Below are 69,979 nucleotides of genomic sequence, written 5' to 3' on the forward strand. Positions count from 1 at the left end.
TCATTAACATCACAATATACAAATGAGATACACAGGAGATTTAAAAAAAAAAAAAAAAAAGAACGCCAGTAAGAGAGACTGGACACACATCTGAGCAGGGTCCCCAAATCGGGGGCGGGGGGAGAGAGGGGAGGAGGTAAGCAAATTTGGACTGAGAAAGAAGAGAAAAGAAAAGCATTTCTTCCCTCTTTGAGGCTGAGTTCTTTTTTCCCCAATTCGAGAGAGCGCCGCTGGGCGCCACCAGCCAACCACCACCTTCTCAGAGGCGCGGACACCGCGCCTTGTCGCTGGATCCAGAGCTGGCCCCTTCAGGCTGTAGCCGCTGCGCGGAAGGTGCGCGCCCTGAACATCTCCCAGTCCTCGGGGGAGCCCCCGCCTCAAAGGTCCCCAGGCCCCATCTCGGCTCTGGCCCTGCCACCCCCGCAGCGCACCCCGCCGCCCCCCAACTCCGCACCAACACACTCTGGTTGTCTGTCTTCCCTCCCACCCCCGGGAGATATCGCAGAGGAGGCCGTAGGGGTCCCCACGTGCCTGGCCAGAGATGGAAGGGGCTTTGCCCCGCTCTCCAAAAGGTCTCGACCTCGATCCCTTCCAAGTACAGGATGAGGGAAGGGAGGGGGTGTCCTCCTCTCCGGTCATTCAAGAGGCCTGAAGGTGACAGGGACGTGGGGCCGGGCTGGCGGGCTCCAGGGGGTGGGGGTTGGGGGGTGGGGAAGGAGGCAGCCGCCAGGCAGGCTCCAGCTGGGTCTTCACGTCATGGCCCCCAGGGCAAGAAAAGGGCTATGGACTAACCCTCGAACCTTCCAGTGCCGCCCCCGCCCCTCAACAGACACACACCTCGGAGGCGAGGCTGGGGGTCGGGAGACCAAAAGACTGACAGTGCCTCATCATTTTTTATTGAATGTTTCAAAGATAAATTGAACTTCAAAAGGCAACTCCCCGAACAGCCTGGAGACTGGTTTGAAGGGGAGACTAGGGGAGGATGTCAGCCTCCTGGGTGACTTTTGCCTTGGAGGGGGTGAAATGTGCACCCTGGAATTACCTTTCCCCTTTCAGGAATAATTTCCCTCCTCCCTCGCGTGACACAGCTAAGTTTTCGCGGAGCTGGCCGCGCTTCGCACGCACAACTCGGGATGGATGGGGCCTCGTAGGGGCGCCTTGGGCCAGCCGGGTTCAATTTGAGGCACCAGGGACTGCAGGGCGTGTGGGGGGTTGCGGAGTGGAAAGGCGTTGCGTCTTGTCCACTTCTACAACCTGGAGGGTTGCTGCCTAGCCAAGCCCGCTCGGACTGCTGGGGGATTCTGCTGGCCTTTTCCCCGAGCCAAACACACTGGTGCAAGAAGATATTTTTGACTTGGATTCGCCAGATTGATGTCAAAAGGGAGGGCGAGCTTAAAACGAAAAACATTCGTACTGCCGAGCTTATTTCTGGTCGGATTTGGGTGGGAAAACCTAACTTAGGGAGCACGTCAGTCTTTTTCCATTAAAATTTGAAAGTATCTGAAATCACTCTTCTTTCTGTATTCTCATCAGGCCCCTTTCCGTCTCCCCGCTTTGCTCCCTAATTTAAAGGAAAAGTAATTTCAGATTGAAGTGGCTCCCTTCGCTCAAGTAAGGGACTTTTGTTTTTAGCTTTGTAACTTGAGTGACATCTCATTTTGGTTCGCTGGGGGCGGTCTTAATTATTTAAAGGCGAAGGGAAGGGGGTAAACTCAGAACAAGAAGAGAGTAAAGTCTCCCCTGACTGTCCACCTTCAGGAAAGGTTCCCAAAGAAAAGCATTTAACACAAGGCCTAAAGACATTTCAATAAAAATTTATTGAAATTTCAGTGACGTTTTAAAGAGAGGGGGAAAAAAAATACAGAAAACCAAAGAACTCATCAACAACTATAACACAAAATATACCTTCATGAATTTGTCTTTAAACCATCTCTCAGCACCTGACTTTTGAACTGTGAATATATCTCTATAGGCACCATTCAAAACACCATCGATATTGACAACAGTAGTAAATTCCACTTCGTTGTGAGGAAATCAGAGACTAGCACATACAAATAACAAAAGAAAAATTAGCAAGTCAAACCACAGCCTCTGCCCTCCTCCCTCCCCACAGCAATCTCAGTTATATTTTAAGGAATTTGAAGTGGAGCTGGAAAGTAGCACTCCTTCCCCAATTTTGGCTAAAATAGGAAATAGCACTTTCCCCCACTTTCGGACATTAAAAAAGAAAACAAAAATGTTGCAGACAACTCTTTTGAAAGGGTATTGGTGTTGGTGCAGGAAGTGTGTTTTCTAGTGTTAACAGCAATTCTGTGACCTGGAAATAAACCTAACTAAAGAAAAACAAGAACACAAAACCTGACAGTTGCAATTCTATTTACACAGAGCTATGTACAATGTCAATAAATTAAAGTTTAATTTTCCAAGCATTCATATTCCACCTATTTACAAGAGTTATCAAATAATTACATAAATACTTTGTCTAATAGTCTCACTTCTTCTTTATTTTTTTAAAACCTTGTTATTGCATATACAGGAAAGAGAAAGAACTGTCAAAGAACATGAATCCTGCTACAGAGCTTAGATAAAATAAATTCATTTTATGTGTTTTGCCCACTCCTTCCCTTTAAATCCCCCCCTCCCCTGGGTCACTGATCTGAGGGCAAAGGATTGGGAAAAGGGTAGGGGGCTATATTGTTTTCTCTCTAAAAGCAAGCGTTCAAAATAAAAACCACAAATACATTACTGTGGACATGCAAGAAGAGACCTATAGCGGCTCTGAAAACATCACAAGAATATTAAAAAGACACAGATTTTCTTAATATAGACTAAACAAGGATGGTAGGGACTTCCCTCCCCAAACAAAGCTGCTCAGTAATTTATTGAGAACCGATAATGCAAGTCCCTATAAAGTTTTTAATCTGCACAAACAGAATCATGTTAATGTATTCACTTGTCCCGATTTTTTTTTTTTGAAATATTTTATTTTTGTTTCCACTTGACACAGTGAAGGGAAAAATATATAAATCCGCACTGAGGAGATGTCTTTGAACACCTCCCCGCCGGGTGGGCAGAGATCCAGACCAGCCTTGCTGGAAGTTGCTCTGGACATAAATGTTGGAACTCCCACCCTCAACAGCTCAATGCAACGGACGCTTCTGAGCCCCCAGAATCTGATCCAGATCCCGGATATATAAACCATGCCAAGAAGACAGGGGCTGTCTCTAGCACATTCTCTCGAGGGAGTCCGGGGCCCCTTCCCAGACGCAACTGCAAAAGGAAGGGCTAACGCCATGGCGGGCCCGTGGTATATTTTACATCCGACAAAGTGCACGGCAGCCTGGACTGGACTGGAATGAAGAGACGTGTCTGGGAGGGGTCTACGGGGACGCGCTGCGGGACCTGTCTGGCTTGGCTTCCAAGCCGCTGACCAACCGCTGGATGCTCTGCAGTTCGCTGGTGGCCGCCTCTTTCTCCGCGCAGAGTTTGGGCGACAAGGACACGGAGCTGGAGGAGAGCGTGGAGGAGCGGCTGTTGAGTTCAGAGCCCGAGTCCACCGCCACCGAGGCCGGGCTGGCGGCCAGGGCAGCGACTTTGCCGTCCAGGGGCCCCGCAGCCGCCGCCATGGAGGGCAGGGCGGTGGTGAGCAGGCTGCTGCCGTCCGGGACCGGCACCGGGATGGAGTAGGGGCTGTAGCGCAGCCGTGGGCGCATGGTGTTCAGATTGAGGAAGGGGTGGCGGTGCACCGAGCTGGAGGCTGCCGCAGAGGAGGCGGCCGCCGCTGCGGCCATGTACGTGTAGGGGTAAGGGAACAGGCTTCCGAAAGGGGACATGGCCAGGCCCTGGGGTGAGAAAAGAGACACACAGCGAGTCAGCCAGGTGGGAGGAGCCTACCTCATCCATCTCCTCTCTTCTGCCCCTCCAACATTGGGCAAGCCATGAATCCCTGATATGTTTTGTTGTGGTGGTGGTGGTGTTTTTTGGGGGGAAGAGATGGGTGGGGGCAGGAGATAAGTCAGCACTCAGAAATCTCTAGGTACAAATCTTAGCTGTGTCACCCTAGGCCAAGAGACTTTGATTCACTTCTTGTGCCTCAGCTTCCTTATAGGAAGAAAAAACAGGGAAATCATAAGTAATTCATATGCTTATTGAGGACTTTGTAGATAGTAAATGAGTGAAAGCCTGCAATATGCTGCACACAGTGTGTGCGGCCCCCAGGAAATCTCCCCTTAAGGGTTATTCCTTGCACCTGTTAAATGGGGATACAGATTCAGTTTACCCCACAAAGGTAAGCAAGGGGAAGCCAGAGGACATAAATTATTAAGAATAATTTTTAAAATCTTTCTTCTTCCCCAACCCCCATCCTCCTACCCCAATCCTAGAAGTTTCTCCAAAAAAAAAAAAAAGTGAAGATCTTAAGCAAAAGGAAAATGGGGGAGGGAAATAAAAGGGCATTTGCTATAAACAGAGACAAAGAAATTGTCCAGCATGATTTACTGGTGTTCCAGGTGAGAAGCCGAGGTAGGCCCCAGGAGTTCAGTAGTGCACTAAGCTGGGAATTGGCAGAAGCAGCATCTAAGATGCAGGGACCCTGGCCTGGGCCAGTTCTCTGCACCATGCCTTGAGGTGCCCTTAAGGTTTTGTCTGTCCAGGCAGCCCCTGATCTACCAACCACCTGCCCACCTAGGACAGGGTCTCCAGGAGAAGCCAGCAGAGGAAATGGGAGGAACTGAGAAACGCCAGAAGCCAAGCCTTTTCTCAGCTCCCTCCTCCCTGGAGGGGAGGCCAATCTGGCTTCTTGGCTCAGGGAAGGGAGACGAATGTGCTCAGACAAAACAAAAGGCAACAGCATGCAAAACCTCATAGAACCTTTTCATCGAGTTCAGGGTGTTTCCAGCCGCCTGAGACTTCCCCCTAGCACAGCTGTCTGAGCCACACACAGGCCTCTAGGCCTGCCCCAGTCCCTGCTTATCCCTGTCCTCTGACATTTCCCACGTGTGCACAACCATTAACCCTTTGAGGAATAGGCTGGCCTGCTTGGGTTTGGGGGTGGGGAGAAGAGCTTGGAATGGGAGGAAAGGCTGGAGGAATCGAGACTGAACTCCTACTCAGGAAGTACTCACTTCTCCTCCCCAGGCCTAGAGTCCCATTCCGGGGGGAGGGTTGACTATGAGACACTTAAGAGACGTGTCAGCTCTGAAGCTAAAATCAGAAACCCTCAAAGAGGCCCTGGAGTCAGACAGCCTGGGGTTGAGTCTCAGCTCCACCATGTACTGGCTGTGTGACCTTGGACAAGTGACTCAGCATCTCTGGGCGTCTTCCCCTTCATCTGTAAAATGGAGGTGATAATAGTACCCCTGAAGGGTTAGGTCAAATGAGTCAATACAGTGCAAGCACTTAGAAGAATGCCTGAAAGTAAGTGCTGTGTCTAGCTGTTATCTTTATTACTACCTATCTACTCTGCTGGAAACGGCCTTTAACGTAGGAAAAATTTTAAAGTTTTTCTGGGGTGAATGGGGAGAATGAAGTCATGATAACTCAGTGAGCTAAGCCTTGAACCTGGTAATGGCTCAGTAAAAATTATTACAGCTACTAGGCCAAAGGGGTCGGTGCAGGTCTGCTGGCAAAGGACAGGGAAAGTGGAGGAAAGGTGGAAAGACTGGAGGAGGCAGGAAGAAGGATCCATACCTGAGAGGCCAGGACGTGCTGCTGGAGGTGGAAGGGCAGGGTGGCCGCGGACGCCCCGGACAGTCCCTGCGCCGCGGCGGCAGAGGCCATGGCCGTGGAATCCAGGCCCGAGACGCCAGTGGAGGCCCCAGACACGGTGGCCAGGAGGGGCCCCATGCCGGCGGCTGCCATGCTGGAGAAGGCGCCCCCCATGGCAAACTGGCTGGGGTGCAGGAAGAGCGGGTGCCCGTTGAAGAACTGTTGGCCCGCCAGGCCCGGAGCGAAGCCGAGGCCGGGCAGGGGACCCTGGGCCAGGTGCGCGGCGGCCGCGTCGGACTGCACTGTGAGCGGCGCGAAGGCCTCTTTGCCCGGGAGCGCGCGCGCCTCCTCCACCTTGGCCGGTGCTGCGCCCTCGCGACCCGGACTCCTGCGCTCCTCCGCGCCCAGGCCGCGAGTGCTGGACGAGATGGTGGCGGGGCTATGGCGCGAGTCGGGCGACGCTTTGTCCAGCCGCCCACTGTCCCGGGGCCGCTCGGCGGCGAAAAGGTGCGCCTTGACAGCGGGGCTGCCCTTGTCACGGCAGGGTTCCTCCGACGTGGTGGTGGAAATCTTGGCCGCGTCGCAGGCCTCGGGGCCGTGCTCCTCTTTGCTCTCGGCCTCGGCGTCGCTCTCACCCTCGCTGGGACATAAATCTACCATAGGAGAAGAAAAAAACAAGGCAGAAGGGCGTTAGCTCCAATCTGAGCCAATAGAACTCCAGTTCCCAAGTTGGAATCCCAGCTCGTGGCTTAGCGGCTGTGTAATCCCGGGGAAAGCCCCCTAGCCTGTCTGCACCTCAGTGTTCTCATCTGCAAAATGGGGATAATCGTGCCCAACAACATTGCTGGAAAATTCAATAAGCGATTAATGAATTTAAAGTATTTACCCAGAGTTTAAACTTTCCCTTAGATGGACAAACCCCCAAATCAGTAGCCCTTCTTATTATAATGAATTTTACTTCTTTTGTTGAGTTCCTGCGGTGCAAGATTTCATATACATTTCCCCATTCAATTGCAAATTAACTTTTTAAAAGTAAAAACTAACATTAAAACTCATAGCTGGAACATATTCTAATTACTATAAGAGTTTTTGGTCAGTGAATGACAGAGAGCAGCACCTTCCACAGATTTGTGAATTACTCTGGAAGGATTTGTTCGGCAGCAACCCTGACATCTGAATTGATAATGGCAGAAGGGACACCTGTCCCTCAACACCAGCACTCGGTTGAACCTTCTGTATTTGCCCCAGTCCCTGCAGACAGAGATGAGTGTCGGGCAGCCGGCTCACGGCCCGGAGACAATCATAGATTCTTTTGTGCTTTCACCACACCCTCTGTGGGTGTTCCACCAGAAGAAAAGAAAAAGGGATCCTATTTTATGTTTACAGCTTAAATGGATTGAAGACATAAAGGACTTGCATTTTATTTCACTAAAAAACAGGTTTCTTCCCGTCGAGAGAGAGAGAGAGAGAGAGAGAGAGTGTGTGTGTGTGTGTGTCTTTCCAAATAAATAGTGCTTGCTCTTTAAACACAGGAAACTGAGGGGGGATTTGAGCCATCACGTCCACTCCTCACCCCCTCCCCTAGCTCTACCTCCACCGCAGATCCCCAGGGCTCCACCTCCTCTCCCAGGTCAATTGTTGCTCTCTAGCTGGATGTTTTCTAGGCCACCTTCCCGGTTCCAGGTAGCAGGGAATCCCTTGCTTCCCCCCTACCCAGTCCAACACATGGTAACCTTGAGTTCAAAGACAGTGAAAAGTCAGCAGTTGGAGCCTCTCTTGGTTAGAGAGAATGGGAGGAGAAAGAAACAGACAGAGAGAAAAGAGAGAAGCGCTTCAAGCAGGTTTTCAAAGCTGCTTGCCAAGAGGTAGTATGCAAACAGACACCCACCTCCTCTCCCGACCAGCCAAATAAGGATCTAGGGGAAAGGCCTCGGTGCTCTCCTTCTACTGCCTTAGGGGGGAAGGGGAGACACACCTGATAGCTCTTTTTGAACTCTGGCTTCTGTTTAAGGATGTTTAGAAGGGTTCTAGCTTTTAAAAGGCAAGTGCCCGGTTGGTGCCCCATCCCCCTTCAACTCTTCCAGGTCCCGAGGAACTGGAGTCCAGTGATCACAAAGGTGGCATGGCTTACCTTTGAGGTTCGATGTCCCTACAGTGGAGACGGCTGGAGAAGAAGCCTGGGCGAAGCAGTTGAAAGCTGCTTGTTCGCTGGAGGACTCGTCAGAGGTCCCGTTCTCCTTTTTGTGTCTTTCATCAAACACCCTCATGGACTGCAGGGTGAGCTGTTTTCTGTGGCAGAAGCCCACACCCACGTTACAGAATGTAACATACATTTCCCCTCTTTGTTTCCCTTACCCTTTCCAAAGCGGCACACACATGCCTCACACCCTGCTTGCAGCCCAGGGACAACACAATTCGCTGAAACGTGCTTGCCCCAGGGCAGCAACATAGACCCAAGCATTGTTCTTGACCCTGTGACTGGGCTGAAGAGTGTGGCACAGGGTTAGGGAGAAAGCAAGGAGGCTTCAGTTGCATTTATTCAAGATGGGGGTTTCATTAGGAAAAAGCATTTGCTTGGGCTGTGAAATTTTATTTAAAAGCAAGAGGAGAGGCTGGATCTAGTCGGAGACAGCTGGAATGCTGGTCTTATATAGGGAGAACTGGGTGTCCAATCCTGCAAACACAATGCTGTCTGTCCCCAGCATACCCAAATTTTGGATGGTTGCTAAGATTTGGGAGGCAGTGGTTATTTTATGCTGCACTTTACTGTAATCGTTTTACTAATAAATTAATTGGAATAAAAATATATTTAGCTGTTACCAATTATTTTTTAATGCCCATCCCAAGGGCATTTAATAATTCCATGAATTATTAAAAATGTGGGGGTGATTTTCTGGATTTTAGAAATTCTTTGAAAGGGGGTGGGGGAGGGGAGACCCTCTTTCATATACTCTCCAGCTGTCTACTTAATGCAAAATGATACATTGTCCCCACGAAGGAGGGAGGGAGCCATACATCTTTCCAAAGGCCCCCGCTCTGTCTGATGGTATTTGGAAGACAGGATTGCAAAAATTCCCAAGCATGTTGTCAATGGCATGGTTCTTTCTGGGACCTGCCTAGGATGAACTTAAATTAATTAGGAATTAATAGGCGTCCCTGTATAATCTATTATCCCTGATGCTTCTCTTCCAGAGATAAGTATGTAAGGTGTAGCCTAGTTAATTTCCTTAAAGGTAAGGAGGCAGGAAAAGTACTTGTCCTGGGTATACTGACAGCAGCAAGCATGTAGCAGTGGGGAAAGTGAATGATTTCCACCCGCTTTTCTCAGGACAAGTGCCTGCATCTCACTTCTAATACTTCAGAGTGGGATCCTAAAAAAAAGTGATTTTTCTAAACTATCTAATAAATGATTGTTTCAACTCACCTTTTTTCTCTTCGGCCATTTCCAGTGTCCCGGAAACCTTTTGCAAAAGGGTTGTTGTCTATTTTTAACTGAGTTATCTATTGGAAGAGACACAAGCAAGACAGAGACATTGGCCTCATTTTCTAGAATGTTTTGAGGGTGTTTTTCCCAACTCAACAAGTCTAGAGATGTGATTGCCAACAGAAGTCATATAGATATGCCAGGAAAAGGAGATAATGGCAGAAGTTTGGAGAGAACTAAGAGAAAAATCAAAGGAAACTGTAGCAGGGCTTGTATCTCCTATATGAGGCCAAACCAGGGATTTGGGGATGAAATTATTCAAAGAAATTCTTTTCTTTGGGCAGCCAACAGTTTGAGTTTAGACATGGAAGTGTTGTCAAAGTCATCAAAAGGGAAAACCTGTAGATCTTAAAATTATGCTTTCATTTTGATTTTTATACAGTGCAATCAATCATAAATTATAGCATACTCCCTTGACACACACACAAACACACACACACACACACACACCCCTTTCCCATGAATCCAATAAATGATTTATGGGGTTTCACTACCCTTGTGCGGGAGTGAGTGCAGCAGTGAGTTTGATTTTTTTTTTTTTGCTTGGGGGGTGGTTTGAGGAAATTACAATATTGACAATTATAGTACTGAATGCCCACTGGAAACATTTGTTTTCATTTATATTCTCTGCCATGGCCATTAGGTGGAGAAGGCCCATGGCCTTTTTGTCTGATCAAAAATGCTACATTTTATTATTACATTAACAACTTCATTTCACAGGATTCTGGGTCTAGAGGGTACATGCATTTTGCACTCTGAGAAAAATGCCATAGTGTGTAATCTTTCAAATCCCTTCCCCTTGGTGGGGAGAAGTTATATACACAGAGTTACTCAGAGGTGGAAACGGGGACCCTTGGTTGGATTCATGTTCTTGGAATAAATTGCTCTATCCAAGACTTCAGGTTTCACAGGGAGAGATGATCATGATGTTCTGGTATTCAGACTAAAGAAATTTAGCTGGAACATCCCCACCATGAAGTCCACAGAGGACCCAAGGACAGTGACAATGACAGTGAGTTCAAAATGAAGTGTGTTGTCAGGTAAAATGGACTCTCTCTGAAGTCCAGGATTGCAGAGTGGGGGTCTTCAGTCCCTCCTCCCACCCCTATAACTGCTAACAGTCAATCTGGGAACTGATGAATCGGCACTAAGGGTCACTTTTTCTGTGCCCATGACCTTCAGGCCACCATAGCTCTAGATATCAGGTGCTTTCCCTTTTGGGGATCCTTCTAATCTCCAGATTCAGGGCCGGGGGGGACAAATTCAAATGAAATGGTGACTTTGGCCACCTCAACTCAAAAGCCTCAGACAACTCCATTGGTATGACCCTGTGATCAGGGTAGGTTTTTCCAACCACACGCATGCATGCACACACATGCATGCACACACATGGGCGCACGCACACACACACACACACACACACATCATAAAAAACACAGCAGCATAAAAGGTAATAAAAACCAGACCAGCTACTCAGGATTTCTGGCTAGGGCAGAAAAGCTGGTCTCTACCAGGATTCCCCTCCCAGGATCCCAAATGCTTTTGCCTTAATTTTTTAGCTGGTTCCTTTTGAATATGACTTCTTGATCCTTCTTCCTCAAGGGGAAGATGAACCTTAAAATAAACAGGACAAAGCCCAAGGAATGGAGGAGTGGGTAGCATCAATGACAGCAGTTACAGGAGCTTCTCTGTGGCAAAATTAGTATGTCATTTTTTTTGCTCAGCATTGTTCCTACCTAGTCAAGGTGTTTTTCTGTCTCCTTGAGGTGTCATTGTCCTTTCCACCCAAATGCTTCACAAAAGAAAACTCAAGACTCTCATCTCCACTCTCTTGTAACTTTCTCATCCTGACTTAAAGCAGCTTTTAAGGGGAAGGCAAAATATCACCATTAAAAAGGAAAGTCCCTTGGGTTTACCTTATCATTCTGGTATGCAGTCACAGCGATGAATTCAGTTTCGGGGAATAAGTATGTCCGAAATGTACTATAAGGCAGTTTCAAGATGTCATTGGCTCTTACAATGTGGAACCGGGGCTGGTATTTGTGCATGGAGTTCAATATAGTCTGCAGGGGCAGGGAAGAGGAGACATACATAAAACAAGGATTTAGCAGAACAAATGGGATCTTAGAACCCCTGCCAGGCTGAAATCTTCCCCACCGCAGGGTACCACGCTTGTACCGAGCCCACCTCCTTGGAGTACCCCCTGGGTACATTTTGCTCCACAGATGTTATCTTCTGGAGAATCCAAATTGCTCCTCAGTTGCCAAAGGGTCCCCCCCACCCTCACCATCTAAGGATCATTCGTACCTTGAACCCTAGCCTACCTGAGTACCAAAACTATAATTCCCCTGCCACGTAGCGTGATCACTTGGGAAGGCCAAAGTCTTAAAAGATAGAGAAAAACATGCATTTTAATTTACAAAATGATTCAGTACTTTAAGCGCCCACTAATTGACGAGCCCAATCCACTTAAAGCCCTGAAAGGCTGAACTCTAGAGAGGAATATTTATGCCTTAATCAAATCAAGGGCTTCAAATGCAATTCCTGCCCGCTGAAGATATTTCCGCGCCATTCGCGTCTTCCTGGGCCTAATCTTTCTGCTTACTCCTTGCTTATCACTCTGTTTATTTTATTGAAATGTTGGGGAGGGGTAGGAAAAGGCGCAAAAGGTCCTTTGCCTGATTTCTACAAGCAATCCAAGTTTTCTAAGTTTCTAAGCACTCTCACTGAATCCATATATACACTCCCAACACACAAACCATTTTTTTCTGAAGATCTAAGCCTCGTTTCGCGTAAGCCTGACTCTCACCTAAGCCCACTTCTTTTTTTAGTAAAAGAACGAGTTTTTAAAAATGTATTCACACCATTTAACCAACAGAGTCAAGTCTCCAAAACGTAAACTTTCCCAAGAAAATAATATGGCTGGTTTCAAAACAGAAGAATGATATTTTAAAACAAAACAAATCCTTTATGAATACATAGCCTTGAAATTGATTTTAGCTCTTAAAAAATGGTTTTTAACTTCACTCTCAGGTCAGGCATCTACCAAAGAGCTGGAATTGCTATAGAACACAAGCCAGTAAGTTTTCTTGCCCCATTTCTTTTAGAACGCCAGGTCTTCCATTATCCGGAGAGAAACACCCCGAATCCTTTTTCCGGACAAGGACAAGTTTGCTATGCTCAGGGAGAAGCAAAGGAGAAGTCTGGGCTGAAACTCATGAAATGGGGAAGCACTGCCTTTGACTGAGTGAAGAAGGAGAAAATTTTACTGAAGAGAGCAATGAAACTTACAAATCCATGTTTGTCTGAAATGTTGTTGGTGAGTTTCAGTTTGTGGAAAGTGACGACTTTGGACATCCACTGTTCCCCAGTAGCGGGGCTGTCCGGGTGAATGTACATCCTCTTTGGCATTTCAGGGTCAGCCTTACCAGCCACCATCCACCGAGAATTGTGAAATTTATAACGACAGTCATCAGCAGCTATAATGTCCATCAATAAAATATATTTAGCTTTTTTATCCAGCCCAGAACATCTCACTTTAAATGGAGGAAACATTCGCCTATAAAAGGAAAGATTAGAAAAGAAAAAAGAAAGATAAACCACCCATAATCTTGGGTTTGATTTCCTATGTATCATATAATATTGAAACCAAGTTTAAGACTTTCTATTGTGACTGATAAGCTTATATGTTTCAGAGTGAGGCAACTGGCTGCAAAATTGTTTTCTTCCACAATTAATATATTAAATATTCTCAGTTTCTCCATATTTAGATGTCCCAAGGTTCAAAACAAATGCATTGTGGCACTGCATTTCTCTACATTGTCTAACAATTTCTTCAATATTTTTTTTTCCTTGTATGACTTTACAGATTGCCCTCCTGATAGCAAATTCTTGCCCATGTCTTTTTCTGTGGGTATCTAGTTCTAAACAGGTTGGGGTAAGATTTTAGTAAAGCGCGGTCAGTTAAGACTAGAATTTTCCACTACCCATTGATGAGAAAATGTTAAACTTATCAAGGAAATGAACGTCAAGTTGCACCCCTCCCTGCTGTAGAATAGCAATCCCGCTGTGGGCGAAGTGAAACTGGTCATCAGTGAGTTCGCAGAACGAATTTTGCAGATTTCCGTGCACTCCCTGGCCTGATAACCTATCTGCCCATGGAGCTGCTAACACATTCCCCCACTCCTTAGGCCAGTCCAAAAGTGCAAGATTGTGCCACCACATTGCTGTTAATTTCACAGAAATGTTGGCATTCTGTAGTCTTGACTTAAAAGGAAGCAAGGAAGCACTTCGCTGGAAAACTGACTAAATGTCTTGTGGGTTTGAGGATTTTATGCCAAACTTTGGCCTCATTTAGCTTGGAAGGAGACAGAATGCTTAAGATATCATGAAGGGGATTTTATTTTTATCTTTTTAACTTTATGCCTTTACAGGCTTCAATGCTATTTTAAAAAATCAGTGTTTTTAAATGACTGTTACAGGATCTTCTCTTCCAGGCAGGTTTTGGTCAGGCAAGGACCTTTAAATATTACGTAAAATATGGTTGATAATATTCACACATTAAAAAAGCAGTGTGTGTCTCCTCACTGGCTCCTTCAGTCTGCAAACACAATCTTAAATTATGCAAAATTGCCTGCTGAACTCGCCCTTGGGTTACAGACACGTGAAGTGGTGTGGGCAAACAAACCAAAATGCCCTTCGATTTCTCTCTGACCAGGGCAGCAGCAGGCCCCTTTAGACCCAGAGGCTAGACTGGAGGGCAGAAAGGGCCGGGGACTGGTGTCAGGCCTCCCGCTACCCACACAAAAGGAGAGGGCTTTAAGTTTTTCTTTCTGGAGAACAAAATAAAACAGACAACACAACATCAACAAAGAAATAAGGATGTTCCAGGAGGGTTTGCAGAGTGCATTTCTTGCAGTAGAGTGCCTTTTTTTTTTTTTTTTCCTGCTCCCTGCAGGGATATCTACGCTCCATTGAAAAATTGTCTGTTGGGGAGGGAACCCACGATGCAGACCAAATATAAGACCCGTGCAGATGCCCAGGTAAGCTGAAATTTCCTGCCACTGGGGCAGGGCCTGGAAGTCTGTGCACATATTTCTATGGGAACTAACTTTTCGTCCAAGCCGTAATAACCGACCAACCGACTGTTCTGGGAGCAGAGAGATAAAGGGAGGATAAAACTATCCAGCAGCTTAGGGGAGGAGGCCCCCACTGCTTACCTTCCCGACTTGGTAATGACCATCTCGGTGCCCCGCTTGTGAAACTGATCCCAAAGTTCTTTAGCCTCCAGGTGCACCTTGGGGTCGTCCTCCACCTCTTCTTCGGGCTCCATGGTCTTCAAAGGCCTCAGATGCGCCTGGGGCCCCAGGGAGGAGAACGGGATGCCGGTCTCAGCCGCCCCCACCAATTGATCCATGATCGGCTTGGCCAGGGCGCCCGGCAGCGAGAGCGCCGCCGCGCCGTTGGGAGGCAGCGTCAGCGCGGGGAAGAACGGCGGCTGGTGACCCAGCACCGCGCTCATGGCGAAGTCCGGCGCCCGGTGAGGTAGGAACGGATGGTAGGCCATGCTTGTCCCAGGAATGACCGGATCTCTCATGGAGAGGCTCATCCACTCCAGGCGGGGCGCTGGGCTCCAGCCGGGGACAAGTCTGCAGCTGCTGTGTTTTGTTGTTTTTGTTGTTGTTGTTGTTAACAGCAGCACATAGTTCAAAAGGGGGGGAAAACAAAACAAAAAAGAAAAAAAGAAAGAAAAAATAAAAGGAGGCAGAAATCACAACTAATGCACTTCAAAGGGAGGAAGGAAAGTTGTCTTTTGGAGAAGGGGAGGCCGCTTTTAAAGAGGGCAAGGCGAAAAATCAGCAAACATAGTCGCGCGGGTGACCGTCCTTGTGCCTTGCGTTTTTAAAAAGCCGCTCCTGAAAGTCAGTTTCAGAAGCGAGAGAAGCGAGCAGGGTCTCGACTCGCGCCCGAGCCCTGCCGCTGAGCTCGAAATAGACACTCCAGCCCTGCGTCCCAGGAATCTCTCTCCAGCCCCTAGGTCCTTTGTTGCAAATGTGAAAGGTTCTCCTAGAAGACTTTTTACCTTTCTTTTCTTCTTCCCCCGCCCCCTATCTCTCTTCCTCTCCCTCTTTCTCGCTGGTGGCGTCTGCAGCTGTGCTAGACCCGGCTTTAACAGGGAGCGAGAGAGCGGAAAAAGTCTCTCTCCTTTAAAAAAAAAAAAAAAATCTGATTTAAACCCCCTTCTACCAGCGCTATCAAAACTTGAACTGCAAACTGGCTTCCGTTCGCCCTCCTCCTCCTTCCTCTGCTCCGAGCCTCCGGAGGGTGTCTCAGTTTCAATCCAAATCTTGCTGGGCTCTTCTCCCGTGCCTCTCTCTCTTCCTTGTCCTAAAACGTGAGCGAATTCGCTTCCTAAATCTGTGTCCAGGCGCGCAGGGCAGGGAGGATTTAGAGGGGGAAAAAATGGAACGGAGGGAAAGAGAGAGGGGGAGGGAGAGAGAGAGAGTGAGAGACGGAGTCGGAGAGGGAGGGAGCGAGGGAGGGAGCGAGAGAAAGCGAGAGCTCCTCGCCACCCTCCGCCGCCTCTAGAATTCACCGGGCGTCTGCTCGGCGGCTCTAGAAGGTCGGGCTGCGCTGTGGGCTGCGGGGAGCCGGAGGCCTCTTGATTGGCTCTTTGACGCTTTCGGACCAATTGTGTTGCTGCATAGGCGTGGTTTTCACAGGTCGAGTGCTGGGGGATAGAGCTGAGTTATAAAAAGAAGGTGTCGGAAACTGTAACGTCGCAGCGCCGCATCGGTACTACTGCCTGTCCTGTGAATATGTCAACATGATCAGAGGGAGGGCGGGAGCCACTGGGGAGCGCGCGCACAGAGTCGCCTCTAGGTGGCTTATCGAGAGATCGCTGCAGCCCCTGAGCTCGCTCGCTCTGGTTCAGCCCACGTCTGAAATGCCTCAGTCATCCAGCCGGGGATCGAGGGAGGAGGCAGGGCCAAGGAGGAAGAGGGAGGGAGAGAGGGAGGGAATCAGCGAGCAGGCGAGCCGGGAGGGGAAGGCGGAGAGCGCGCCCGGGCGCCGGGCAGGGGCGCTCGCCTCTCTTGCACTCCGCTCGCCTCTCCGACCGCCGCAGCCGGTACTCTCTCCAGCTCTCCTTCTCCCGGCCCCAGGCGAGCCGGGCGGGTGGCCGAGCCTCCCCGCGAGCTGCTATCCGGCTGCTCGGTTCTACAAAAGCCGGCGGCTGCGGAGAGGCGAGCGCCGAGACTACAGGCTTGAGTGCTCTCCAGCCCCACGTGGAGCCAAGCTCCGCCTGGCCGCCGCTAAAGGGCTCCCGGGCTCGGGTGTCTCGGTGCTGGTCTCCCCTGCATCTGGGCTAGGGGAGCACACGGATGTGTGGGCTTCCTCTCCACTGTGCCCCACCTGCAGCCATGTGCGGAGACCCAAACACCCCCAGTGCATCTGTACTCGAACACGCACCAACACAGTGGGACTGAACCACACACCGAAAAACACGTACACACAAACACGTACACAGCCTGCGCGGCTGACCCTGTCTGAGCTCCTGGGGAAGATGGACTTAGGATTTTTACGAAATGCATTTACCCGGCCCTTTTGGATCTCGTCTTTCATTTGCATGCGGGCCCCCATATTCCACCTGGATGTGGGTGTGGGTGTAGAGAAGAGAATGGAGGATCTGGACAAAGCGAGCACAGCGAGGGACTGGGTTCTGAGCCTGTCCCTTCCAAGCCGCTGCCCTCACCTCGAGGCCCGGCTGGGAGCACAGCAGAGGGTAAGGGGTGGGCGAGTGGGTTGGGGGAGGCGCGCCAGCCTGGTATCTTCTCTAGGCATCGCACTTATCTCTCGGTGCCTCAGTTCTTTCTCCACCCCGGAGACTTATCTCGCCAGAAGTCGGGGAGGGAGGCTGAGTTTGTAAAACAAACCGTGAAACGCCCCCACCTCAGAGGCGAGATGACTGTTTTCAGTACGGGTAGGGTGGGGGCCTCCTCTTGGGCGGACAAGAGGGAAACGACCGGATCTTACCAATCGCCGAATTACTAACTCTGTTACCGCAGCGCCCGGTCGGGGTCAGAGGATTCGCCTAAGCCCACAGTTCTTGATTCTGGGGGCCAATGACTTGGACCATCCTTGCTTAGATGGAGGGAAATCTTGAAAACAATGTTCTTTTATCTTTCCTGAGATGAAAGCTTCTTCGATGGAAAGGGAACGGAGAAAGGGCTGATCTGGGGGCTTAGGGGTTTCAGAGACCCCTGGCTTTGGATGTGTGAGTCTCTGCAGGCCAGCGCAGGCCTCTCTCGCATTTTGCCTTGTGCACCCCCGCAACTCCCAGCAACTCCGAAACCCCAACGTGGCAGCAAGAGACGAGTGAAAATGAAGTGCTCTTGTGGGCCAACCACGCTGAGATAGGGGTGGACCTTTTGAGGCGGCAAGCTTCTCCAGCCTCGCATTTTTGACGCACATGGTTAAGAGAGTTTGGCGCCAGCGTTGAGAATTCCCTGAAGTCACCAGAGAGAACAGAGTGGTTCTGCGAACTCCGTCTGGCTCGCCATCTCGCCCCTTTCTTTCCCTTTCAGTGTGTCTTTCTCTGGCGTCCTCTCTGTCTGTCTCTGCCAGTGGTTAAAATACAGAAAGGAGAGACAGGGGAAAAAAATGAGGTGGTGGACCCTAGAGTGTTGGCTCATAACACCCCCTCCCGCATCCCCTCCGCCCCGCCCTGAAGGGTGCGAAAGGCCAGGCCATTCCCCGCCTTATACAGAACACGGAGGTCACTGCAGGGTTTCATGAATCTCTGGGGATCCCCCAAAAAAAGATAGAAAAAAAAGTGCATCCCTCTCCCCCACACTGCTCGCCTCCGGGGCCTGGGGCCGCTTCGCTGCACTTTCAAGAGCGGCCCCAAATCCCAGCGATCTGGTTTTGCCTGCCTGCCCTCGCAGGCCAGTCTCTGCCCCAACACTTGGAGTGGAAGCAAAGTAGTTCTACAACCACACTGTGACCGACCCCCTCCTCACCCACTCGGTGCCCCCAAGCGTCCCACGCACAGCAGGGAGACATTCCTCCGCATTGGCCAGCTGTCTGCTTTGGAAATGGGAGGGGAGCTTGCGGATTTTACTAAAAAATGTCTCGACTTGTTTTTGGCTCCGCGGGTGGACTGAGAGGGAGTTCTGCCCCTCACACTGTCCTCCTCCCTCAATTGCCTATTTTTTGCCCATAGCTCTAACTTAACCCTGGGATCACCCCAGATCACTACTTCTGACCCTCATGTCCTCCCCCACCCCCACCTCCAGCGCGCGAAGCAGAGAACGAGAGGAAAGTTTGCGGGGTTCGAATCGAAAATGTCGACATCTTGCTAATGGTCTGCAAACTTCCGCCAATTATGACTGACCTCCCAGACTCGGCCCCAGGAGGCTCGTATTAGGCAGGGAGGCCGCCGTAATTCTGGGATCAAAAGCGGGAAGGTGCGAACTCCTCTTTGTCTCTGCGTGCCCGGCGCGCCCCCCTCCCGGTGGGTGATAAACCCACTCTGGCGCCGGCCATGCGCTGGGTGATTAATTTGCGAACAAACAAAAGCGGCCTGGTGGCCACTGCATTCGGGTTAAACATTGGCCAGCGTGTTCAGAAGGCTTGTGCTGGGCCTGGCCTCCGGGAGAACCCACGAGGCCAGCGCGCCCCGGACCCCGGCATTAGGCGCCAGCTGCCGGCTCTCCGCGGTCTTTTTCTCCCTGCAGACCCCTCGATCCTCTTTCCTTCGGTCTTAACACTCAACAAAAGACAGACTAGAGACGTTGAAAGAGCCTGCCCTTTAACAGAGTCCAAGAAGAGGGTGACTTAAGGGCAGGAGAAGGGAGAAAGAGGGCAGATTTCGGGTCAGAAAAGACCCAGATAATTTCTGGTGTCTCTGAAATATTCCTCCACCTTTTCGCAAAAAGAGTTTTCATTTAATTGTAGGTCTGGAATTAAAAAAGTAAATTAACTGAAAAACCTCTCTATCTGCAATGCCTGCAGCATTTAAAGTAGTGTGAGTGCATGTAGGCGAGTGTTAAAGGTGGGTGGGGGGAGGACCCCGAAAATAATGTTCGTTTGTGGGGGTGGGGTCGGGTGGGGGTGAGGGGAACAAAACCAAATCAACTGTCCTTAGCCCAGGCCACGGTGCCAGCAAAGAAGCTGGCCTTGCCCGAGACGGAAGCTTAGCCCGCACCACTTTTCCCTGCCGCACTGCCTGCCTCAAACTATAAAGGGGACAAACCGACCCTTTTGTGATCAAATGGTGTTTATCTGAAGTTTACAAAAAAGGCGGGGAGGAGGGAAAAAGGATGGTGGGTAGGCGGGGTCGTTTACTTTGGCCAGTTTGCTGTAAATATTCCCTTCAGCATGTGTGAGGTCTGGCAAGAGACTATTACATGCTTATTCCCTCTTAAACTTTCACCCCCGTTTGCCGCAGAGCTCTTTTCAGTCCGAGGTGTCACTAAATTGGGAATTCTGTTGACAGAAGGGCATCCAAGATTCTCCGGGGGTAGGAGACCTAATTAAGAAGTTTCGTACAGGGGTGGGTTCATGTATGAACTTTTCCTGGGGGAGGGGCTTTCTGGTCATCCTGGCAGTTTGGCAATGGCTTCTCGTTTCTGCCCAGTGCCCCAGTTCATTTGATCTCAGGATCCCAGCCTCTTTTGATATTGACAAGCTTTGAAACTGACCAGGTGCCTGCCCCCCTAGGGCTCTCATTCTCTTTCGGGCTCAGTTCTCCCACCTGAGGAAGTGATTTTCTTATCACGGATCCCAAGGAAGTAGCTCTCTGGGGAGTATCTAGTTTACTGTTTGTGGTTCCTCCTGCAAATTGCCCTAGCACCCCCTACCCCTCTGGGGTACATACATTAGCACTGCTGTGCTACCCGGAACCCTGACTCTCCCCCTGGCAGTGCTGAACCCAGTGGAGGCTTGCTCTTCCTCCACGAGTCTCCACTCACCATGAACCCCCACCCCCTCCTCCTCCCCAAAGCTTGCTTTGACAGCGTAGTTCCTCTCTGGTCCAGAGGCTGCCTGTCAGTCGCTTGGAGACAGGCTGGGCTCCACCACCTTTCCTCCCTCCAGAGCAGACACTAGCTTCTTGGTTGGACCAGACAGACAGTGCAGGACATTCACCTTTTGTTTCTTTTTCCCTTCCTTTCTTTCTCTTCCCCACCCCGCCCCCGCACCCTTTTCTTTTGGTCTCCCTGTCTTTCTGCTCATCCCCATTTAGGATCATTTGAATGTGGGTCTGGAATCTTTCTTACTCTTTTTCCTTCTACTTTTTGTTCTCTTCCTTGCATCAATCTTGTTCTTGGTTTCTATTTCTCTTTCTTGTCTTGTATCTATTTCCCAGGCTTTCACTTCTCATGTTTTGTTTTGTTTCTGTCTTCTTTATCCTTTCTTTCTATTTTCTCTGGCTGTCTTGGTCCTGTCTGAATTCTCTCCTGTTTTTCTGACCTGGTGCCTCCGTACACTGCCACCTTTCTCTCCCTCATCTTTCCCAGCAACCATGACAGCATGGAGATCCCTCTTCCTGTGGCTGAAGCAAACACCTTCCCCTCACTTCCTTGACTAGAAAGATAAAGTGTCTTGAGAGATGGAAAAACGTTGTGTGCATTTGCCTAGGGTGGCAGTTTCACCTTCTCCTCTTGGCATTTCCAAAGCCACCCCTTTCTCCAGAGTTGAACCCCATCCTTGCTCCCTAAGCTCTAAAGCCACCTCCCCATCTTTTCCAGGGCAGGCATCTAGGGTGAGGAGCTGCACGTGGAGCTCTATAGCCCCAGCTCCCAGCTTCCTACTTGCCCCAGCAGCACGGAGCTTTCCTGTAACGCACATTTCTCCTATCCTCTGACATTCCTCTAAATTATTGATCTGGGCAATTTGGTGCGAGCATCTGTAGCATGTTTCAGAGAGAGAAGATTGTGAAAGTTGTCTAGCTTGGAGAAGTAATATTTTCAGTACAGAGGCTCAGTTTGGCGCCAGTTGGTTTATGCCGTTTCTAAAGCATCATTCGCTATGCACTTAATCCATGCTCATCATACTTCCTTAATGTAAATATGTTTTTGGCAGAGGCGAAATGAATACATTTTGCCCTCCATATTATTCTTATTAGCACCTACCTTTCCTTAAAGCTGATCACCCTGCAAAATGGCAAATTTGTACACAGCCAGCGATTTAGATAAGTTAGAAGGGAAATGAGAGAGGTAAGATTGAAGGATGTGTTTGTGTCTGGGGAGAGTGCTTTTTCTACATCTGTGAAGGTTTTTTCCTCTCTCAGGAAAGGGAACTAATTGTGGTTTCCTAATTTCAAGTCAATCTATATCTTCAACCCTCTGTGTGTGTGTGTGTGTGTGTTGCCCAATTACTTAAAAAAAAAAAAAAAGATAATGCAATGGGCATTACTTAGGCCGGCAGAAATGAACTCACAAGGAAGGGGCCAGGAATTTTTTCTCTCATTTTATCTGACCCAGAACCACCAAGACACAGGCCAGAGCTGACTTTTGCCCCAGGCACTTTTGACCACCCAGCACCTTTCTTTCTTCAACATCCTCTTTCCAGATTTTCAGTCGAGACAGGTAAGGGTGTAAGTGGCCTCTCAGAGGTCTCTATCAAAATTTTACTTGTGGGGTAGAGGGACTAAGTGACAGAATACTTTAAGAGGGTGGAGGAGAGATTTAACAGTCCTCCCGAGCAGACGGAGGGTGACATTCAAATGGGAGAACTTACTTCTGCGGTTTGCTGCTGTTTCGTTCTTTCCATTATCATTGGTAGTGTTGTTAGGTGGCAGGGTTGTGAGGCTGAGTGGGGTTTTGCCCTCGGGGGAGCATATGTGACAGAGGGCGCAGGAAGATCTGTAAGTGAGAGGGCATAGCAAATTAAATGACCGCTACTGTCAGGAAGGTTGACAGGCCAAAGAAAGATCGGCTCCTCCAAATCTGCTGAACTAACTCTCCCCTCATAGTCCCAGACACGTTTTCTCAATTTGAGCACAATATCCATTACTATTTCCCGTACTGGGTTTCAATTAAAGAGGGTGAGAGTAGAAAGCTCACTGGTGTTTGGGGGTTCATTTATTTCCAAGCACGATGCAAATGAAAGGGGGCCGTGGGCGCAGAGTCGTCGTGTGTGTTTTTCCTCCTTCTTCTTTCCATTTCCTTCTTGCAAACTTCCCTCCAGGCCTTGCCAGCCACCCAGCACACCTGTGTTCCCAAAGCAAATGTTTTCATGTCTTGAAAATCCAGTTAGGGTAAGGAGAGAAGGAAGGTGATAACATCATACCTACTGATGCCCCATAGAGATGAAGCTGTCCTGGGGGCACTTCAGGCTTTAGGGAAGGTTTTAGCTTCTCGAGGTGGGCACAGGAATTGGGGTAGTGTGAGCACTTGAAGGGTTCTAGGTTTTACTGTTGCACTGAAAACAGATGCAATCCCTCCTGCTGTAACATACTCCTATGGAAAAAAATCTAATCTTCTGTGTGGTTATCCTATTTTGGTCTTAGAACATTGGGTCGTGATCTTGCTTCTCTGGGGGGTGCCAGGCAGATAGAACACGTGAAAATCTGCTGCCAAGGTCGGGATGTAGGTCCCGGATTCAGGATCTTGACCCCAGGCCTGCCCTGCCCGCTAAGCAGTGGTCTTGCAACCAGGCAAACTCTCTGGCCGAACTCACTTCACACAAACTTGGAACTGAGCGCCAGCCTCCCCACCCCCTCCATCTTCTATGATCACTGACTCTGTACCATGGCCACCCAGACCACTGGGCAGAAGAGTAGCTGCAGGGTGTCCATCTTAATTTCAGGACACTCTGCTTAGCTTCCTCCTCCTTCCACGTCAGCAAGAGAAACTATAGGCCTCAACAATGTGACTGTAGTTTGAGTTGGGATGTGTCCCTCCCAAACCAATCATCCCTGACGCCAAATAATACAAACAAATCCTGCGTATTTTAAAATGTCCCAAGTCTTGTAGGATATCCAGGGACCGATCAGTGCCGACTGGAGAGACTATTCTCTCTCCCAATCCTTATAAAGGGATAGGTGAAGGTTGTGGCCCTAGAGATCCCAGAAGCCCTTAAAAGTCTTTAAATTGGGGTCTGAATAATGAGGGCTAGATACCTTTTTTTTCCCTTCCTTTCAAAAAAATTTTTATTTATTTTTAGAGGAAGGGGAATGAGGAAGGCGCACGCGCACGCACGCACACACACACATAAAGGGAGAGAATGTTTGGAATTGTGAAAGTGCCTTTCCTAATAGTTGCTTTTACTGGCGCCCAGGCCTCAATTCATTTCATCTCCGAGCCAGTTACTAAAAATCCTCCCGGCGAGTGGAGAGGACCGGCCTTCCCGGGTCGGGAACCCGCCCTCTGTCTTCCCTCGCAGCGCCCTTTCCTCCTTTGGCTTGGGAAAGGACGACTTCGAGCCCCAGGAAGGAGTTGGGAGTGAGCGACACCCCAGAGCGTCCCCTAAGGTCCTTTTGGCCATGTTTCCGCCCCGGGGGGCTTCACCTAGATCCCCCACCCCACCCCTTACCCCTGTTGCAAATACGTAAGCTGGACGCGCCTCGGTGCGGATCCAGGCCTCGCTGAGCACGGAACCGGAGAAGCAGCTCACGGTCTCGGATTGCACTCTCACGCAAGGGTGGAAGGGGGTGACAGGGCTCGGATCTTGCCCCAAACGCTGCACAGGCCTGCAGGAGAGCAAAGAGGTTTCGGACAGGCTGTCCTTCCCCAGCTCTCGGTCGCGACAAGGTCCCGACAGGTCCGGGAACCTGCGAACCGCCTGCAGGTAACCCTGCGCTGGGTACCTGCCTTCCCTCTCAAGCTACCGGGGCGGGGCGGGGCGCGGCGCGGCGGGCTCCCAGGGTGGGGAGTGAAGAAAGCGCGGCGGACCCAGGGCAGCGAAGCGCAGGTCTTTTTCCTTTCGAGAACCAATATCAAGATTGCAGGAATTCAGTTAGAAGCCGCTCACCTACCTCCACCTCCCGCCCCACTCCGTCCGATGTGTCTTTTTCTGCCGCATTGATTGTTACCTTCCCCCCTCCCTCCGCTTGCAAAGGACAAATCGGGAGTGGACGGTAAAGATCTTGCCGGGGGCCGTGGGGGGCGGGGCGGGGTAACCAAAAATAAAAGAGAAATGTAAGACACTCTGTCTCCCAAAGTGGTGGAAAAGCGATTGCAAGGAGATAACTCTCGGGAGAATAACAGGCTTAGAGAGAACGAAGCCGAGCTGGGGAATCTTCATGTTGGGAGCCGGGAGGGTTGAGGGGAGGGCGAGTTCTCGTCTCCCACCGCTGGGGTGTGTTTTTACATGTTTTCTCAGCAGCGAGTTTTATAAACAGGTCATCCCTACGCTGCCAGCCCAGGGAGTTGGAGCCTGTCTTTGGCTTCTGGTGCAGACACCCTTCTTTCCCATTCGCCCCTTGCAAGCCAAACGCGCAGAGTTGGGAGGGAGGGGAAGCTTCCTTCCACTTCTGATTTGGGGGTACATTTGCTTTTGAAAGGCTCTTCTTGTCTTCAGACGGTGAAATACGAGTTCTCCACATGTCTGAGTCTGGTACCTCAAGCATGGATGCATGGGGAAGTGGGGAGCGCTGCTCTAATTACCTCTGCGCTGGATGGGGGTGGAGTGGGGGATTCTGTCTTTCAACCTGGCCCTGCTGGGGTGCCGAGGCGCATTATTAAACCCAGACGCTCGGGCCAGGAGTTGGGGCCATGCGGAAAAGATTTACAATTAAGCCAATTGGGGCCGAATACAGCCATCCAAAGTTTGCAGGTGTAGTGTCTCGAATTTTTTTTTCTTCCCTTCCAAGCAACTTCATTGCCCGACACCTCCCCCCCCACCGCCTCCCGCCAACCCCTTCCCCACTTCCTGGGACTCTAATTCTTTTGAGAACAGGGAGAGGAGGAAGGACGGTATGGTAGAGTTGGGATTTTTCTATTAGACAAGTTAAAATATGATGTTGCATTCACTTTTATGTGCGCGTATTAATGCAGCGAATATAACCAGGACAGGCTCCTCCATTGCATGTCTCCATCTAGAATTTGAGAATTGTTGGAGTCAGTGAGACCTTTTGACTTCGACATATGATTTTTTTTAAGGGAGTGGAACAGACTTCTGTAAAACAGGGATATTGCAGTTGAATTATGAAGTTTTTGAGTTGGGGAGATTGGGTGAGGCAGGAGTCAAACGCAAAAGAAATTCCCTCTGGTAGGGGTATAAGAAGATTGCTGCAGATGGAATCTGAAGGGGAGGTGAGGCTGGCTTGCTAGGAAGAACAGAGTCACGGACCTTTCTAGCGCTTCAGTTTAGATCTTCCTAATGTTTAGAGTGCTTACTGAGTCGTGTATAGGTCCAACCTTAAGCCCATCTCTCATTGCATTATTTAAATGTCAAATAATATGCATGTGTGTTTCTAAACTGTTTTTTTTTTTGTGGTTATCAGTGTGTATATGGACATTCCAAGTAGCCCAGAATATAACATTAAATCTCAGACTTTAAAAATGCATCGCAATCACACCCCATGGGCAGACTCCTATTTGATCAATATAGACGGAACTAAATTTGTTTTGCAGCTACGCAGTTACTCTTTTTCTCTTGGAGCAATAAAGTCTGTCTGTTACAAATTACCAGGGAATTGGAGAATATACCCCCCCATACACACACACACCACAACTGTTGTTCGGTGTTTTTAGTCTCCCACTAACCCACTCAATAATAGGTATAATATGTGTGTACACAGGCACTTTTCCAAAAAATTAGCGATAACATTCTGGGTGCATGAAGAGGGCATTTTTCTCTCTTTGCATTTAGGATTGGTTGCACACTAAGTTGCTACTCAGGAGACCCATTACCAGGGGGATCGACACCCATGGGGCCTCAGGGAAGAAGTTTAACAGCCTGCATTGCATGCAAAGACAGGGAGTCAAGGCGCCTGATTCCAGTCTGAATAAGGGCTTAGGTGTAGAATTAGTAAGACAGGACTTAACATGTCCACGGAGCTGCAAGCGTCACCCAGCCCAGGATGAACCCCTCAGCTGCCACAGGAAAGTTTCCAGGCAGTGGTAGTGAAAACACTTTTTCTCTCTCTCTTTTAAAAACTTCCCAGTCCAGTGCACAAGTTCCGCATAAATAAAAGGGGCTACTTGAACACTAGGTGAACCTGAATCAGTCTGAAGCAGAGAAGGAAGTACAGGACCCAGGCTGGAGATGGAGTGCCCCAATTTGCAGAGGTAGAGAAGGAGTGGATTGCTTCCCACTTGGAAACCTCTGCTCTTCCCTTCTGGAGAGGCTCATCGGGAACCCCTGCGGAAGGTGCCCTTGCAGTCTCCGCTGGATGGCGCTTGGGGGAGACGTGGCTGGTGGACAGTGTCCTCTGTGTGCCCCAGAGGGCCTTGTCAACTGGTTGGGTTGGGTTGAGGCCTCAGTTTGGAGCCTCTGCGGTGGCAGTTCCAGATATGCCAGGAGGCTGAAGCTGCTCCTGGAGTCTGGGGCAGGAGAGGGCCACCTGGAATCTGCCAAATGTGGGAGCTGGGGCAAGAGAAGTTAGGTGCAAGCCAGGAAGTGGGGGAAGAGGGTTCTCAGCGCAAACTAGCATCTCATTTCTAAAGCTCTGCTTGCACTGTATTAACTCCTGTTTACCGGGAAAGGTGTTGAGTGAGTGCGTATGTGTGTGTGTGTGTGTGCTGCGGGAGAGTGGTCTGGAAAGGACCACAGCCAGACAAGTGTGGAGATCTGCAAAGGGTACATGGTTTTAGGAACCTCAGGGTCCCACATCCCTTTTTGCAAAGGCCAATCTGGTGCCTGCCCAGCCCCGGTCCACTCGTTAGAAATTGGAGTGGCTGACATTACCTGGGAACCAATCTGAATTGTATCTGGAAATTGGGAACACAGGAGTGGGTTCTAATCTAATCTCATGGGCACAGGACCCCCTTGGAGGACTGCTCAGTCCATTGTATGACTGGCTTCAGTAGTCATTTGGAAGGGTCTCTGTCAAGGTGATTAAGACCTCAGCTGAGAGTGGAGCTGTGGGCTACAATATTAGGAAGAATAAATTCATCCAACACTTATTGAGTTCCTATTGTGTACCAAGCAATGCCCTCACCTTTATGATCTTGTCAAAAGTTAAAGAGCTAGGCGGCAAAGAAAAAAGACTACCAACTATAGCCAAATAAAGTTAATAGGCTACACAGTCTGTGTAGAAGTGTCTAAAATTAGGTTTTCTATTTTGTAAGAGATGGGGTTCCTCATCTCTCCAGCTCTGATCACAGTGCTCACAGCTAATGGGTGCTCAATAAATAATCGTTCAATACAGGAATGAAAGCCAAGAAAGAAAGGGAGAGAAAGAGACTAAGGGGGCATTTTCTCTGCCTTTGTAAAACAAATAACCACTTCCAAAGTGCATTTGTAAAGAACCAGTATTCAATTTATTAGCTACTCCCCCAAACGGATTCTGATATATAACATAAGACAGTGAAAAGCCGACTTACTCTAAGATGGTAGTGGGAAGAGAGGTTTGGTATAATGGATAGAAAATTCCACTCCATCATTGAACAGATATTGATTGAGCTGGTACCTATCTAGGTACCAGATAGTCTTCGCAGTGCTGGAGACAAGGGGGTGAATACAAGATGGGTCCCTTCCAGCTTAATGCTTATGGTCCTGAGTTTTGTTCACTCCGGTAAAAGTATGTTATTAATCCCATTTTGAAGATGAGGAAAATCGAGGCCCACGAAGAGTGGGACAGGAGAGGGCTTAATTTCAAGATCTCTGGGCAAGAAAGGCCAAACTCAATCAGCCTTAGCTCTTCTACGCGCTGTGGAGAGGTAGGGCTGGGTGATTTTTTGCTCTTGGGAGCCTTGGAAACCCAGACAGCCTTACTGACCTGACTGGCGGAGGTCACCGCGGGCGCCAGGCGTGCGCGGGAGCCGGAGCTTAACACCCAGCCGTTGTCCCGCAAAAGACTTTCTCGGATCTGCTCACCCCAGCTCCCAGCTCAAAGGCCCTCACTTCTAAACTCTCCGGTCCGTTTCTTGCACTCTGAGCACACGCCTAGCCTACAAGTGGGTAATACTGCCGCTCTGCACAAACAGAAAACTTTGGGATAGACAACTAGGGAGGCTTGCGCCTTCACATTGTTAAAAATTGACAGTAAAAAGGTTTCCATAACCCCTCCCCCGCCGCCAGGGTTTTATGCTTCTGTACAGACCTCTCCCCACCGTTAGTATCCCAATGCTCAGCGCTGTCTCTGGCACATGCAGTGTGTTCATCAAATGTTTGTTGATTGACCAAATAAACTATTTTTCTTTAATTTTTGTTTTAAAAACATAACCAAAGTAAAAAATGAATTAGTGATCGAATAAGAGGCAGTGGGGTGAGAAGCTCGTTTTGCCGGCGCCCTGGGAGGGGGTGGAACCGGCTTAGGACACCAGTTCGTTTTCCAGCAGCCGCTGGGTGCTTCCCACCAGCTTTGCAAAGACGCCTGCGATTTCCTTTGGTCTACATTTCTGTCCCAGACTTCGTTCAGATGATCGATGGAGAAGACACGCTGGCCCACAGGGAGGTCAATACAATCGACGCGGACCTCGACGAAACGGAAAAATCTCACCGGTTCCTGCGTACTGGGTTCCACTAAAAATGTTTCAGGATTTAGGGTTTCTGCCTCCTCGCTGTCATTACTGAACTGGACGGAGGATGGCAGTGGGTGGGCAGGAAGAAGCCTCAAGTCGCACTCAGGTGAGCCTAGGGGTACACCGGGCCTGGAGAGCGCCCCCCCCCTTCCACTCAGCTGGTGTAACCCATACCACCGAGTGGTGAAATCATCAGAGCTCCCTAGTAGATTTCGTTCTTGAACTTCTCGGCCTTGGAATCAGACGCCCGGGTCATTGCGCAGCGGGGCCACTCTTAGCTCCGGGTTCCTCACCTGAGAAATGGGTTTCTTATAAAATACAATTTATTGGCGAGAACATTTGTGAAATACTCAGGAAGATGATAATGTTCTAAGAGTTCTCCCACACATCAGCTTATCAACCACAATAATCTAATGAGGCGGGAGTCTTCTCAGTGACCTCCACTTTCCAGACAAGGAAACAGAGACACGCAGAGAAAGACAGAGGCTTGCCCGAAGTCGCACAGCCAGTGTTTTGGGGAGCTGGAATTTACCCTGGGGTTTGTCTAATTCGAGTCCGACTTTTAACAGCAAAACAGTAGGAGTCCGACACACGCACACAGTAGGTACACAGTAGCGATCTGTTTTCTTTGATCTTTGCCCTTTAGGAAGAGAAATTCCATCTAACCCTTTCCCGCGCAGATTTGAAAACTGCCTGTATTCTTTGGTCCCTTCCTTCTGGAAGCAAATGCAATTGGTGAGTGGGGAGTGCGAGTCTGACAAAAACCTTCTTAAACTCTGGAAATTCAGATCTTTACCGCCCCCTCTTTTTTCAGTACGAAGGAACCAGGGGAAAGTGCGCGCGCGCGTGTGTGTGTGTGCGTGCGCGCGCGCATTTGTGTCTAGAATCAATATGGCCCAGACAGCCCTTCACAAAGGGGCTCCAGGCGGGCGCCTCCGCGGCACAGCCCCCGCCCCACCGCCCGCGGCGAATTAATTGGGCCCTGAAAGAAGGGGCGACGTAGCTTCCAGTTAATTAGTCAAGAAATGAATCAAGTTCCAGCGGCCTGGCAAAGGCTCTTGGGGCGCGGGTTTTGTGCAAGCCACAATGGTCCGTGGGGCTCTCCCCTTGGGCGGGGTGGGGCGCAGTGGGGAACACAGCTTGGACGCCTAGGCGTCCTGAGCCCGGCGCCCTGCGCGCAGAGCAGACCCAGGCGCTCTCGCGGGCTCTAGCGTCCGTCATGTTTCCTCTCTTTTTTTCTTTCTTTTTTATTTTCTTCTTTTTTCTCTCTCCTCTCCTCTCTCCTTTCCCCCTTCCTTTTCCTCCTCTCTCTCCCTCTAGCTCTCCCTTTGTCTCTCTTCCCCTTTCCCCTTCTCCCTCCCTATCTCCCGCTTCCTTTCTCCCTATCTCCCTCTCTCCCTCCCTTTCTTTTTCTCTCCTTTTCTCTCTCTCCCTCTCCCCCTTCCCCTATCCATCTCTCCCTCTCCTGACTTCTCTCCCTCTCCCTCTCTCTCTCCTCACTTCTCTCTTTGTTTTCCTCTGTCCTCACCATCCCTGTCCTCTTTCCCCTTCCCTGGTTCTCTCCTGAACTTAGTCCAAGTTTCCCACCTGCAGGCGCTCCTCCCCTCACCCCAGCAGCGGCCCTCTCCAAACTCTCCTCCCTGAGGTCGCTCTTTCTAAAGCTCCAACCTCAGCCTGGCAGGATCTGGGGCTGGGTGGTTTCGGGATGTCGGGAATCCTTGACTTAGGGGGAATGGATAGAAATGAGCGCTGACTTTGGAGCCCAGAGGCCTGAGGTGTTGCTGGATAGATTCTTCACCCTTGGGTCACCTTGGATTCACCCTCCCCAAGGCGGTTAGAACCCTCTGAGATCATTCAGGGCTTTGAAAGGGCTTGGTAATGGGCAACCTGTGTCCTCACTCCACGGAGATTTAGAATTAAGGCAGACCTGCAACACAAGAGCAATTATTGAGTGCCTGCTGTGTTCTCATCTTACATTTCTTCTCAAACACCCCCTAAGGCACTGAAGATCCGGGTGATCGGGTGTTTTCGTCAGAAGCAGCTCTGTTGGGGGAATGGAGGGGAGTCACAAATCCTAAACCCAATTTTTTCACGGCTTTTTTTTTTTTTTTTTGACTGAGTCTCACTCTGTTGCCCAGGCTGGAGTGCAGTGGTGTGATCTCTGCCCACTGCAACCTCTGCCTCCCAAATTCTAGCAATTCTCCTGCCTCAGCCTCCCGGATAGCTGGGATTACAGCCACCCATCACCACGCCTGGCTGCTAATTTTTTGTATTTTTGGTAGAGTCAGGGTTTCACCATGTTAGCCAGACTGGTCTCGAACTCCTGACCTCAGGTGATCCGCCTGCCTCGGCCTCCCCAAGTGCTGGGATTACAGGGATGAACCACCGCGCCCGACCTTGTTTCAAGGCCTTTTTGCTCCACGTGCTGGCTGCCCTTCCAGAACTAAAGGGACAGAACTCGGTGCTCAGAGAAGTAGAGACACTTTCCTGGAGTCACACAGCAAAGGAGAGGCAAGGCCGAGGGTTCCCCCCTAGGTGGACATTGGGTTCCTGTTGCCCGCCGCTTGGCACCGAGAGGGCCTCAGGGAATCACATGTCCGCCTGGCCTGGCTTGGCACCAAATGTTTACAGACAGGACGAGGGTCGCTGGAATCGCTTCGCCTCTTTCAACTTGGCGCTAAGGCCCGAATCTCGGTCCTTCTAGTATTTCTCTGTCGTCTGTCTTTATCTCAGTCTCTGCTTTTGTCTCTTTCTCCCTCCCTCCGCCCCAGTCTTTCCGTCTCTTTTTCCTCGAATGCACGTGGAATTCGGAATTGAAAGTTGAGGTCAGAATCTCCTCTCTTTCTTCCACTTATCCGCTCCGCTGCCCCAAGCCTCGCGGCTTGGATCTGCGTAGACATCTATCTACCGTCAACAGGATCCTAGCTGCAGAAGCAAACCCTATGTGACTCCGCACCATCCCTGCTCTGTAGACCCACTGCCTCTTCCCACACCACATCTTTGAGGTTCAAGTAGCGACTCCAGCGGATGATTCGGAGAATGCCCTGCTTTCCAAATGCCCCAAGCCGCGTTTTTATTTTCTTCTTCCTTTGCCCGCTTGACCAACTGTTGTTTCGTTCAGGGTCCGGAGGTGCCTGCGCCGCGCTTGGCTTTGCTTTCCGCCGCCCGCAGGAGGCCCGGGACTGTGGTTTCCGCTCCCCACATCCCAGCCTGGTGCGCACGCAAGAGCCTGGCGAGCTTCCCGCCCGCGCTTACAGTCAACTACTTTGGGCCTCGGTTTCCCTGCTCCTTGTAGATCAGAGAAGAGACGGGCGAAATGCCTGCGAAGGAGGGTCGGCGAATGGGTTGGTTGGTGGCAAGACTGCAGTTCTTGTACATGGACGGGGGTTGGGGGGTCAACACTGGAAGAATTCCTGCCTGACGCCAAGAGCCACCCGCTCTCCAGCTCGTCCCACTCCGCGGACGTTTACCCACCTTCATGCGCAGAGGAGGAGGTGAAACACTGGGAATGTCTTGTTTTCCATACTAGGAAAGGAGCACACCAATTTCCATGGCCCCAGTCTCCCCTAAGTGGGACCCACAGCTTGGTGGACTCTGCCACGCAGGTGTGCCAGGCTGCGTGTGTAGGCGAGGACAGACCAGGTTCCAGCCAGCAGGTGCACACTCGGGTGTGTGCAGAGGTGGTCCCTTGTGGGCCTGCTTGGTCCACTGTGATAGCTGTTGACATTTGTAGACTGGGTCAGTGGCTTTCAACGAAGTGTTAACCGACCTCCTGCTGAGCATTTGGAATTTGGGAGATGGCATATTGGAGCCTTGGAACTTTGTATCCCTCCATTTACCTCTGTAAGCCTCCCTTGCCACCTCTGTAAGCCTCCCTTGCCGCCTCTGAAAAACATGAGACTCTCAGGCTCTCCCACAGAGGAGCACTGCAAGGAGTAAGTGAAATCATGCATATGCATCGCGCGGCCCAGCCCCTGGCACACAGCGAGTGCTCATGAATCATTAGCTGTTTGGACTTGTTAAACTCTGTGCTTCCGTGTGTATATGTATATGTGTGTATGTGTAAATATATAAATCTATATATACAATGGTAAATATATACATATATTTATATATACATAATGATATATATATATTTACTGAAGCACAGAGTTTATATATATTATATATGTATATACACAGAGTACACTCTTAGAAGACTACCTGGCATATATTATGCCTTCTCTCTGTTATTATTCTTACTGTCTCTTGACCAGTGCTGTTCCCATCTCAGTCTGAAACCCCATTACTTATCTTCTCCCCAAGATGATACTAAAGTGAGATCCTCCATTAAGCTTCCCACTGAAGGGTTAGCTCCTGTGGACCCCTTTCCCGAATCCTGGCATCTCAAAACTGTGATGGATCCCAGAGACTAAGTGCTCCCTTCCTCTCCTTGCACTAGAGTTCAAGTCCACAGCTAGGCTCAGAGACCCTGGTGTCCTAACTTTGAATCTAATCCCCTGCCTTTTCCACCATCTCCACTCTGCCCAGGTCTTCTCCATCTCCTGAGGTCAGGAGAAAAAGTTCTCAGACCTACTGAGAAATAAGAACTTGTAGAGAATAAAGGAACATTAGTGGGTCCCTGGTGGAGCCCCTGAAGCAATGACCTCTGAAAATGAGGAGGGGGTTGCATGTGAACAGGACCAGAGAGAATTTCTGACTCCTAGGGATGCCCAGAGCCCCCCTGTCTCTCACAGCAGCTGTGTGGCGCTGAGGTCCCGACTCCTAGGGCCAGGGTACAATTGCAAAACTCCAAGCCAGCAGCAGAAGCCCACTGTCCCCCTTCCATGTTCTCTGGGGCATTGCAGATCTACTGAGGCAAGAGCTGGGGCTGTTCCCAGACCCCCAGCTTGAGCGTCTGGCAGGAGGGTGAGGAGATGAGGGGAAGGAGATGAGAAAGGTGGAAAAGAGTGAGGACAGTGGAGTTGGGGAAGGAGGGTGAGAGAAAGTGAGAGAGGGTATTTGTGGATGAGGGAAGAAGGACAAACAAGGGAGGAAGACAGACAGGCATAGGACATGAAAAGAGACCCTTATATACCCTGACAGTGGCAGAGGCATGGAGAGGAGAAGAGGAGAAGAGATGAAGGTTAGAGAAGAAGAGACTGACAGAGAGAGATGGATCAGGCAGCCTGGGGGTGGGGTGAAAGGACAGAGATTAAGAAACACAGAGAGCAAGAAGCAAGTGCAAAGGCGTGGTGGTGGCGGGGGGGGGGGGGGGGGAAGAGAGAGAGAGAGAGAAGAGGTGAGACAAAGAAAAGGAGAAGCACCTGGAGGCAAAGAAAGTGGGGAAAGTGGGGACTAAGGAAAGCACATGGTAAAGGAGTGGCCAAAAGGAAACATAAGAAAGATGGTGGGGAAATGGACAGCCAGAGAGCCGGGCCACCCTCCGGATGTATTACTTAACATACGTGTGACATTAACGCGGTATAAATGCCTCCATTAAATCACAATAGAGCTTCTCAAACCGACCAATTCCCGAATAGCCTCCAGCCCTTGGGGAATATGGTTTTCAAAACCGTATAAAGCAACACATACTAGCAACTTAGGAGAGAGGTTCTCATTCATTAGGGGTTTCCGGGGGCTCCCAGCAGGGCCTTTGTGGTAGAGGGTGGGGGAGAGTGTGTGGCTGGGATCTTGGGGAAAAAGACATTGTGTTTCTCTCTTTGTCATTGGCTTCGCAGAAAAGCCTCTTCACCACTCCAATGGCACCCACCACACAAACCCACTAGGAAGTTCTGGTTGGTAGGGACTACTTGGCCAAGAAGAGAAATGGGATTCCCTAGAGTCCTCCCTATTCCCAGAGTGCATTTGGCCCAGTAAAGAGGGGCTGCACAATTTTCTAGACATTCCTGCTTGCAACGGAGAGGGAGGGGACGATGAAGGGCAGCCTCCTTCCTAGTCTCTTGGGAAAACAGAACTTTGTTGAACCACAGGAGGCTGGTGGACGATGAGGAAGAAGTTTGAGAGTAGCCTGGTGAAGGTGAAGTCCGCATTTGCACCCCCTCCCCTACCCCCTGCAGGCTCCCAGCTCATCACTCCAACTAGCTCAAATAAACCGAAGCTCATCTTCCCTCACTCTACCTCCTCCCTTACTTGCCTCCCAGTCTGCCAAGAAAGGTATTTTAAAAGGTAGCAAATACAAGGATTTATTTTCCTTTCCTTTTCTTTTCTTTCTTTTTTTTTTTTTTTTTTGGTTGGGAAGTCTTGTTTGCTTTGCTTTAACAAACAGCTGATAGAATTTGCTTTAAAGGAGCACTAAAAAAAAAAAAAAAAGAAATAAAAAAATAGTGCCCACAGGGCACATGCCTGCATATACCTGTGTGTCTGTGTGTGTGTGCGTGTGTGTGTTTAGACCTCCCGAGCTGGTGTGCAGTAATAAATGGAACCTGCTTCAGGTGCAGAAAGCTGGGAGGGGTCGAGGGGAGGAATGCATAGGCTGATTTACACCTGTCCCTACAGCTGCTATCGACAACACTTACAGCCTCCAGAAATGACCCTTGGTGCCGACTTGTCTGGAAGCCATCAGGGTTAGTTTTGAAACAGGAATCTTCAAGTGGACCAGAGAGTGAGCTTTGCCCAGCCCCGCCTTCCCTGCCGTGGTCTTCAAGTGCTGCCCAGTGGAGCAGGCTGGCTGCTTCTCTCCCTCTCTGCCCACCTGCTCTTCCTTCTCTGTTTCCTCTCAGACAAATATCATCATTGACTTTCAGCTGTCTTTGGTGCTGCTGCCCAAAAAGGGCTGGGCAGGGTGTGAGGTTTGCAGCCAGCTCATCACCACCCTTTCCCCCTAGGAGCTGGGTCTGGCCCCAGGAATCTGTGTGGGATTCCTCGCTCTACCCTCCAGCCAGTTTCTGCCCTCTGCCACTGGCCTCACCCCACCCCACTGGCCAGAGAGCTGAGTTACTGATAACTTCCAGATGCCTCTGGAATCTTGCTTCCAGTCCTCCCAGCACTCTGCCTGGTCTGCAAAAGTGGGGGCAGTGGGGAGCAGGCACCCTGCCCTGAAACTTGTTGCCACCTCTCAGAGGCTGATGAAAGCCCCACTCAGCTGGGCCCTTCAGGCCGGGGGACCCTGGAGCCAGGGCACTCAGAAGGGATGTTTGACACCCACGCCAGGAACGTGGAGTCCCTGACTTTCTAGCCCAGACCCTACAGAGGTTTAGGAGGACTGAGAGGGGGCAGATTGCAGGCCACCAGCTACCAGAGAAGCCACAAGGAAAGGCCTGGCACTTTCCCTGGGAATTCACAGGCACTGGGAAAGTATCTGGGTCCCCATTGCCTTACTGGTAGAACAGGGCAAGGGGTGGGGGCAGGAACTGTAATATATACTACACTGACATTTTATTTTACTATTATTTTCAGACAGAGTCTCGCTCTGTTGCCCAGGCTATAGTGCAGTGGCGCGATCTCGGCTCACTGCAACCTCTACCTCCCGGGTTCAAGCAATTCTCTCTGCTTCAGCCTCCCAAGTAGCTGGGATTACAGGCACACACCACCACGCCCAGCTAATTTTTGTATTATTACTAGAGACAGGGTTTTGCTATATTGGCCAGGCTGGTCTAAAACTCCTAACCTCTGACAATCTGCCTGCCTCAGCCTCCCAACGTGCTGGGATTACAGGCATGAGTCACCATGCCTGGCCTTATTACTATTTTTTGAGATGGGGATCTCACTATGTTGCCCAGGGTGGTCTCAAGCTCCTGAGCTCCAGTGATCATCCTGCCCCAGCCTCCCAAAGTGCTGGGATTACAGACGTGAGCCATGGCGCAATGCCCTAATAGTGTACTTTTGAAGTTGGAATGAGCAGAAAACATTTCAGGATCACAGTCACATCTGTAATGTAATATACAAACACCTGAGATTTCTTTTTTTTCTTTTTTTGAGATGGAGTCTCGCTCTGTCACCCAGGCTGGAGTGCAGTGGTGCAATCTCAGCTCACTGCAACCTCCGCCTTCTGGGTTCAGGCGATTCTCTTGCCTCAGCCTCCTGAGTAGCTGGGACCACAGGCATGCGCCACCACACTCAGCTAATTTTTGTATTTTTAGTAGAGATGGAGTTCCATCATGTTGGCCAGGCTGGTCTTGAACTCCCGACCTCAGGTAATCTGCCTACCTCAGCCTCCCAAAGTGCTGGGATTACAGGTGTGAGCCACCACGCCTGGCCTAACACCTGAGATTTCTGTTGGTGACCAAGTCACAGCCACTGCTAATCCCCGTGGTGGTTTGTTGTCTATATTCATAATAGAAGGAAATACTAATTTCACTGCAAGTTTAGTGATAATGAAAGTGTGATTTTTTTTTTTCCATCCAAGTTCACAGATTCATGAATTCTGTCCATGGACTCCTATACCCCCATAAAAGTCTATTGGAAGATAGCAGGGTATGAACCCCTGACTTATTAAGGAACTAATTGGTCTCTTGGTCCCTATGGGGACAGAGGAGGATTCTCATGAGAAATAGGCACAGTTTGGAAAGCTGGGGCAATGTGCTTGTACCAAGAGCCAAGGCAAAGAGATGGTTTTTGTGGAATAGAAAAGCCATTCTCTAAACAGCTTTTCAAGGAATATTTCCCAGAAGGGCAGGAAAGAGCAAGGTCTGGCTTAGGCTGATTTTGGCTCAAAGACAGGGCTTGGGGAGGGAAGTTTCTCCTAAAAGTGTCTATCAATACCTCTATCCTAATACATGCACACTCCACCTCTGGGGTGAAGTTCTGTGCAGCTCTGGCCTCTCTGAAACCTCAGTTTTCCACCTAGAAAAAGAATCCGTCCCTCCCCCTTTCCCCCAACATCACCCTGTAAACACCTTTGCAGCTTTTTTTGCCCCAAAGGATCTGTAGACAAGTCCTACCTTAGCACCAAGTAATCCCTTCACAAAGATAAGTCAGGAACTGAAGCATTTTTTGCCTTTAAGCAGAGCACTTAGTGAAACACCTCTGCTCATGGAAAGGAAGTGGCAAATGGCCCCAGGACAGCAGCACTCACTGTCCTTGGTGAAATACAGCTTCAAGAACTCTGTGCCATTGGGACAGGCATTTGGAGACTGATTTAAGTGACAGACAGAAATAAGAAAGCTGAAAACTCAGAACACTCATAAGTTAATCAAACGTGGCTTAGAGTTGAAAAGGATGATCTCAGTGAATTCTGGGGTCCCAGCAAAATGAGAACAAAAGCATTTGTGAATCAGCTACATTATGCAAGACCCATGCCATGCTCTTTGCTTGCTTTATCTAAAGGTACCAATACTAGGTCTGATACTCATTCATTCTTTCATTCACTCATTCATTCCGCAAATGTTTACCAAGGGCCTATCACGTGTCTGGGGCTCAAGATGTAGCAGTGAATTAACCACATTAAAAACTATTAGACTGGCTGAGTGTGGTGACTCAGCCTATAATCCCAGCACTTGGGGAGGCTGAGGAGGGCGGATCACTTGGAGCCCACGAGTTCAAAACTAGCCTGGGCAAGATAGCAAAACCCTGTCTCTACCCAAAAGACAAAAAATTAGCCGGGCATGGTGGCACATGCCTATGGTCCCAGCTACTCTGGAGGCTGTGATGGAAGGATTGCTTGAGCCTGGGAGGTGGAGGCTGTAGTGAGCCGAGATCACATCACTGCAATCCAACATGGGTGACAGTGTGAGACCCTGACTCAGAAAAACAAACAAACAAAGAAACAAAAAACACAAAGAAACCAAACCAAACAAAAAACTATTGTCCCCAAAGACATTATAACTGGGGAGATAATGATCATAAACAAAAACAGGTAAAATACATGTTTGATTATAATAAGTAACATTGGAAAAATAAAGCAGTTCAGGTAGTTCAGGCATGGGGATGGCAGGGCTGAATTTTAAAGGGTGGTCAGAAACAGTCTGACTGAGAAGGTGACCTTTCAGCCAAGAGCTGAGGGAGGTGAGGAACATTGGGGGTTGTAGGGGGAGCATGAGAGGGGAAAGGTACAAGAGACCCACCTTTACTTGAACACTTCCTCTATACTAGACTCTGAATTAGGCTCTTTGTAGCCATTGTCTTTTTTTTTTTTTGAGATGGAGTCTCACTCTGTTGCCCAGGCTGGAGTGCAGTGGCGCAATCTTGGCTCACCACAACCTCTGCCTCTTGGATTCAAGTGATTCTCATGCCTCAGCCTCCTCACTGGCTGGGATTACAGGTGTGCACCACCACGCCCAACTAATTTTTGTATTTTTGTAGAGATAGGTTTTCGCCATGTTGCCCAGGCTAGTCTTGAACTTCTGGACTCAAGCGATCCACCTGCCTGGGCCTCCCAAAGTGCTGGGATTACAGGTGTGAGCCATCGTGCCTGGCCTACTCATGATTTTCTTTCACATTCTACCATTGGGGAAGGTGAGGCTCAGAGAGGTTAGGTGACTTGCTTGAAGTCACTCAAATAGCACAAGGCAGAACTAGAATTAGAACTTGGGACTGAACTTCTCTTTTTTTCCGCACCAGGCTGCCTCTGACATGTTTCTGGGAAAAGTGAAAAAAAAAAGGAAAGGCAATGGAGAGCAAAAAAATAAATAAATAAATAAAAGTCAGAAAGGTAATGGAGAAGAAGAAGAGCTAAGAGGAAAATAAGCCTTTTAGCTAGGTTTTACACCTAGAGAAACTGAGGAGCAGACAGGAAAAGTAATTGTCTAAGGTCACAGAGAGAAAACAATCATAATGGCTAAGGGTCTTAGCTCAGAGGTTGCCCCACTCTGCCTTTCCTCATCTTGGTACCATATGGCAAGTGACTGTGGCCTTCCAGGTCTCAGTTTGCTTATCTATAAAATGGGCCTAACCACAGGCGTTTAAGACCAGCCTGGGCCACATAGTGGGACCTCATCTTTGGAAACAAAAACAAAATTAGTTGGGTGTGCTGACATGTAGTCTCAGCTACTCAGGAAACTGAGGCAGGAGGATCACCTGAGCCCAAGTAGTTGAGGCTGTAGTGAGCTATGATATATTGCTACTGTAGTCCAGCCTGGGAAACAGAATAAGACCTGTCTCAAAAAAAAAAAAAAAAAAAAAAAAAAAAAAAAAAGAGATTAAATAAATGGAGCTAATCAAATCTCTTTCTCTGTCTTTTCTCTTTTCTTCTCATTTTCTTTTCTTTTCTTTTCTTTTCTTCTTTTCTTTTCTTTCTTTGATGGAGTCTCGCTCTGTTGCCAGGCTGCAGTGCAGTGCCATGATCTCGGGTCACTGCAACCTCCACCTCCCAGGTTCAGGTGATGCTCCTGCCTCAGCCTCCTGAGTAGCTGGGACTGCAGGTGTCCACCACCACTCCCAGCTAATTTTTTTGTATTTTTAATAGAGACGGGGTTTCACTGTGTTAGCCAGGATGGGCTTGATCTCTTGACCTCGTAATCTACCCACCTTGGCCTCCCAAAGTGCTGGAATTACAGATGTGAGCCACCATGCCCGGGCTAATTTTTGTATTTTTAGTAGAGATGGGGTTTCACCATATTGCCCAGGCTGGTCTCGAACTTCTGACCTCAGGTGATCCGAAAGTGCTGAGATTACAGGCGTGAGCCACCAGTGCCCAGCCTGAGAATGATTTCTTTTTTTTTTTTTAAACAACACGACCACAATAGTGTTATTGAACACACCTCAAAAGACAATGATTACATCATGTTATAAACTCTCTGTGTAATCCTCAACCATCCCTGATTATATCCATTATTTTCTTTCTTTTCAAAAAATTGGCCAGGTGTGGTGGCTCATGCCTGTAATCCCAGCACTTTGGGAGACCAAGGCGAGCAGATCGCTTGAGCCCAGGAGCTCAAGACCAGCCTGGGCAACATGGCGAAACCCCGTCTCTACTAAAAATACACAAAAAGTAGCCAGGGGTGGTGGCATACACCTGTAATCCCAACTACTCGGGAGGCAGTTCAGTGGCTCAGCCAAGATAATTTAAACAAACCACACTGCTTGAAGCAGGAAGGTCGAGGTTGCCGTGATCCAAGGTCATGACACTGCACTCCAGCCTGGGCAACAGATCGAGACTCACCCTAGCCCCAAATTTCTTAAAAGGACATCACATAATTCATAACTAAGGTTTGAGTAGATGCTATTCAATATCTGTATATATCTACATTTCTAAGTTATATATGTCTTCTGTGAAGCTGACATATGAATTAAACTTCACTAAGATGGAAATTCCAAAGGATAATATTTAAAAACAAATGTGCATAGGAGTTGTTCTTGCACCCAGTGGTCTATTCATGAACAATCTGGGGGTGGAGGGAACAACCTCATCAGGCGTTTTCTAGATCTGGAGACGAGTCAGAACTCTGCTTGCAAACCAAAGGAAAGGGGAACCCACGAAACTCCGTGGAAAGTGTTCATCTCTCTGTCTTCCCACTATTCACCGATTCTGGGAGAAGTAAAGGAAGGCTCTCCTGCCAAAGCCTTCATCAGTTTAAGGGGACCTGGGCAATGATATATACAAACCGGAAACTGCTTCAGGGAAGGGGGTGATGTTTTTTTCATTTTTGGTTTTAAAGTGCTCGCTCCCTCAGAGCACACGGGAGGCAGGTCAGTGGCTCAGCCAAGAGACTTTAAACAAACCACATTGCCCGCAGGCCGGCTTGGTGAAGGAGGGGATTTACTTTTCTCCCCTCCGCCTGAGGGGTGTTAACAGCAGAATGAAGTCTGGGGAATCTGGCAGGGGCTTTCTTGCTGCGGGGGAGGTGTGTCTGTGCCTCTTTGCAAAGCATTAATCACTGCTTTATAGAGCGGAGAGAGAAGAAACACGCACATACCACGCAGGAAGCTGGTGCGGCTGCTCTTTCTTGGGTTCCCTGCGAGGCAAATCTCTCCTCTCCCCATTTCCACTGGGATCAGCTTGCCTTTGTCCAGGCCTCCGGGGGAATGTGGGCTAGGGGAAAACCCTTAGGAGGTGGGGAACAACCAGAGGAAATGCACCACTTTTTTTTATTGTTTGAAATGTATATTTTTGTCCAAGTGCAGTGGCTCACACCTGTAATCCCAGCACTCTGGGAGGCCAAAGAGAGAGGATCGCTCAAGCCCAGGAGTTCAAGACTAAGCTGGATGACATAGCAAGACCCTGTCTATAAAATAATTTTAAAAAGAAGTGAGGAAGAAATATATTTTTATGCCAGAGAATGTATTCTTTTTAAAAAAGGATTTCTTTTTTTATTCTGAATTTATTTACTTGGGATATCTTTTAATATTAATAGTTCATATTTAATTCTGTACTTAAAGAATCACCTTTATTCAAAAAAAAAAAAAAAAAAAAAAAAGCCAGTGCAGTGGCTCACACTTGCATTCCCAGCACTTTGCGAGGCCAAGTTGAGAGGCTTGCTTGAGACTAGAAGTTTGAGACCAGTGTGGGCAATGTGGCATGGCCTCGTCTCTACAAAAAAATTTAAAAATTATCCAGGCATGGTGGCATGTAACTATAGTCCCAGCTACTTGGGAGGCTGAGGCAGGAGGATTGCTTGAGCCCAGGAGGTCTAGGCTGCAGTGAGCCATGAACGCTCCACTGTACTCCAGCCTGGGTGACAGAGTGAGACCCTGTAAAAAAGAAAAAGAGACGAAGACAAAATGAGCAGTTCACTAGGAAAGGGATGTACATAGCAGCTATGGATAAATCACAACTATCTGCTAGATAAATGGCAACAACATCCAGGTGTTACCCAGACACAAGTCATTTTTCCTCTCCACCTTTATCAATAATAAATGCAATACCCCATCAACTGGACCTCAAGACTTTTGCCTGCACTGCAGGCAGATCTTACTAAATGGACTGAAAGTGGCAGGCTGAGCAAGTGATACTGAAAATTATTTACATCCTGAAACCCTCAGCAGTTTGGCCACATGTTTAACAGTGTTGGCCTCCGAAGGTTCCAACTAAATCCTTCTTCTTCTTCTCTGGCAAGGAGTTCCACTTTAGGGCACCTACGATGTTGGATATATTTTAAAATGAGCCTTCTAGAGTCCCTTCGTGGTCAGTTCATCTGCTACCCTGCTGGTTCAAATCCATTTGCAATGGCTGTAAAAGACTGTCAGCTGATGCTCGCAGTAAATCTCCTTTCATTCAAAAAGGCTGACAAGAGGGAAGCAGCTTGAGTTTTCACTCCAATCTTGCAAACTTGCAGTCCTGCTGTGCCGCCTTGTTTTTCAATACACAATCCCCACCCTCCCTCTGTAATGTTTCTATCCCATGATGGTCAGGTGCAAAACTGGAGTCCGAGGTGTGGTTTCATGGTGGTAGAAGAAAGGTCAGATTGTATTCCATGATTTTTAGGCTGGTGGCTGTTCAGATCACACAGCCGCTGTCCTTCTGTGTCTTTGTGAAAAATGGTGCACTTTTGCTGGCAAACAGGTTTTTCTGGCTGGTTACTCTTAAGATGGATGTTTCCCTTGACTGAGGGAAGCCAGAGACTGTCAGGAATGTTTGCAAGTGAAGGAGCGTTGGTGGTGTTCTCAGAGCCTGAGACTAAGAAGTGAGGGACTTAGTTGTAGACTCATATCTGAACCTATCTCTCAGGTTAGTCATGGCTCCTACTGGTCAAAAGGTTCTAGAAAAACAGCATCAGCCCGGCTTATTGATTGAAATTTTGTGATCAAGTCAGACAAGCAAACTGGCAGAAAAGTGAGCTATGGGTTTTGAGTGAAAATATCTGGCTTCAGACTCTTCTATCCCAGATATGCTGAGCAAGTCCAGCCAGACAACCTCTCCAACCCTCCAACCTACGATATGTCTATCAAATGGGGGCTGGAGTGTCCTGCTGTATCTCCTAGGGCCTTTGGATAAAATCCTTGCCAAATTTTACAGTGCAGAATGTTTGGAGATGGTTGTTGCTATTATGGTAATTATGACAAAAGGGAAACACCTTTTGGGAGTGAAATTAGTTGATATTTATAAAACAAATGGAAATTTCCTGCACCCTGTGCTGGGAAGGTGTGCATTGTGGAGAGTTTGCAAGTTGAAGCAATGGAATTGATATTGTTCCAGGTGATGTACAGATTAGCTGCTCTTCAGATGTGTGAAAAGAGAAATCCTAGGCTGCCACATTCTCTGAGGAAGATCTGGGCGTGTTCCTGTAGAAGCATAAACATACACTCACACACATTCAAACACATGTAGAACTGGAAGGTATAGGGCATGTGGAATTTTGGTTATTTTTGCCCTTTCTAATCTGTTCCCTACAGCGGTAGCCAGAGGATCATTTTATTTTATTTATTTTTAGCAGAGTCTTGCTCTGTCTCCCAGGCTGGAGTGCAGTGGGGTAATCTCAGCTTACTGCAACCTCTGCCTCCTGGGTTCCAGCGATTCTCCTGCCTCAGCATCCCAAGTAGCTGGGACTACGGGTGTATGCCACCACTCTCAGTTAATTTTTTTTCTTTTTTTGTATATTTAGTAGAGATGGGGTTTCTCCATGTTGGCCAGGCTGGTCTCGAACTCCTGACCTCAAGTGATCTGCCTGCCTAGGCCTCCCAAAGTGCTGGGATTACAGGCCTGAGTCACCATGCCTGGCCCAGAGGATCATTTCAGAATGCAAATCAAATCAAATCATTCTTTATTGCCACATTATATATCTTCATAGCTTCCCATTGCTCTTAAGGGAAGGACCAACATTTAATAGGTCTGGAAGGCCCCGCAGGATCTAGCTCCTGCTCTCTCTTCTCCAGCTCCATTAACCTCATGTTCTCAGTCATTTTTTCTGCTCTCGCCTTGTAATAAATTGAATTATTGACACCAAAACTTCATGCCAGGCTGCTGTGGTGGCTCATGCCTATAATTCCAGCACTTTGTTTGGGAGGCCAAGGCAGGAAGATCGAGACCAGGAATTGACCAGTCTGAGTAATGTAGCGAGACCTCATCGCTACAAAAAAAAAAAAAAAAAAAAAATCAAAACAACACTTCTTGTATTCATACCCTATGCCTGAGATTAGGCAGTTTCCCTCTAATCTTTGACTTTAAAAAGCTTGGTCATGTGATCTGCTTTGGCCAATCAAGAGTGAGCAGAAATGACTGTGGGCCAGTTCTGACCCCAGGCTTTTGGAGGCATTGCTTGTTTCTACTTGACCTCTCATGCCTCTGTTACTGCTGTGAGGAGAGCTGGTGTTCCTTTGGCCTGGGGCCCACCCAGAATGGACACACTTGGGGGCAGACTGGAGCCCACCTTGCATCTGGAGCTAAACTGTCAGACCTGCAGCTTGAAGCAGGGCAACCTGGCCGAGGTCCACCAAGATCAGCCAACTTGCAAACACAGGAGAAACCAGTGCTTCCTGTGGTATGTCTCTGAGGTTTTGTGGTTGTTTGTTTTGTGGCAATAGCTGACTGATACAAGACCCCCTGGTTTTCTTTTCTTATCTTTTCTTTAGAGACAGGATCTTGATCTGTTGCCCAGGCTGGAGTGGCATAAGCACAGCTCACTTCAGCCTCAACCTTCTGGGCCCAAGCAATCCTCCCACCTCAGCCTGCTGAGTAACTGGGACATGTGCACATCATCATGTCTGGTTATTTCTTTTTCTTTTAAAAGAGATGGGGTCTTGCTATGTTGCCTGGCCTCAAGAGACGCTCCCACCTTGGCCTCTTAAATGTGCTGGGATTACAAGCATGAGTCACCATGCCCAGCCCTGATTTTCTTTTCATCACCCATCCTTGCCATGATTTCTCTGCAACAGGACCCAGGATACTGCCTTCTTTTTTTTTTTTTTTTTTTTTTTTTTGAGACAGAGCCTCACTCTGTCACCCGGGCGGGGCACAATGGTGCGATCTCAGCTTACTGCAACCTTTGCTGCCTGGGTTCAAGTGATTCTCCTGCCTTAGCCTCCTGAGTAGCTGGAATTACAGGCACCTGCCACCACGCCCAGCTGATTTTTTTTTGTATTTTTAGTAGAGACAGGGTTTCACCACCTTGGCCAGGCTGATCTTGAATTCCTGACCTTGTGATCCACCTGCATTGGCCTCCCAAAGTGCTGGGATTACAGGCATGAGCCACCATGCCTGGCCAATACTGCCTTCTTATCACTGAGAGATTTCTATTCATCCTTCAGGTCTCAGCTCAAAGGTCATTGCTCTTGAGAATCCTTTCCTAACTAACCCCTCAGGTGAGGGGTAAATCATTTCTCACACACCCTCTCTAGCCCCATACCTCTCCTTCATGGCACTTATCAGAATTGTGCCTTTATATGATCCTTCAGTTGCTGTCTGTCTTCCTCCCTAATGCTTTATGAGGTTACGAACCTTCACTCTGGGTCACATCTGCATTCCTAGAACACAGCACAGCACCTTCCCAGGCACGCAGTAGAGGCTCAGTACATTTTGCTGAAATGAATCAATGAATAAAGGAGCTGAGCATCATTTCTCCAGGTTAAAATATTGTAAATTGAAAATGAGGCCAGGCACAGTGGCTCATGCCTGTAATCCTAGCACTTTGGGAGGCTGAGGTGGGTGGATCACTTGAGGTCAGGAGTTTGAGACCAGCCTCCCCAACATGGCAAAACCCCGTCTCTACTAAAAATACAAATTTTAGCTAGGCGTGGCGACACACGCCCGTAATGCCAGCTACTCAGGAGGCTGAGGCATGAGAATTGCTTGGGCCTGGGAGGTGGAGGTTGCAGCAAGCCGACGTTGTGCGCCTGCACTGCAGCCTGGGTGACAGAGTGAGATTGTGTCTCAAAAAAAAAAAAAAAAGAAAAAAGAAAAAGAAAATGAACAATTTACGTGGCCCAAAAGATCAGCATAGAAACAGAGAATAAGGCCACGCACCATGGCTCATCCCTGTCATCCTAACACTTTGGGAGGCCGAGTAGGACCTCTTGAACCCAAGAGTTCGAGATCAGCCCAGGCAAAATGGTTAAACCCTTCTCTGCAAAAAACACAAAAGCTACCTGGTAATGGTTGTGCTTGCCTATAGTCCCAGCTACTTGGGAGGCTAAAGTGGGAAGTTTGCTTGATCCCAGGAGGTTGAGGCTGCAGTGAGCTGTGATCATGCCACTGCACTCCAGCCTAGGTGACAGAACGAGACCCTGTATCAAAAAAAAAAAAAAAAAAAAAAAAAAAAAAAAAAAAAAGGCCGGGTGCAGTGGCTCAAGCCTGTAATCCCAGCACTTTGGGAGACTGAGACGGGTGGATCACGAGGTCAGGAGATCGAGACCATCCTGGCTAACACGGTGAAACCCCGTCTCTACTAAAAAAATACAAAAAAAAACTAGCCGGGCGAGGTGGCGGGCATCTGTAGTCCCAGCTACTTGGGAGGCTGAGGCAGGAGAATGGCGTAAACCCGGGAGGCGGAGCTTGCAGTGAGCTGAGATCCGGCCACTGCACTCCAGCCTGGGTGACAGAGCAAGACTCCATCTCAAAAAAAAAAAAAAGAGAGAGAGAGATAATAAAGATATGAAACAAAGAAAATTCTATACACAGCAGCAAATCAACAAAGATGAATGGGCCCAGATTGAGGGGGATGTAGTATAGAGAAGAAAATAAAGTTGGGTTGGTTGCATCTATCATTCATTCATTCATCCATTTGTTCACTCATCAAGAACATGCCAGGGGCTGGATGTGGTGGCTCATACCTGTAATCCCAGCACTTAGGGAGGCCAAGGCAAGAGGAGTTCGAGACCAGCCTGGCCAACGTGGCGAAACTCTGTCTCTACCAAAAAACAAAAATTAGCTGGACATTGTGGTACACACCTGTAATCCCAGCTACTCGTGAGGCTGAGGCACGAGAACGCTTGAACCCAGGAGGCAGAGGTTGCAGCAAGCCAAGATCACACCATTGTACTCCAGCCTAGGCAACAGAGCGAGACTCTGCTGAAATAAATAAATAAATAAAATAAAATGATCTGTCTCCAAAATAAATAAATAAAATTAAAATAAAAAAAGAACATGCCAGGCCTTTAGAGTCTGCTGCATGATGCCCAGAAAGACTTCTAACATGGACGATCCTTGGGTTGAGCCTTGGAGGTTCTGAAGTCAGGATGTGACAAGGGCAGCAGCTGGCTACAACTGTGACTATTGCTGCTCAGTGCTGTGGAGACTTGAGGGAGGCATCAAGGAATGCTTCCTGGAGGAGGGGCCTTTTAGGATGCACCATATACATGAGCCAAGTTCACCAGGTGGTGTTGGAGGAGAAGAGATGTTCAAGACAAAGGAAGCAGCATACAGAGATGAATAGGGGCAGAAAGTGTTCTGAAAATGGCAGATCATTTGGTGGAGTGAACCAGGGTAAGCTGAAGGTATAAGAATGCACTGGTGATTGGGTTGACAAGTAATAAGGGTTAATATTTATTTATTTTTTCTAGACAGAGTTTCACTCTTGTTGCCCAGGCTGGAGTGTAGTGGTGTGATCTCAGCTCACTGCAACCTCCACCTCTTGAGAGGTGCTGGGATTACAGCCTCAGCCTCCTGCCTCAGCCTCCTGAGTAGCTGGGATTGCAGGCACCCGCCACCACACCCGGCTAATTTTTTGCATTTTCAGTAGAGACGGGCTTCACCATGTTGGGCAGGCTGGTCTCGAACTCCTGACCTAAGGTGATCGGCCCGCCTCGGCCTCCCCAAGTGCTGGAATTACAGGCGTGAGCTACCGCGTCCTGCCAAGGGTTAATATTTCTTGATCACTTACCCTGTGCCAGCACTATGTGAAACACTTAACACCTATGGAGTCTCATCCTAACCTTACCCACCTCCACCACTGAGGATGTTGGTAATCTTGTCCCTCCTTTTAACAGATCAGGAAACTAAAACACAGAGAAGTCAAGTAACTTACCCAAGGTCATAGATAGATGAAGTGACTGGGTCAGGATTTGAATTCAGTCAACCTGGATCCAGATCATGTGTCTCAGCCATTAGACAACACTGCCAGGGGCTTGTGGTGTGCTGGGCTCACCGTCAGGACATTGTTCTTCATTGCTTGCTTTTTTTTTTTTTTTTTTAAGACAGGTTCTCCCTCAGTTATCCAGGCTGGAGTGCAGTGGCACAATCACAGGGAGGCTCACTACAGCCTCCCTCCTGGGCTCAGGTGATTCCCCCACCTTAGCCTCCCAGGTAGCTGGGACCACAAGTGCTCACCACCACACCCAGCTAACTTTTTGTATTTTTAGTAGAGATGGGGGTCTCACTATGTTGCCCAGGCATAGTGAGACCTCCTCAAACTCCTGGGCTCAAGTGATCCACCCGCCTCATCCTCCCAAAGTGCCGTGATTACAGGCGTGAGCCACCACGCGAAGCCAGCACATAGTTCTTGAGCTATGGCAAATCATGGAAGGTTTTTGAACAGGGGACGTGTGGCCAGCTGTGGAATTTGTGGGAGCCAGGTTTGGGACAGTAGTTCAAGGCATGCATTGGCTAAATTGAAACAAAGAGAAGGCTCTAGGGGTAATGAGTGGACTGAGTTGGAGGTCAATTTAACAAGCAGCCAACAGTTCTATAGAGAAGTTCTCAGAAGCGGGAAGAGGAGATTGGCAGCCTATGGGAGAAAATGAGGGAAGCAGTGAGATGCTGGGGAACTGATAAGGAAGATCTAAGTAAATATTTCAGCGGGGTGGGGGAGCCCAGTGATATTTTTCTGGCCAGACCTCGGTGCAGGAGCTAATGGGAAAAAACCTAACTCGGGGTTATGACATTTGGGGTGGGGAGAAGTCAGATGGAAAAGATAGAGGTATCAGAAGGAAAGGCTAATGGAATGACAAGGGAGGCATTAAAAGGCAATAAATCTGGCAGCCTGGATGGTATTTACCCAGGAATTTTGCAGAGGACGTTTAACTCTTAGAACCCTGCTCACCTGGGTCTGCGGCTGAGGCTGGTAGCCATCCTACTCAGGCTCCCAACAAGAGGTTTGAACCCATTCTCAGAAGAATCAGGCCCTAGAAGCTATGTGTCTCTAGGCTGGGAGCCCGGGGAGTCTTTGGAGACAGACCGGAGCCCCAAATGGCAGAAGGATGGGCTGGTAAAAAGGGTTCCATCACCTCAATCACTGGGGAACATTCTCCAGAAGAGTTAATCAGCCCATGGGGAAGGGAGAACCACAAGATGTAATTTATTTACCTACTCTGACAAGATCCTTCCCAGAAGGCTGTGGATGGTAATTCTCTGTAATTATATCTCAAGCGAGGTTCTTTAGACTTGTAGACATGTTAACTCATTAGTGTTCACAGCACACCTGGGAGAAAGGTCGAGGGGTGATGGCCAACTCCAACAGCTTGATAGGGGAAACTGAGGCACTTTTCTGTTTACGCTAGCCAACTGGGGGAAATTGATCAGAAGAGCAGAGAACTATAATTTCCCTAGCGTTAAGTGTTTAAAGGGAGGCGAGAAAGAGATTAGGCACCAGCACCTGCGTTCAATTTCCCTTCTACGGGTGCTTTCTGTGTAATCTGAGAAAAGTCACTCAACAGCTCTGGGCTTCAGTTTGATCTACAAATACAGAGAGCTGGGTGCAATGGACTGTATCATTCCTGATCCATGAGCCTGTTTGTTTGGGAATTTAACCTCCCTTTGAGTTAAGGAGAAATGCCAAGTTTGTTGTGTGATGATGAGGGTGGGTTTCCGTTAGACTGTAGGATGAACTTGGTCACATTGTGATAAATTCCTCATGACCTTCAGTGGTGGATAAGTCAAGGACTAGACTCTCCAGAGATCTAAAGGTATAAATGAGGAATAGCAAAGTTAGGTTACCAACTTTATGCCATACAGCAAATTACTTGTCAGGGGTCAGGGAGCTGAACTGGGGGACTTCAAGGATGGCTGCAAAAATTCCTTCCATGCTCCTTTGTATTAGGCCTTTGCCCCTCCTCCTATCAAGAGGTGGAGTCTGGGTCCTGCATGGGGGCTAACACCTGTAATACCATTACTTTGGAAAGCCGAGGCAGGTGGATCACTTGAGGCCAGGAGTTCAAGACCAGCCTGGCCAGCATAGCAAAACTCCGTCTCTACTAAAAATACAAAAATTAGCCGGTGTGGTGGCATGTGCCTGTAGTCCCAGCTACTCAGGAGGCTGAGGCAGGAGAATTGCTTGAACCTGGGAGGTGGAGGTTGCAGTGAGCCGAGATCATGCCACTGCAATCCAACCTGGGTGACAGAGCAAGACTGTCTCCAAAGAAAAAAAAAAAAACCAACCAAGATATGGGGATAATGATGCTTTGTGACATCTTCTGGTACCATGCAACGAAAGCTTCAACTAGATCCCTGAGTGACGAGAGCTCACATCAAGACCCGGTGGGCTCCAGCATTTAACCTACAAAGCCCTGACATATAAGGAGGCTATCTTAGGGGTCCTCACTCCAAAAACTGTCCAGCACAAGCCCACCCATCAGAAATGATACATCATGGTTGCTTGAAGCCATTACATTTGGGGTGGTTTGTTTCAGAGCAAGTAATAACTGAAGGATAATTAAGGTTTCAAGAAACCCTGGTTTTTCTCACTTATTGTTTTAAAGGCTGATGTCTTCTGCTCCTGATCTGGTTGGCTGGAGACACTTGGAAGCTATGGCCTTTCACCTGTAAGAGTTTCAATTTGCTTCAAGGAATGAAGTAACAGCTATGAAAGTTCTTTGTGAACCATGGAGCAATCCTGATGTGTTGATGGTTTTTTTTTTTTCTCACCTCTTTCCTTTTTGGGTTAAGGATAGGAATTCAGGTAAAGGAAGGGGGAAGTTCGAGAAGGAGAAGGGAAAGGAAGAAAGATGAGAAGGAGAACAATAATTTACTGAGCACCTACTATGGGGCTAGGTGCTGAGTGATTCACTTTCCATTCACTGTGGCCTCCACTCAACAATCCTATAAAATGTGCATTCTTCCCATTGTTCAGATGAGCAAGCTGAGGCTCAGGAAACATAGGTGGCATGGCTAAAACTTCATAGCCTTTGCAGAATCAGGATATGAACTGAGATCTGTCTGTATATAGTCACCAGACTGAGTACATTCTTCACAGTGGTCTGAACTCGTATGAAAAGAGTTGGACAGAGCTGATATCTGAGGCCATTTAAAAGTTTAAAAAATAATAAATAATTTCGGCCGGGTGCAGTGGCTCACGCTTGTAATCCCAGCACTTTGGGAGGTCGAGGTGGGTGGATCATTTGAGGTCAGTAGTTTGAGACCAGCCTGACCAACATGGTGAAACTCGATCTCTACTAAAAATGCAAAAATTAGCCAAGCATGGTGGTACATGCCTGTAGTCCCAGCTACTTGGGAGACTGAGGCAGGAGGATCACTTGAACCTGGGAGTTGGAGGTTGCAGTGAGCTGAGATCACGCCGCTGCTCTCCAGTCTGGGCAACAGAGTGAGACTCTTCTCAAAAATAATAGTAATAATATTTTAAAAATTCAACTTTTATTTTAGATTCAGAAGGTCATCTAAGATCTTTGGAGTTCGACTTTACCTTTGTCTGAAACTGGGTTTTGGAGAGGCGATTAGAAACTAGGATCTTTTTTTCCAATTTCACACTAACTTTATTGTGATCAGGGTCCTGGAAAAACAGAATTCATTCAACTCTGTTCAATCAGGGAGTGTTTAATACAGGACTATTTATAGAAAGGTGGACATGGCTGAAGAAACCAACAAGGGAGGCTAAAGCACTCTGGGGCCAGCAGTGGAGGGGGCAGGGGCCGGGACTAGGGTGAATGGAGCCCAGCAAGGGCTGGAACTGTGGGGACGGGACTGTCCTGCCTGAGCTGTGGTCATGGAACCTCACAGCCACTTCCAGGGAGAGGACAGGGAAGAGACACCCCAAATGGAACTTCCTCCTGTCTCCTGCCCATGCCTCCCATAAACTGAGCCCAATCAGAAGCAGAGGCCATGGGGCTAGGGATGCATCCGTAGGGGTGTGGCGTGGTGCCCCAGCCCTGGTGGAGCATGGATCCCTGTGTGGGGGTGGGGTGGGGGATAAGCATCTCAGACAGAGCTGGCCTGTCCCCTCATCCTTTTTGATCCTCTGATTGGGAACACACTCAGTGACCTTGGGAGTGTTTTACTCCAAGAAAGATGACTCTTGGATGTGTTTCAGTAGGTGCATGGGGGTTTTCCTGGAACCGTGGCGTGGTCCCCAAGCCCTGCACAAACACCCTCTCCACCTGTCAGCACTCCATAGGCTCAAGTGAGTCCCTGTCGCACTTGGAGAAGAATTTGGAGTGTGTGTCTCCCAGCCACCCTCCAGCCCTTTTTTAGTGGGAGTCTTATTTGAAAGGATGTGTTTCTTAGCTTAATCAGTTGCTTTTATTATCAGCTGTGTGACCTTGAGGATGGAAAGTAACCTCTCTAGGTCTCGGTTTTCTTGTCTGTAAAATGGAAGGTTATGATGAGAACTAAGCATGGCCAAGTATTTGATGTCAGGCACTAATTAAAAACAAACAAACAAACAAAAAAAAAACCAGGAATGTCCATGTATATAGCACTCAGACAGTGCCAGACACCAGTTAAGTGCACAGGATTTGATAGTTCTTTTTTTCCTCTTTTATCTTGTCCTTTTCTTCCTTCTTCTCCTTCTGTCATGGAGTATGGACCCTGTGTATCAGCACAAGAAAAAATAATATAATTCATAATTTCTTCCTTCCTTTTTTTTTTTTTTTTTTTTTTGAGACAGGGTCTCGCTCTGTCTCCCAGGCTGGAGTGCAGTGGTATGGTCTTGGCCCACTGCAACCTCTGCCTCCCAGGTTCAAATGATTCTTCTGCCTCAGCCTCCCAAGTAGCTGGGACTACAGGTGCGCACCACCACACCTGGCTAATTTTTGTATTTTCAGTAGAGACAAGGTTTCTCCATGTTGGCCAGGCGGGTCTCGAACTCCTGACCTCAAATGATCCTCCTGCCTCAGCCTCTCAAAGTGCTGGGATTACAGGTATGAGCCACTGCGCCCCACCTAATTTGTTACATACTTTCTATGTGCCATGTGCTATGATAGGCCCTTGGTGTATTTGGTTGCTAATGGTTGCAGTAGCACTGGGAATTTCTTTCCTTCTCTCTCTCTCTCCCCTTCCTTCCTTCCTTCCTTCCTTCCTTCCTTCCTTCCTTCCTTCCTTCCTTCCTTCCTTCCTTCCTTCCCTCTCTCTTTCTCTCTTTCTCCTTTCACAGGGTCTCACTCTGGTGCTCAGGCTGGAGTACAGTAGCGTGATCTCTCTCACTGCAAACTCCACCTCCTGAGTTCAAGTGATTCTCCTGCCTCAGCCTCCCAAGTAGCTGGGACTACAGGTATGCACCACCACACCTGGCTAATTTTTTGTATTTTTAGTAGAGATGGGATTTTGCCATGTTGGCCAGGCTGGTCTCGAACTCCTGACCTCAAGTGATCCTTCTGCCTCAGCATCCCAAAGTGCTGGGATTATAGGCATGAGCCACCACAGGGGGCCCAGGCTTAGAGATTTTAACTTGACCAAGGTCAGCCACCTAGGAAATGGAAGGGCTAAGATACAAGGAGTACAAAGACAAGAGAGATTGGTTGGGACTCTGCTCTTTATTTTTATTTTTATACTATGGAGTCTTGCTCTGTCACCCAAGCTACAGTACAGTGGTACAGTCACAGCTCGTTGCAGCCTTGAACTCTTGGACTCAAACAAGCCTCCCACCTCAGCCTCCCGAGTATCTGGGAATATAGGTGTGTACCACCATGCCTGGCTAATTTTTTATTTTTTGTAGAGATGGGGTCTTGCTATGTTGCCCAGGCTGGTCTTGAACTCCTGGCCTCAAGCATTTCTCCCTCCTTGGTCTCTCAAAGTGCTGGGATTATAAGTGTGAGCCCCTACACCTGACCCACTCTGCTCTTTAGGTATCACTGCTTTGAGTGGTGGAGAAACTACAGGGCAAGAACAACCACAGAGAACTGGAGCAGTCTGGAGTGAGTACTTGAGCGAGTCTGCCTGGGAGTGTAGTGGAGAGGATGTGGTTCTTTGACTTTCTCTTTGGACCTGTAGTCTGTAGTCTTCTTTTATTTATTTATTTAATTAATTAATTTTGTTTTTTTGGAGATGGAGTCTTGCTCTGTCGCCCAGGCTGGAGTGCAGTGGCACGATCTTGGCTCACTGCAACCTCCACCTCCCTGGTTCAAGCAATTCTCCTTCCTCAGCTTCCCAAGTAGCTGGGACTACAGGAGCAGACCGCCATGCCCAGCTAGTTTTTTGTATTTTAGTAGAGACGGGGTTTCACCATGTTGCCCAGGCTGGTCTTGAACTCTTGAGCTTGGGCAATCCACCCGCCTCGGCCTCCCAAAGGGCTGGGATTACAGGCGTGAGCCACCGTGCCCCGCCATGTAGTCTTCTTTTAGAATTGTTTGTTTTTATTTTGTTGGCTGGGCTGGTCTCTAACTCCTAGCCTCAAGTGATCCTCCTGCCTTGGCCTCCCAAAGTGCTGAGATTACAGGTGTGAGCCACCACAACTAGCCTAGAATAATTTACCTTAAAAACAAAACAGGCTGGGTGTGGTGGCTCACACCTGTAATCCCAGCACTTTGTGGGGCTGAAGTGGGAGGATTGATTGACCTTCAAACACAAACACAAAAACAACAAAAACAACAACCGAACATTGTATTAATCAGCTAGGGCTGCCATAAGAATATACCACAGACTGGGTGGCTTAAACAACAGAAATGTATCCTCTCACAGTTCTGGAGGCTGGAAGTCTAAGATCAAGGTACCTGCAGAGCTGTTTTCTGGTGTGGCCCCTTCCTCAACTGCCCTCTTGCTGCCTCTCTGCATGGTCATTCCTCTGTCCATGTGTGCCCCGGGTGTCTCTCCATGTGTCCTAATCTCTTCTTCTTCTTCTTCCTCTTCTTCCTCTTCCTCTTCCTCTTCCTCTTCTTCTTCTTCTTCTTTTTTTTTGGAAACAGTCTCGCTCTGTCACCCAGGCTGCAGTGCAGTGGCACAATCTCGGCTCACTGCAATCTCCACCTCCCCGGTTCAAGCGATTTTCCTGCCTCAATCTCCCAAGTAGCTAGGAATACAGGCATCTGCCACCCTGCCCAGTTAATCTACTTTTTATTTTTTAGTAGAGACAAGGTTTCACCATATTGGCCAGGCTGGTCTCAAACTCCTGGTCTCAAATGATCCTCCTGCCTCAGCCTCCCAAAGTGCTGGGATTACAGGCATGAGCCACTGTGCCCAGCCCTTATCTTCTCTTCTTCTAAGGACATTGGTTATGGTGGAATAGGGTCTATCCTAAAGACTTGATTTACTTAATTATCTTTTTCAATGTTCTGTCTCCAAACACAGCCACATTTTGAAGTACCAGGAATTAGGGTTTCAAATTATGAATTTTGGGGGGACGAAATTCAGTGCATAACAAATGCCTTTGGAATTATTATTATTATTATTATTATTTATTTTTATTTTTTTTCAGATGGAGTCTCTCGCTCTGTCACCCTGACTGGAGTGCAGTGGAGTGATCTCAGCTCACTGAAACCTCCGTCTCCCAGGGTCAAGCAATTCTCCTGCCTAAGCCTCCTGAGTAGCTGGGATTACAGGAGTGTGCCACCACACCTGGCTAATTTTTGAATTTTCAGTAGAGATGAGCGTTCACCATGTTGGCCAGGTTGGTCTCGATCTCTTGACTTAGTGATCCACCATCTTGGCCTCCCAAAGTGCTGGGATTACAGGTGTGAGCCACCGCGCCTGACAAGCTTATTTGCAGAGCATCATCTAAAACCCTAGAAAGGAGGTGACATCGTTATTCCCATTTAAAATTGTATTGTATGTATTTATTATTTACTTATTTTATTTTTACTTTCCAGCCAGGGTCTCTCTTTGTTGCCTAGGCTGGAGTGCAATGGAACGAACTTGGCTTGTTGCAGTATTGACCCCGTGGACCCAAGTGATTCTCCTACCTTAGCCTCTTGAATAGCTGCGACAACAGGTGTGCACCACCACACTCAGCTAAGTTTTGTAATTTTTATAGAGAGGGTGTTTGACTATGTTGCCCAGGCTGGTCTCAAACTCCTGAGCTCAAGTGATCCTCCTGCCTCGGCCTCCCAGAGTGCTGGGATTACAGGTATGAATCTCTGCACCTGGCCTATAGGGACCATTGCAATGGGGTCTTGCCAAGGGGAGAGAGAGGGTGGACTCAATTCCTCATTATCTCCATTTTACAGATGAAGAAAATGAGGCATTGAGAGATTATATAACTTCCCTTGAGTCATATTTGCTTCTAAGTGGTAAGGCGGGATGTTGAACCCAGGACAAAGGGGTATGTATGCATATATGTATGTATTTATTTTTAATTTATTTTTTAAAGACAAGACCTCTGCTGTCACTCAGGCTCAAGTATAGTGGCAAGATCATAGCTTACTACAGCCTCAACTGCCTGGGCTCAAGGAATCCTCCCGCCTCAGCCTCCTGAGTAGCTGGGACTATAGGTGCATTCCGCCGTAACTGGCTAGATGTTAAAAGCTAGTGGCTTTTAAGCTTTATGCTATACCACCTTTTTTAAGACCACTGAATCCAGATAGTGATATCAGAGTGAAGACACAGTGGCACTCCATCTCAGATGGGTCTCTGGGGATAGTAACAGAATTCTTTCTTCCCAGTGTCCACTCGAGGGACAGAATTCTGTAACCGAGGCCAGAATTTCCTCCAGTTCTTTCCATCTCTTGGGCAACCTGCATATCTGTGGCCTCTTCTAGGGGACTGGAAGTGACAGCTGAGACCTGCTTAGTGACATGACATCATGGGAATTTGAGAGCACAGGCTTTGAGGCTGGCATGGTGATAGTAATTACTGGCCTCAAAGCATGACGGGGAAGGTGACTGAGATAAGCACATGGAAAGAGGCTGGCAGGGTGCCGGGCACTTAGAAGGCACCCGGTGTGGAGGAGATGGTTGGCCTTGTGGATTGTCCTGTAGTCTGTTAATTCTTAGGACTAGAGTACTAATTCTATGGTGGGAGGATACTTGATGGAACTTGTTTTTGCAGATGAGAAGGAAAATGCTCTGCAAATTAAGATTTGTAGAGCACTGACTATAAAAATTGAGAACTTACTATAAGCTGGGTACCCTGGGAGGCACTGACATATATCATCTCACAATCTTTGCAAACAACTCTAGGGAACAGGACACCCCTTTTACAGATGAGGAGGCTGAGGATCAGAGATGGACTTGCTCAAGGTCGCTTAGCTAGTAAGTGGTAGAATTGGGCTTCTGATCATTTCTTTTGCTTAAAGATTTCTTTGATGTGGGACTGGTTCCTCCCTCTCTCCTATATCATTTCTTTTTCTTTTTCTTTCTTTTTTTAATTTTTATTTATTTATTTTTTTCAGATATGGTCTTGCTCTGTTGCCCAGGCTGGAATGCAGTGGCACAATCACGACTCACTGCAGCCTTGACCAGCCAGGCTCAAGTGGTCCTCCCACCCCAGCTTCCCAAGTAGCTAGGACTACAGACGCATGCCACCAAGTTCAGCTAATTTTTAAATTTTTTTGTAGAGAAAGGGTCTTGCTATGTTGCCCAGGCTAGTCTTGAATTCCTGGGCTCAAGCAGTCCTCTCTCCCCGGTCTCTCAAAGTGCTGGGATTACAGGCATAAAGCACTGTGCCCAGCCTACTCCATGTCTTTCTTTTCTTCTCTTTCCTTCCTTCCTTCCTCCCTTCCTTCCTTTCTTTCTTCCTTCCTTCCTTCCTTCCTTCCTTCCTTCCTCCCGCTCTTTCTTTCTGTCTGTCTTTCTTTCTTTCTTTCTTTCTTTCTTTCTTTCTTTCTTTCTTTCTTTCTTTCTTTCTTTCTTTCTTTCTTTCTTTCTTTCTTTCTCTCTCTCTCTCTCTCCCTCTCCCTTCCTCCCTTCCTCTTTTCTTTTCTTTTTTTCTTTTCTTTTCTGACAGAGTCTTGCTCTGCCACCCAGGCTGGAGTGCAGTGGTGTGATCTCAGATCACTGCAGCCTCTGCCTTCCAGGTTTAAGTGATTCTCCTGCCTCGGCCTCCCCAGTGGCTGGGACTGCAGGTGCCTACCACCATGCCTGGCTAATTTTTGTATTTTTAGTAGAGACAGGGTTTTGCCATGTTGGCCAGGCCGGTCTTGAACTCCTAACCTTAGGTGATCTGCCTGTCTCATCCTCCCAAAGTGTTGGGATTACAGGCATGAGCCACTGCACCTGGCCCCTCCATGTCTTTCAAGTCTGCTCATATGATCCTTCTCATTGAGGCCTCTGCTGTCCACCCCATCCAAAAGTACAAACCTCTCCTTCTCCCTCCAAACTACCTTGCTCTTGTTTGTTCTATTTTGATAGCACATCTTGCCTTTTATTTAGTTTATTTTTATTTTTTGTGGGGGGACAGAGTCTTGCTGTGTCACCCAGGCTGGAGTGCAGTGGCATGACCTCAGCTCACTGCAACCTCTGCCTCCTGGGTTCAAGCAATTCTTGTGCCTCAGCCTCCTGAGTAGCTGGGATTACAAAGTTTGCACCACCATGCCTGGCTAATTTTTGTATTTTTAGGGGAGACAGGGTTTCAGCATGTTGGCTAGGCTGGTCTCAAACTCCTGGCCTCAAGTGATCCACCTGCCTCGGCCTCCCAAAGTGCTGGGATTATAGACATGAGCCACTGTGCCTGGCTACATTTTGCCTTTTAACAAGCCATGGAATTCCCTTACTTATGACGCTTGTGCTTGATTATATTTCTCTTTATAGTAAAATGTAAGCTCCACTGGTGTTTAAAAAGTATCTTTATTTAAACATTTTAATTGATATATAATATTTGTACAAATGTGTACAAACATTTATGGGTCACATGTGATATTTCAATACATGCATACACAGGTAATGATCAAGTCAGGGTATTTAGGCATGGGCGTTTTTGTAGGTTTTCAAAATAATCATGGGACTGGGCATGGTGGCTCATACCTGTGATCCCAGCACTTCTGGAGACTGAGGTGGGAGAACTGCTTGAGCCCAGGAGTTTGAGACTAGCCTAGACAACATAGAGAGACCTCACCTCTACTTAAAATTTAAAAATTAGGCTGAGCATGGTGGTGCGCACCTGTAGTCCCAGCTACTCGGGAGACTGAGGTGGGAGGATTGCTGGAGCCCAGGAGGTCGAGGCTGAGGTGAGTTGTAATCGCACCACTGCCCCCCCAGCCTAGATAACACAGCAAGACCCTGTCTCAATTAAAATCAAAACCAAAACCCCATCCCAAAACTAAACGAAAGACAAAACAGTCGTGGGTTAAATGAACACATCAACTTCTTCCCACTCCAAATTGAGAGCTCCTTTTATCACACCTAAAAGTTTTTCTGGACCAGGCGCGGTGGCTCACATCTGTAATCCCAGTACTTTGGGAGGCCGGGGTGGACAGATCACTTGAGGTGATCAGTTTGAGACCAGTCTGGCCAACATGGTGAAACCCCACCTGTACTAAAAATACAAAATTAGCCTGGCATGGTGGTGCATACCTGTAATCCCAGCTATTTGGGAGGTGGAGGCAGGAGAATCACTTGAATCTGGGAGGTGGAGGTTGCAGTGAGCCGAGATTGTGCCACTGCACTCTGGCCTGGGAGACAGAGAGTCCGTCTCAAATGAAATTTTAAAAATGTTTTTCTGAACACCACTTCCTGTGTCTTTTGAATAGGGATGGATTACATTATCTCAGTCAACATCTCAGGCCTTCTCAGAAGGTCAAGCACAGTAATGGACGTAATAGCATCATGTCTAACAAAGTATTAGGCCAGTGAACATGAGGGTGCTGGCTGTTCTTCCTTTCCCTCATCCCAGGGCTGGGCACCTCCCTGCTTTGCCTCCTGCTTGTCTAATCAGTGTGTTCCCCTGGCTGGTTTTCATCTCCTTTTCCAAAGTGTTCCCCTTCCCACGCCAGGGATGCCACGTGGCTGCCCCCTCATTTAGAGTGACGGCCAGATAATTGAATTGTTATTGGTTTGGAGCGGGGTGAGGGAGGGGGAGAGATTTTTGCTAAATTGTTTCACTTTAGATAATGTTCATCTCCTGCTCTGTTGTGATTTATTTCTGCTGTTGGCAGTCTTGCTTTCTGGAAATTAATTCTCTGATTGGAATGGAAAGGAGAGTTGGTGGTGGCGGGGTGTGGGGTGTGGGAATTCGTTTTGGACATAAGATCTGGATGAAGTGTTGGTCTGAATTTCTCTGGGAGTGGCTGGAGGGAGGAGGGAATTTGGGTGTTGAGAATCTCAGGGTGCCTAGTCTGTGCTCCTCACTTTATTTGAGTGGCATATTGTATTATAATCTCTCGAATCCAGTGGGCCTTAGGCTGCGGGTCATCTGCTGTTTATATGGGCCCACTCACTTCCCGGATCTCCTCTGGAAGACCCTCATATCCACATTTTGCAGATGGGAAAATTGAGGCTCAGATGGATGCATGTCATCGTACCAGGTATCTACTGCACTGTAACAAACCAGCCCCAACTTAGTGGCCTAGGAACAACTGTTTTATGATGCTCACAAATTCTGAGGGTCAGGCATCTAGGAATGAAACAGTGGGAACAGCTTCTTGCTGCTCTGCGATGTCTGGGCCTCAGGTGGGAAGACTTGAATGACTGGGCATGTTTTGAATAGCTGAGAGCCTGAGCCATCTGAAGCCTCTTTTACTCATATGTCTGGAACTGGGGCTGGATGACTCAAAGGCGGGGCTCAGCTGGGACAGTTGATTGGAGGACCTCCACATGGCCTCTTCTTGCATCTTGGGATTCTTCATGTCATGGTGACCAAATTCTAAGAAAGAAGTTCTTGAGATTGAGCACCAGAGAACGTGTGTTCTGTGAGAACCAAGTGGAAGCTGAATGGTCTTTTCTGACCTGGCCTTAGAGTCAGGCAGCATCTCCTGCTAGAGTAGAATGCAGGCCTAAAATCTGACCAGAGAATCCAGTGGAGACAGAGAGCAAAAGCACGTCTGGAGAAAAGTGCCCCACTCCCCAACCCTGCCAGAGGATGCTTAGTGAAGAGGCCACACCGTGGGTTTCCAATCAAGGTCACTCGGTAAAAAAGGTATATTAGTTACATATATATATATTTTCTGCAAGGAAAATCCCAACTTTGGCCTTAAATGATAAAGACTTTTTATTGTAATCCCAGCACTTTGGGAGGCTGAGGCAGGTGGATCACTTGAGGCCAGGAGTTCGAGACCAGCCTGGCCAGCATAGCAAAACTCCGTCTCTACTAAAAATACAAAAATTAGCCAGGCATGGTGACGTGTGCCTATAGTCCCAGCTACTCAGGAGGCTGAGGCAGGAGACTTGATTGAAGCCGGGAGATGGAGGTTTCAGTGAGCTGAGATTGTGCCACTGCACTCTACCCTGGGCGACAGAGTGAGACCTTGTCTCAAAGAAGAAAAACAAATGTAGCCGGCTGTGGTGGCATGAGCCTGTAATCCTTGCTACTTGGGAAGCTGAGGTAGGAGAATCACTTGAAGGTGGGAGGCAGAGGTTGCAGTGAGCCAAGGTGGCGCTACTGCACTCCAGCCTCGGCTTAAAAAAAAAAAAAATGTTTTTTTTTTTTTCCATAACTAGAACTCGAGAAGTAAGGAAAACTAGTTAATTCGGTGGTACAAAAAGTCATCAAGAGCCGGGCACAGTGGCTCACACCTGTAATCCCAGCACTTTGGGAGGCTGAGGCAGGTGGATCACCTGCGGTCAGGAGTTTGAGACCAGCTTGGGCAACATGGCGAAACCCTGTCTCTACTAAAAAATACAAAAATTAGCTGGGCATGGTGGCACACACCTGTAGTCCCAGCTACTCAGGAGGCTAAGGTAGGAGAATCACTTGAACTCAGGAGGTGGAGGTTGCATTGAGCTGAGATCACGCCATTGCATTCCAGCCTGGGTGGCAGAGTGAGACTCTGTCTCAGAATAGTAATAATAATAATTTTTTAAAAAGAAGAGGAAAGAGAGAAGTAACCTGTCCAAAGTGGCTTGGCTAGTAAGAGGCAGAATCAGACTCAAACCAAGGCAGTCTGTCTGCAGTGCCCTTGCTTGAAAGCACTGTGCTACACTTCTCTCATGGGATATAGGAAAAAGAGAGAGCGAAAAAACAAACACACACCCCTTTGAGCAGAAAGGGACTCCGATGTGGCTGAGCATAGGGCTGGCCCTGACAGTGACCTCTTACAGATAGATGTATTGGCTAAGCTCAGAAAGCCTACGTGGTAAGTCCAAGGTCCCAGGAGGTTAAGTGGCAGAACCAGGATTTATACCCAAGTTCATATTACTGGGCTTTTCCCAACTTTTTTTTTTTTTTTTTTTTTTTTTGAGATGGAGTCTTGCTGTGTCGCCCAGGCTGGAGTACAGTGGTGTGATCTTGGCTCACTGCAACCTCCGCCTCCCGGGTTCAAGCAATTCTCCTGCCTCAGCCTCCTGAGTAGCTGGGATTACAGGTGCCCACCACCACGCCCAGCTACTTTTTTGTATTTTTAGTAGAGACGGGGTTTCACTGTGTCAGCCAGGATGGTCTTGAACTCCTGACCTCGTGATCCCCCCGCCTCGGCCTCCCAAAGTGCTGGGATTACACGCGTGAGCCACCGTGCCTGGCTTCCCAACATTTTTATCCTGTTCACCTTACCTCCCATCATTATCTCAACTTTTAAAATTTGTTTAATTTTAAACTGAAATAAACAGGGGAAAGTATCTGCCAGGGGAGAGAGGTACAGAATGAATGGAATTGGTACTGAGTTGCTGCTGGGAACCCATGGAGGAAGAAGGCAGGATGCAGGATCTGGTGTTTAATGGATTCTTCGAGTCTGATGACAGCAGCTTCATTCCAGGCTTAAGTGCATCTAGCCATGGGCTCCTGGGTGGTTGGACCAGAGAGGGGCAGAGCCAGGGGCCTCATGGATGGGGCCTGACTGAGTTCTAGGGAGAGGTGCAGGTTAAGGCAGGGTCGACCTCTTCTGCAGCATACAGAACTGGCCTCTGGGAGAGGAGGATGGGGAAATGATGACTTCTTCCCTCTTCTGTGTCCCCACCCATTGCCCAAAGCAGAACAGCAGGCCAATGGGCAAGTGCCCTTACATGGGCAGTCCTAGGGTTGGTGGGGGAGCCCTCCCTGGTCCTGGCTGGCTGAGAGGGCCACACACAGACACAGACAGACAGAGGTCTCTCTGCAATTGATGGTTAATTGTCTCCAGGCCAGGGAGACCTGCAGAATTAGGGCTTTCCGGGACTGGACCAGGAGACCCGGGAGGCAGAGACCTTGCCCCTACCCCCAGCCACTCTCATTTCCTTGCCAGCGCTCCAGAAATCCAGGTCACTTTCAAAGCTTGGGGCTGCTGTCTACCCAAGCATGGGGTCACTTCCGGGGTCACTGGCCGGACAAGCAGGTCAATTTTAGCAGGAAACCAACATTTAAGTGGTGCTGGCTAAGTCAGGGTTCTGAAAGGTGGCTCTGACCTTTGCAAAAGCCTGGTCTTTTCACCTCATTTTACACCTGGAAAGCCTGAGCACTCCAGAAACTAACATTTATTAAACATACACACACAATCTTAATAAATGCTTATACACACACACACACACACACACACAATGCTTTATGTATATCCATACACACAAACACACAGACATACATGCCAGGCATGGTGGGAGGTACTTCCAAATTGCTGTCACTTGCAATCTTCACAACCCTGACAGAGGAGGCTTTTTTATTTTATTTTTATTTTTACAAATTCCCATTGCATAGATGAGCAAACTGAGTCTCAGAGAGGTTAAGAGGCTTGTTTAGGATCACTTAGCCAGGAACTGTCAAGTGGGACTTGAAATCTCCTTTAGTCTCTATGCTCAGCCTTCTTTTCACTTTAACCTTGAACCTCTGAACTCCAGAGCCCCGTGGGGGATCCCTGGAGGAGCAAATAGAAGAAACCCAAAAGGGACCTGAAAGCGGGTCCCCTCCCTCACCTGGATTCCCAGTCCAAAGAGGAGGAAGCACCCGCCCTCCTTCCCTCCTTCCGACCCACCCAGCCACCCACCCAAGGTGCCATTAAAGTTAATTGTTTTTACTGCCAGTTTAACATAGTCTTGTAAATCTTTTTATGATGTGGCCAGGGAACACCAAGCTGCATGCAGGACTCACTGGAGTTGGAACACAGGAGCGTGGTCCCAGACTTCTCTGGAGGGTGTAAAATGGGAGCACCAGTCTCTCCAGGGGCACCCTCTTCCCTTCTCCTGGAGCACCAGGCCCAAGACCATCACCTGAGTGGCAGTTCTCCCAGGTGAGGCTAGGATTGTGCATGGAATGCCAAGATCCTCCACATCACCTCCACTGTTTGGATAGGCCATCCCTCTTGACTCTAAGTTGTGGAATTCTCCAGAATCCGAGGCCTCCCAGCCCTGGAGAGAGGTTCTGGATCCTTCAGAAAGGTTGAGGGGTGATTCCCGCATAGAAAGCTTGGTGCTGGGTCTCTCCATTTGCCCGCCAAGGACCGGCAAGGAAAAGCACTGCAAGGTGGACGTTTAAGGGCATGAGGGGCACACATTCCATGGCACAGGGACTCTGGAGGTGTAGGTCTTCTGTGAAGGTGATTCCGCCCTTTCCCAGCCATTACCAGCCAGGAGAGCTGAGTCTTCCTGAACAGTGCCTTTAAGCCGGTTTGTCGCAGGTTGGTGGAGCGGGACTCAGCTGTCCCTTGGGCAGACCTTGGCTTCCATGCATCTGGATACAGGCATGATTTGCCCGAGTCTCCTCTCCCGGTTCCTGGCATCCCCATTCTGAGCCATCCATGTCAAAATAAGGGTCTTAACTCCCACCATTGTCACTAGCATTAAACAGATACTCCTCATGTGCCCAGAAAAATGCCAGGCACACGCTAAACATCCGTAAACCACGGTGACAGCTCTAAGCGTTCATGATTAAGCCCAAATATTTATTAGGCACTGGTGTGCAAGCCTTGTGTAAACGCTGGGGACACAGAGAAGAACGACGTCCTTTCCTCTAAAGAGGGTTTTTGTATGAACAAAGGAACCTAGAGGGCTTCAACGCAACACATAGAGCAGTCCTTCCCAAAACGTACCCCGGGAACCGGTTAGAAACGCGCATTCTCAGGCCCAGCTGAGACCAATTGAATGAGGTGTCCGGGGGCGGGACGCAGAATTCCGGTTTTAACAAAGCCCGCAGGTGATTGTGAGCTCCTTAAGGTTCGAGAACCCTGATGCAGTGAATGCAGGCGCAGGCTCTGGAGTGAGAAATTGTGAGTTTTCATCTCCCTTCATCTATGCTGTGGGGCTTTGACCAAGAAATGGTAGCAAACTCAGACGGGGAGAAGGGGAAAGAGAGTGCAGTAGTGACGGTGAGGAGGAAGACAAGGGAATAAATAACCAGCGCTCTTCTCCACAGGGCTTCCTCGATCAGAGGCCGAATTTCCGAGCAGGATGGACCAGGGGGCTCGAACTAGTAATTCTGAGAGGTCAGAAAGGCCTCTTAAAACGCGCCGCTATTTGAAACCTGCAAACGCGGGGTTCAGGCCGGCTCCGTTTCTTCCAAGCAGCCTGCCTTGGGGGGCACCCGACCCTTTCCAAGCCTCGGTTTTCCCGATCTTGTGGGATCCTTGCGGCGCCAATGGGGTTGGAAGCACCTTGGAAGCTGCAGAGTGAGGAGAATTTCCGGCACTGCCCCAGTTCAGTGGTTTATAGAAAATAAATTTCTTTCTCAGGTCCATGAAGCGAAAGAGAGAGAGAGAGAGAGAGAGAGAGAGTGAGAGAGAGAGAGGAGAGAGAGAGAGAGAGAGGAGAGAGAGAGAGAGAGGGAGAGAGGGAGAGAGGGAGAGAGAGAGAGAGAGAGAGAGAGAGAGAGAGAGAGAGAGAGAGAGAGAGAGAGAGAGAATGAGAATCTCTCCCCGGGCAAGGGTCTGCCGGGATTCGGGAGCTCGAGCGGTTGATCTTTTCCGAGAATCCTGCACTTGTGGTGACGTCGGGCAGTGCGCACGAGCCCTGAGGTTAATGCCCAGGCTTTTCTCTAAAGCGTCCGGGAATGATCCGGCGAATCAAACGGGTGTCTGCAAAGTTAATGAATTGTACAAGGAGACTGAGGATGGGGACTTTGACCCGGGGAGCCAGAGGCGGTTCTGGTGGACGCTTCCCCGTGCGCCTAGGGGCGCGCTGGATTTTCCCAGCCGAGGCCTATAGAGCGCACCGCGTGAACTTCATGGATCCCGTCCTTCTCCCAAGCGGGAGGAGGTGGCGATGCTGGGAGAATTGTGGGGATTTGGGAGAGGGTTGGAGGGGGACTGTCTAGATTCTACTCTGGAGGACCCAATCACGTCGTGCTATTCCCCTGCCTAAAACTTTAAGGTTTTCCAACGGTTTTAATAAAACCCAGACGATGCCTGATGTCCAGCGAACAAATGATCTAGCCTTGGCCTACTTTTCAGGACTTAGCTTTGTCCCTGCCCGCGACTTCCCATTGGGAACGTCCTCCCCGTCACCACCGGCTCTGCTTAGGTTCGAACTCCGGGCCACTTTCCCCACTCTCTCTGGTTTCCAGCAGGAGAAGCGCTTCGGAGGAGAGGGCGAGAGGCGCTCGACCTCCCGGGTTAGAGGAAATGCAAGTTGGGCCAATTTCGCCCTTCCAGACTCCGAGGAGGAACGGCCTAGGGGGCAGCGGCCTTGCCCGGCGGCCACTGCCCGCCTCCTCCCCCGCGCCCCCTTGCTAGGCTTTGAAGAGCGCATTTTACGAACTTTTCCATTTTCCTTTTGGAGGCGTGTTTGTTCTTCTCAGTCACCTCGCTTTTTTTTTTTTTTTTTTTTTTTTTTTTTTTTTTTTTTTTTTTTTTTTTTTTTTTTTTTTTTTTTATGAGCTTCAGCGCTGATCTGCACGTTCTTCCCTCCGTGTAATTTCAATTTGAACTCTCCCTGGAGCGGCCTTTTCCCTCTTGTTGCCTGCCAAGTCGTTTGAAGGCTGCGCAAACATTCTTCCTCCCTCCCGTTCGCGCGAGTCTCGGTCTACACCCGCGAGGGGAGGCGGAGGCGGAGGCGGTTACTCCGAGAGATCCGGTGGATTGGAGCCTTTCAGCAGCCGCCTTCAGACTGTCTGGGAGGACGAAAGCGTTAGGGGAGGTGAAACACTAGAATAAATGCCCCTACGACCACCGTGCTTCTCAAGGGTTATGGTGGGCGTGTGTGTGTGTGTGTGTGTGTGTGTGTGTGTGTGTGTACACATTCCGTAACCCACATTAGAAGTCTTGGGAAAGGGGCCGGGGCGGTGGCTCAGGTCTGTAATCCCAGCACTTTGGGAGGCAGAGGTGGGAGGATCACTTGAGGTCAGGAGTTGGAGACCATCCTGGACAACATAGTAAAATCCCCTGTGTACTAAAAATACAAAAATTAGCAGGGTGTGGTGGCATGTGCCTGTAGTCTTGCAGTGAGCCGAGATGGCGCCCCTGCACTCCAGCCTGGGTGATGGAGCCAGACTAGGTAGGTCTCAAAAAAAAAAAAAAAAAAAAAAAAAAAAAAAAGAAGTCTGGGGAAGGAAGACAGTGGAGACACACAAGGACTGATTCAACTGAAGTAAGCTTCAGCACTCAGTAAGTGTCCAGCTCTGTTCTTTCCACAGATTGCCTCCTTCAATTTTCAGCCAGTTTTGTGGCTAGGTGTTAACACCCATTTTACAGATGGGAGAAATTGAGGCTGACTGTTGAGGTTAGTTTCTCAGCCAGACTGTTGAGGTTAGTTTCTCAGCCACCTTACTAAAATCTAAATCCACTTTTGAGCAAGTGCTCTGAATAACAATAATTATCTTACAGCTTAATATATAATTATTAAATACCACTCCCCTTTCACTTTACCACTGGGGCTTATGTCTTTATTGGTTGTTCAAGTGGGGCAAAGGAAATAGCCTTTTAAAACTCAGAGGCCAGGTGCAGTGGCTCTTGCCTATAATCCCAGAACTTCGGGAGGCAGAGGTAGGTGACTCGCTTCAGGTCAGGAGTTAGAGACCAGCCTGGGGAACATAGTGAGATCCTGTCTCTATTTTTTTTTTTTTTCTTTGAGACGGTGTCTTGCTCTGTCATTCAGGCTGGAGTGCAGTAGTGCCATCTCAGCTCATTGTAACCTCCACCTCCCAGGTTCAAGCGATTCTCCTGCCTCAGCCTCCCCAGTAGCTGGGATCACAGGCATCTGCCACCATGCCTACTAATTTTTTGTACTTTTAGTAGAGATGGGGTTTCACTATGTTGGTCAGGTTGGTCTCGAACTCCTGACCTCCAGTGATCTGCCCACCTCGACCTCCCAAAGTGCTGGGATTACAGGCATGAGCCACTGCACCCAGCCCTTTATAAAAAATTTTAAAAATTAGCCAAGCATGGTGGTTTGTACCTGTAGTCCCAGCTACTCAGGAGGCTGGAACAGGAGGATCACTTGAACTCAGGAGGTCAAAGCTTCAGTGAGCTGTGACGGTGCCACAGTACTCCAGCGAGAGCAACAGAGAGAGACCTCGTCTTAAAACAAAACAGAGAAGCTGGGTGCTTGTCATTGCATCCTGTCAGAGAAAACATATTGAAAAGAAACATGAAAACAAACAAACAAAAATTAAGTACCTATAGCAACTGCCCTTTTAAATATACGTTTATAGTGTAATTTTTATTAAAAAAAAAAATAGAGATGAGGTCTCGCTATATTGGCCAGGCTAGTGTTGAACTCCTGGCCTCAAGTGATCCTCCCACCTTGGCCTCCCAAAGTGCTGGGATTACAGGCATGATTCACTGTGCCCAGCCACAACTGCCCTTTATTAAGCATGTAATTATGTGCCAGGCACTGCTGTAAACTGTCTACTTACATATTTCTCACAATGTCTTTATGCGTTAGGTACTTTCCACATGACAGACAGGAAAACTGAGGCACAGAGAAGCTGAGTAACCTGCCCAAGATCACACAGCTAGAAAGAGCTGACTGCAGGACCTAAACTCAGGTAGAGGCACCCCTAACCACCCATATGCATCCCTCTGCCCTTCCCAGCTCTCTCCTGAGTCACATGAAAGAAACCCCAGACTTACTGGTCCTGGGCTGCAGTTTTCCTCCCCAAGGTCACTCTAGGGACAAACAGGAAGATGGGAGGGGGCATGGGGCAGTTACATAAGGCGGTCACTTCAAAGGTGGCCTCTCTGGGGTGGATAGCCTTGGCTTTGGGCAGTTAGCCAGGGGCACCAGCCGGCAAGCTGAGTGCTGTCCACCCTCTATCTCCTACCCCATCTCCTCTTAGTCCAAGGGCAGAACGGGCAGTGGAGGAGATGAAGGCTGGACTAGGGGG

The 69,979-nt window shown here is 48.6% G+C and overlaps 2 protein-coding genes and 1 non-coding gene across 4 annotated transcripts; 1 reads left to right on the plus strand and 2 right to left on the minus strand.

The window, feature by feature from the left end:
- Nucleotides 1-1,798: 1,798 nt before the first annotated feature.
- On the minus strand, nucleotides 1,799-16,423 carry TBX3 (T-box transcription factor 3). Of its 2 annotated transcripts, XM_001111920.4 has the most exons (8): nucleotides 14,410-16,423; nucleotides 12,482-12,749; nucleotides 11,515-11,574; nucleotides 11,107-11,253; nucleotides 9,131-9,207; nucleotides 7,838-7,995; nucleotides 5,689-6,359; nucleotides 1,799-3,842 (listed from the first exon to the last, which is right to left on the minus strand). In XM_001111920.4, the coding sequence occupies exons 1-8, from the start codon at nucleotides 14,796-14,798 to the stop codon at nucleotides 3,381-3,383; spliced, it is 2,232 nt and encodes a 743-aa protein (XP_001111920.1). In that variant the 5' UTR covers nucleotides 14,799-16,423; the 3' UTR covers nucleotides 1,799-3,380. The 2 variants fall into 2 exon arrangements, with proteins under 2 accessions (XP_001111920.1, XP_001111958.1); XM_001111958.4 differs by lacking the exon at nucleotides 11,515-11,574.
- Nucleotides 14,853-24,740, minus strand: LOC144332669 (uncharacterized). Its single transcript, XM_077953105.1, has 6 exons — nucleotides 24,548-24,740; nucleotides 24,171-24,343; nucleotides 23,759-23,885; nucleotides 22,258-22,404; nucleotides 21,932-22,056; nucleotides 14,853-17,808 (listed from the first exon to the last, which is right to left on the minus strand). The coding sequence occupies exons 1-6, from the start codon at nucleotides 24,738-24,740 to the stop codon at nucleotides 17,704-17,706; spliced, it is 870 nt and encodes a 289-aa protein (XP_077809231.1). The 3' UTR covers nucleotides 14,853-17,703.
- A 43,760-nt stretch (nucleotides 24,741-68,500) lies between these two features.
- LOC114671198 (small nucleolar RNA SNORA27) lies at nucleotides 68,501-68,595 on the plus strand. Its single transcript, XR_003721085.1, has one exon. It is a non-coding gene; the product is annotated as a small nucleolar RNA SNORA27 (small nucleolar RNA).
- Nucleotides 68,596-69,979: the final 1,384 nt, after the last annotated feature.

Source organism: Macaca mulatta, chromosome 11, assembly GCF_049350105.2.
Source record: "Macaca mulatta isolate MMU2019108-1 chromosome 11, T2T-MMU8v2.0, whole genome shotgun sequence".
NCBI lineage: Eukaryota > Metazoa > Chordata > Mammalia > Primates > Cercopithecidae > Macaca > Macaca mulatta.

Coding starts and splice junctions, on each gene's coding strand:
- TBX3 (XM_001111920.4), bottom strand. CDS start 14,798: ATGAGCCTCTCCATGAGAGATCCGGTCATTCCTGGGACAAGCATGGCC. Junction 11,575..12,481: donor TTTCAGACAAACATGGATTT/GTAAGTTTCATT, acceptor CTATCTTTTAAG/ACTTTGGCCTTCCCAAGTGA. Junction 11,254..11,514: donor ATTATAGTTTTGGTACTCAG/GTAGGCTAGGGT, acceptor CTGCCCCTGCAG/ACTATATTGAACTCCATGCA.
- LOC144332669 (XM_077953105.1), bottom strand. CDS start 24,740: ATGTGGAGAACTCGTATTTCACCGTCTGAAGACAAGAAGAGCCTTTCA. Junction 23,886..24,170: donor GAGTGGGGCGGGAGGTGGAG/GTAGGTGAGCGG, acceptor GCTCTCCTGCAG/GCCTGTGCAGCGTTTGGGGC. Junction 17,809..21,931: donor AACAGCAGCAAACCGCAGAA/GTAAGTTCTCCC, acceptor AACCACTGGCAG/AGACAGACAGAGAGGACGCC.